Source organism: Primulina tabacum, chromosome 1, assembly GCF_025594145.1.
Source record: "Primulina tabacum isolate GXHZ01 chromosome 1, ASM2559414v2, whole genome shotgun sequence".
Classification (NCBI taxonomy): domain Eukaryota; kingdom Viridiplantae; phylum Streptophyta; class Magnoliopsida; order Lamiales; family Gesneriaceae; genus Primulina; species Primulina tabacum.
Window position 1 is genome coordinate 10624868 of NC_134550.1, and position 72089 is coordinate 10696956.

The window sequence follows — 72089 nt, forward strand, 5'->3', positions numbered from 1 at the left end:
TATATATATATATATAATGTTACATAGAATAGTGTAGAATAATTAAAAAAATTTGTAAATTCACAATGATAAAACTTTCCATGTTTATTTAGATCAATCAAAACATGACATTGAGTTTTATACAATTTAAAATATTTGAATTCACCGTTATCATCAACTATAAAATATATATAATGTCTACATTAGAATAGTGTAGAATAATTAAAAAAATTGTAACTTCACAATGATAAAACTTTCCATGTTTATTTAGATCAATCAAAACATGACATTGAGTTTTATACAATTTAAAATATTTGAATTCACCGTTATCATCAACTATAAGAAATAATTAAATTCTAAAATAATTTAAAAAAATGTGAATCAGTCCGATTTTAACAAGTTCATGACCGGTCGTCCGACCGATTCTTGATTGATTTGACAAGTAAAACATTTTTTGAATGTGGTCCGGATAAAACTCATGACCAAGTCCAATTCTAAAAACAATGATACAAACTACATTTCGTCTCTAGAAACACACCAAATTATTATTATTAATTTTTCAGAATAATTCCTTTTTATTCTAATATCTTTGTATTTCTCATAAAAAGTTATGAATTTTTTTTATTTTTGTGATGAATATGTGTTTTTTTTGTGTGAATTTATATATTATCAAAATTTTATTTTAGTTGTGTATTTTTTGATTTATAACAATTTTAGTTATCTCAACGAGTGCGCTGCATCGAAAGAAACGTGTTTGGCTAAATAATAGGTAAAACTCCTTGGGCGATATCTACAATTCTGTTGCAATATGCAAAATCCCATATAAAGTCGCTCTCCCCTGTTGAGCTGTGTATCTTTCATCCCTCTATTGATTCGAGTCGCAATTGTGCGTTTAGGGTTAAGGACAATGATGAGAAAGAGACCCAGAACGAGTCTAGACTACGCGATTGTTGATGTTTGGGATCGGGAAATTGGCCGTCTTTCCGCGCGGAAGTTTGCACATCGCCTTGCTGCGTCAGAGGTTCATGATTCGAGTCCTCTTTTTTTTTTTTTTTGCCGGAGTGTGTCTTTTAGTTTAGATTCTTGTTTGTTGTGAAACCCAGTTGATCAAATTGGAATTTTAAATGATTCTTTGATACTTCAACTTTCTGGCCTCGTAATAGCGATAGCGAGTGCAATATCTAGCTTTCGTGGCTTGACTTGCATATTGCTCTCTTAAAATCTATGCAAAAGCCTCTTGCATGCGAATCTTGTTTTGTTGTTTGTGAAAATCTTTAGCTATTGCCTATGGTGCTGGGCTGCTAAGCGCTGCATATTGCACGAATTATCTAGCTTCAGGACGATTGAGAATCAATGCTTTAGTTCGCATCCTTTCAGCTGCAACTCAAAGCACAAATGTGCAAATACCTTGACTCAAGATGCCAGTTGAGGTGCACTGAAGTGAAGCGCGATAGGAAACACTATTTTAAGTTTTATGTGTTTTAAAAAAGATGCTATCAATGGCATATTAGATGTAATTTGCAAGCCATGGAATGACAATTAAACAATTTTTTCACGGTACAAGAAAATATGAATGTCTATTACATTCTTAAAACTCGCCTTGGGCCTTGAAGATGCAAAAAGATTGACAATTTACACCTTAGGTCTCGATAAATGGTTGTTCCTTGCCATGCCTACACACGTAATAGTTGAACCTTGATTTGCCTGTCTGGCTTACACGACGTGGATATTTGGTTATCATGGCAGATGTTTCGGACCGAAGCATGAAAAGTGCATTTGAAATTCGAGTGTTGTGTTTCTTCATCAAGAAACACCATTTTTCTGAAAATATTTCTTTAAAAATTTCATTTGCATGTTTAAATGGCTAATAGTATTGTGAAGTTGCTCATGCGATCTGATTACCATATATTTGATCCGACTGATTTGCCTTTTTAGTAGCATATCAAATCCCCTTCATTGCTTCCATGAGAAGTTCATTTGTCAAAAGACTATGCCTCCTGTTGTTTATTTGCAATTCACAGCCAAGGTCCAAAATCGGATAATTCTTTAATAAATGTGCTGTTAAGCCGCAACTAATCCATGTCTAGTAAGATGATCATCTTCAATTTGGTAACTTCAAAAGTACTTTCATTTTTAACTTTGCGGTGAGGTTGTGCTTTGGCAAATTTGAATCTAAGTATAATATGTTTCCCTTTTCTCATGTTACTAGGATCTTGTGCTTCGTCTTTGTTTTGTGCGAACTCTAGCTAAACATCGAGGCTGTGTCAATACTATTAGCTTCAGTGCGGCTGGTGATATTCTTGTGTCAGGCTCTGATGATAGGAGGATCATTCTCTGGGACTGGGAAACTGGTAGGGCTAAACTTTCTTTCCATTCAGGTCATCGCAACAATGTTTTCCAAGCAAAGTTCATGCCATACACTGGAGATCTGAGCATTGTTACCTGCGCTGCTGATGGAGAGGTATCTTTTATTTCTGAATTCTCGGGGAGAAAAAAGTATGATTGAAATTTGAAACTCCTTTAGGGATATTTAATTTTCCATCATATGATTTTTTCATAGCTCTTTTATGCAATCAGGGAATTGGTCTGTGTTTAATATTCATATGGATAAATTTGACCTGAAAGTTTGATGGTTAAACAGGGGGATCGTGGGCAGGTCCTCAAAATTAATTAGGAAAAGCCTAAAGTTGATTACATAATGACTCTAATTTCATGTTGTAATCTGCATATATTATGGGAAGAGTGTTCTCTTACAAGGTCTGATGCTTGAATTTAGGTGAGACATGCTCAAATTCATGACTCGGGAAAAGTGGAGACCCATTTACTGGCAAAACATCAAGGACGAGCACACAAACTGGCGATTGAACCTGGAAGCCCACATATCTTTTATACCTGTGGTGAAGACGGCTTGGTTCAACATGTGAGCCATTTTTTAAATCAAATTTGAAGTAGTTGGTGTTGACTGTTTCTGTTGAGAATTTATTGAACCAAACAAAGACATATCCCGGTTATACGTCATTTGTCTTTTGTGTTGTAGTTTTAGTTAGAAAATTTGGAATAAAATTGAATAAAATAGTTATCAAAAGGAATTGTATCGATAGCTAGCACGTAGCACACACTGAATTAGATATTATATTTTATGGATAAGTTTTTTATTTGGTGGCCTTTTATTCTCGTTTTGTTTCTATCCGAAGCTTGCAAGCCTAATTTTGACACCATCTTCTATTTCGCAGATTGATCTGAGAACTGGAACGGCTACCAGCCTTTTTACTTGTAAACCCATGCAAAACCAAAGTTATATGTCCGTCGTCCATCTAAATGCAATCACAATAGATCCAAGAAATCCTAATTTATTTGCTGTAGGTGGATCTGATCAGCTGGCTAGACTATTTGATATTCGTAAATATAAGTGGGATGCGTCATCTGAATTTGATAGGCCTGTTGATTACTTTTGTCCCCCTCATTTGACAGACGATGAGCATGTGGGCATAACTGGGTTGGCATTTTCTGATCAGAGCGAGCTTCTGGTGTCTTACACCGATGAATTTATCTATCTTTTTGCCAGAGATATTGGTTTGGGGCCTGATCCAACTCTTACTTCTCAGCTATCTGATGGCAGTGATGTAGGTGATTCATCTGATTTTCCATCAGGGTCACCCCTCTCAAATGTCAATGCCAATGTAACTGCAGCTCCTCAGGCATACAGAGGGCATAGGAACTGCGAGACTGTGAAGGGCGTGAACTTTTTTGGGCCCAAATGTGAGTATGTCATGAGTGGATCAGACTGTGGTCGAATTTTCATTTGGAAAAAGAAGGGTGGGGAGCTCATTCGTGTGATTGAAGCTGATAAACACGTGGTGAATTGCATTGAATCTCATCCTCATGCTACTGTGTTGGCTAGCAGCGGAATTGAGCATGACATAAAAATATGGACTCCAAATAACATTGATAGAGCTACCTTACCCACAAATATTCAAAAGGTATGAAGATTTTTTAAGCATAACTGTGTGAAGATTTTGAAGATGACTGGATCATTCTCATATTGCCTTATGTTGAAATTTATTATTCTGTTCCATAGTTTTGCGCTAACTTAGGATGCTGTATTAGGGAAATTGTAGAAAAATGAACCAGGGTCATTTCATTTGCTCTTGGTCTTTAGGATAGATCTATCAATTTGGTGAGTTTGAGAAAGTGAAAAGCCATCACTTATTCGAGTCCCTAGGATAAGTGATTTTTGGTATCATGTAGTTGTGGTGCTGCTATAAAATTCAAATAAAAAACAATTGAGGTTTAATTTAACCACTGTTTATTGTAGCTATTGCCTCTTCTTGATGGATTGTTTACATCATCATATAGCACCACACAACCGGGCTCTAACATGCAGTTATCCTCTGCAATTTTTTTTCTTTTTGTCCCGTGGAACTAAATTAGCATCAAAGCAGAGGGAGTTCTAATTTCTCTGCATTACTTATTAGGATATGGTCTCAAACTCGATTCATCGTCGAATTGGTTTCTTAACCTTTGGCGGTTTTTATGATGGCGATGATGGCCTCGACTTCTATGACCTCAACGACGAAGACGACGACTCTGAAGATGATGACAGTCATGACGATGACGACGATGGTGATGATTGTAACCATGATTACTCCACTGACAGTGATGAGGTTTTGAGTGAAGAGGAGGTGGAGGTGGTGGAAGTGGAAGAGGAGGCCGAGGAAAACGATGGTACTAATTTAACTTTACTCGGAGAATCAGAATACAGTGGTGATAGTGATAGTGATGGTGATGATTCTGAGGATGGATTTGAGGAGGATGGTGACTTTGAAAATGCCTCTGCTGATGATTCACTTGTTGATCTCTGTGATATTGATGATTACTCATTTTGATGGTCGTCACTTTGATTTTAATCGATGGAATGTTTTCATGATGAAAGTGATTTAAATAGTTTTGATGATGATAATGACATGGCACTTTCTGTTTCCAGGGAAGACCTAAACCAAAAGGCGGCTGGATGCACCGAATGGTTTCTCCGGATGATCTGATGTTGCATTTATTTTCGCTACAACGGGGAAGACCCGACTCCCCCGACAGTACCGGAGAAAATGTAGATGTTGGGAGGGAGCTGCTACAGCTTCTTCTTACATTTGATGATGGCGGAGACACCACAAGTGCCGAAGACTGCTCCATCTGAGTTATATATTTACAAATGAACAATGTTTGTTCGTACATAAGCTGTTTGAATAAGTTTTTAACATTCTCTTTTGTTCACGGTCTCTTTCAATGTCCCTATTTCACAAAGACGCGTTTGCATGTGTCGAGTCATTTCAAAATACAAAATTTAAAAGATAATTTGACTTCCCAAAACATTCGACATCTATCTGGGAAAAAAATCTTCGGTAACATTTCTTGAATTGATTGTCACGTGTTAGGTTTTTATCGACGTGGTAGTTTTTTAAATATACAATTTAATACTCGCGGTATAATGATAATTATGATATTCTAAGGTATAATTTGTTATACTGAATAAGAGAGAGATTGATAAATAATTTTCTTTATTCTAGTTTGGTATTTTTTCAAAAAGTCCATGATAATATCATGAGCACATGATAAATAATTTTATACAATGATAAATATATTTTTTTATGAGATGTAATAATTTTAATTTAATGATAAAAAAACATCACAAATGACATAATTGTCCTCAATATATAAAAATCATAAACCCTATCAGTAGATGATAATTATATAAATGATTTTTATAAATCTCTGTTAGTAGGTAGAAATTAAAATCAAATAAATATTTTTATATATTATATAATATGATAATTATATATATGAACTCGAGATAATTATATAAATGAGTTTTATAAATCTCAATAAAATTATTAGTATCACTCGATTAACATTAAAAATTGATATTTGACTTGACTCACAAAATCAAGACCTCAATTATCATATTATATAATATATAAAATTAGGTAAAATCAAGCACAGTCGACGCATGAACAGATAAGAAATATGAACTCAAGCAACAACTTTGAAATTATAAAATTTATTATGATAAAGTTAATTTTGTCATTACAATCAACTATATAAATTTAATCACTCTTATTAAAATTATATCAAACATTAAATATAATATTCTACATCTTATTTATCTTTAACTTATCTTTATATTATATATCACATGTTTATCATATCATGTGTACTTACGAAACTGTGCCTAATTGTATTCCATTCTAGTTGTTTTTTTAAAAAAAAGAGATAAGAATAAGAAATAGCTTACCTCCTTGAAATAAATTAAAGAGAGTTGATGAATTTCTAGTTGTAAATAAATGGAACGAACTATGGGAAAGAACCACTTAACTCCGTATCAAATTTAAGACATTTAACAAAAGAATTAGTATAAAATATATTATAATTAATTGCACATATATCAACTACCTGTACATAAAATAGCTACAACCTTTCAATCAAAATCAATTGATGACACCAAAATATATGTATGCACCCGTCGACGATGGTGAATTTAGAAAATACGTTTTCTTTTCTTTTTTACCAAAACATTTTAGATGGTATATATATCTGGAAAAATACATATTTTTATAAAATTTACATGTCATTTTCCATTTAAACAAGGGAAATTAATTGCCTTATTGGTTCTTTAAATTGGTTTCAATGAATGTTTTCATAATCATATTAGTAACATTAGTGATCGAGCCAGTTTACTTTGTAAAAATGGTTCAATCAGAATCAGAAAATTATTATATTATGTAAAATAATAATATAATATAGTAAAGATGCATATAAAATTAAAAAAATATTTATAAATGACTTCACCGGTTTCCAGCAAGCTGTTGTAAGTATATATACGTACCACGTGTATGCTAAAAAACAGTATATTTGAATTAATATATCGATCTTTTGACTGTATTTATTGTAGATTTTGGGGGTTGGGTGCTGTGGTGATGATGCCACTTATGGGTAATCTTTCCGATTCCTACGGCAGGAAAAATTTATTCACAATCCCAATTACTCTTTTCAGGTGATTCCACTAGGTACGTACGTTGCGCTGTTTTGATGGCTTAATTTCATGCATGTGTGGCTTGAATTTACTCAAATTTATGGCCACAAAGCAGTAATCTTGGCGTGGAAGAGAACGAAGAACTGGGTCTATGCATACTACGCCTTCAGGTCTTTGACTGCTATGCTTACAGCTGGTGGAGTTCTCTGCCTCGCTCTTTGTAATTTGGTAAACAATAAATTCGAAGGTGCTTCCTTAGTTTAATTAATACGTACATCGCCACATTCAACATCGCTGCGTGTGTTGCCTTCTTCACCACCCTTGCTGATTGTGCAGTACGGTACCAACTCTCAGATTTCCATTTTTGGTGCTCCAAAATGCAATTTCACATCTTACATCATGAAGATGTATTTGTGTTCTATATGTTGCAGCGTCGTAGAATTAGAAATTTAGCTTCGGCTTCAAGAAAAGAACAATTTGCAATTGTGATTTGATAGGAAATAGGACCTTAGCTTCCGAGCCGTCATGATCAAGGCCAAAGCAATTTTCTCCACTCCACTGTATCGGAGCTCGGGTGCCCTTAGAGCATGGCTGACATAATAGACATGCTTTTGATCAGAGCCTTCTTCTTTTATCAGAACTGAGCTGACAGCATACTCTGTAATTGACATATAAACAAATAATTTCTACTCGGGCTCCGGCTTCACCAATACAGGGAGCTCTGCAAGATGAATCTTCAAGTCCTGGAATGCCTGTTCACATTTATCATCCCATCCAAATTGCTGGGCCTTCCTCAATACTTGAAAGAAAGGATAACTCATGTGCGCTGATCGGGAAATAAATCGAGAGAGGGAAGCAATCCTCCCGGTCAGCTTCTGTACTTCTTTGACAGATCGGGGAGATGGCATGCACAGCACAGATTTGACTTTCTCCTGATTCACCTCTATCCCTTGATCTGTCACTATGAATCCCAAGAATTTGCCACTCTTTACGCCAAAAATACACTTGGCAGGGTTAAGCTTGATTCCGTAATGCATGAGAGTGGCAAAGGTCTCTTCTAGATCAACAATAAAGCTTGCAACTTCCCGGGTCCGGCCCAGAATATCATCCACATATACTTCCACATTTCACCCCAGCTGCTTCTCGAAGACTTTGTTCATCAGACGCTGGTAAGTAGCCCCTGCATTCTTCAACCCGAAAGACATTACAATGTAGCAAAATGTACCTCCCGAGGTGATGAAGATGGCTTTATCTTGATCACTCTTGGTCAGGGGGATTTGATGATACCCCTGGTATGCGTCCATGAAGCTCAGCAATTCGAAGCCTGATGTGGAATCCACCAATTGATAAATACGGGGCTGATGATAATGATCCTTGGGACAGGCCTTATTAAGATCGCGGAAGTCTACACACATGCGCCACTTCTCGGTGGATTTGGGCACCAATACCACATTCGAGAGCCATGTCGAGAGCCATGCAGGGAATTAAATTTCTCGAATGAGGCCGGCCTTTAGGAGTTCTTTCACTTGCTCATCAATAACTTTGTCCTTTTCAGGACCAAAGTGTCTCTTCTTTTGCTTTACCGGGTGAGATCCCGAGAGAATGTTCAGTTGGTGCTCCGATATTAAGGGAGAAATCCCTATCAGCTCCTGTTGGGACCAGGCAAACACATGGATATTAGCTTTTAAACAGTTAATTAAACTAATCGGGTGGATGTACTGAGATCCCGAGCCACCCGGATTTGTTGGCCTGGTCCGACTTCTACCATCTCCTGCTCTCTTCTGCTACAAAATGCACTTCCTCTTTCTCCACCATTCTTCCTCCTGCTTCATCCACTCTGGCTTTCTTCCCTTCCCTCTTGGATTTGCTCTGATCCGCCCGGACTGCTTCCACATAGCATTTCCGAGAAGATGGTTGATCTCCCCGGACTTCTCCTACCCTGGCTCCCACAGGAAACTTTATCTTTTGGTGGTAGGTAGATGCCACAGCCCTCAGCTCATTCATGGCCGGCCTCCCTAGAATGATGTTATAAGATGATGGGGAGTCCACCACAGTGAAAGAAGTCATCACCGTTTTCTTGAGATCCTGGGAGCCCAGGGTTAATGGTAAGACAATCTCCCCCTCCGGGTAGACCACATGGCCAGCAAAACCAACGAGGGCGGTTTCCACAGTTTCCAAGTGATAGCCCTGCAAATCCATCTGCACAAAGGCATCTTTAAAAATTACATTTACAGAGCTGCCTGAGTCAATAAAGACTCTCAGAATGTCATAATTTGCCACCCGGGCTTGGATAACCAGGGCATCATTGTGGGGTAGATTCACCCCTTTTAAATCCTCTGGGCCAAAACTGATGATCGCCTCGCTCCTCCTCATTCCCTCTACCTCCATACACTCCCTCTTACTCCTCGACTTCCTCGCCCGTTGGAGCTCCTTACCCGGCTCATCCATTTCAGCGTGATCACATCATTGGCGCCGTCTGTGGGAAACTTGAGTTCAAGACGTTGATATGGCTCGTACAAGAAGAACCAACCAAGATAATTCTCGCGCCCAGGATGATGGAGGGCAAACTTCAAGACAAGTTGGTGTTAATAACACTGGACCAAATCTCATTACTTTGACCTCGGAAGAGTTGCAAAAGATTGTATCCGAGGCCATAAAGCAAGCTATGGCCAGGAAAGAAGCTTCTCATCATGTTACACCACCCGGGGATGGACAGGAGCATGAGCAGGAGCAGGAGCAGGAGATGAGGGAGGAGGAGGTGAGAGGAGGAGATGAGGAATCCAGCGCCGGGTCCAAATCTCCTACCGTGGCAGAAGAGTTGTTGGAATTGAGGCAGAAGATGAAGGTGCTGGAAGGACAGTTGGAGAATCGGGGCACTTCCCGAGCAGTCACCAAGGGATGCCCGTTTGCTGAGATCATTGTCCGGGAACCTCTTCCTGGGAATCTTAAATCAGCCGAAATAAAGATTATGATGGCAACGCAGACCCTGAGAAACACTTGGCCAGATTTGAGAAGATGGCCACGTTGCACTGCTACACTGATAGAATCAAGTGTAAGGTGTTCCTGACAACATTGGTGGATTTGGCCCAAAGGTGGTTTGAGGGTTTGGCTCCTCAAAGTAATCAGTTCTTTCAAAGACTTCCAAAAGGTGTTCTCACACCATTTCAGTAGCAGCAAAAAGTAAAAGAAGACTGCTTTTAGTCTTTTCGAAGTCAAGCAGAGCCCGGAGGAGAGTCTGAGAGCTTATATACGAAGATTCAACAGAGTGGCTCTGGATGTTCCAACTTGTCCCACTGAAACAAAGACTACCGCATTCACCCAGGGCCTGAGAGAGGGTGAGTTTTTCAAATCATTGACTAAGAAGGTGCCCGGAGATTTTGAGGACTTATTGTCCCGGATAGAGAAGTATATTAACATGAAAGAGGCTCAGAAGCAGAAGAGGGAGACTGTTAAGAAGGAGAGAGGAGACCGCGTGTCTAAGCCCGAGGAGAGAGGGCAAAAGAGGGGTAATCCAGGGCACTTTTCTCAGCACGTGCCTCTGAAGATTGCCCGGGAAAGGGAAATACAAGAATGCAGTAGAGACCTGGCCCCGGACCATCAATTATCCTTGCCAGAGAAGAGGCAATTTTGCACTTTCCACAAAGTGTGTTACCATAACACCGAAGATTGCAAGACATTGAAGGGAAATTATGTCTCATCTTCCATCCCTGGACCCAGTCACAACAACAGAGAGCCGAGATTGCCACATTGGACATCTCGGCAGCCAGGGTCCAGCGCCCGGGGAGGAGGTATGAGGAATAGCCCGAGAGGAGAGCCCGGGAGAAGAAGAGAGCCCGAGCTTGAGAGAAAAAAGAATTCACCCCCTGCTACGGGGTTGATAAAAATGATATCAGGAGGCTCTACTGACGGAGACTCCAACCGGGCGAGGAAGTCGAGGAGTAAGAGGGAGTGTATGGAGGTAGAGGGAATGAGGAGGAGCGAGGCGATCATCAGTTTTGGCCCAGAGGATTTAAAAGGGGTGAATCTACCCCACAATGATGCCCTGACTATCCAAGCCCGGGTGGCAAATTATGACATTCTGAGAGTCTTTATTGACTCAGGCAGCTCTGTAAATGTAATTTTTAAAGATTCCTTTGTGCAGATGGATTTGCAGGGCTATCACTTGGAAACTGTGGAAACCTGCCATTTTTTGTTTTGCTGGCCATGTGGTATACCTGGAGGGGGAGATTTTCTTACCATTAACCCTGGGCTCCCAGGATCTCAAAAAAACGGTGATGACTTCTTTCACTGTGGTGAACTCCCCATCATCTTATAATATCATTAGGCAGGCCGGCCATGAATGAGCTGAGGGCTGTGGCATCTACCTACCACCAAAAGATAAAGTTTCCTGTAAGAGTCAGGGTAAGAGAAGTCCGGGGAGATCAGCCATCTTCTCGGAAATGCTATGTGGAAGCAGTCCAGGCGGATCAGAGCAAATCCAAGAAGGAAGGGAAGAAAGCCAGAGTGGATGAAGCAGGAGGAAGAATGGTGGAGAAAGGGGATGTGCATTTTGTAGCAGAAGAAGAGTAGGAGATGGTAGAAGTCGGACCAGGCCAACAAATCCGGGTGGCTCGGGATCTCAGTACATCCACCCGGGTTAGTTTAATTAACTGTTTAAAAGCTAATATCCATGTGTTTGCCTGGTCCCAACAGGAGCTGACAGAGATTTCTCCCTTAATATCGGAGCACCAACTGAACATTCTCCCGGGATCTCACCCGGTAAAGCAAAAGAAGAGACACTTTGGTCCTGAAAAGGACAAAGTTATTGATGAGCAAGTGAAAGAACTCCTAAAGGTCGGCCACATTCGGGAAATTCAATTCCCTGCATGGCTCTCGAATGTGGTATTGTTGCCTAAATCCACCGGGAAGTGGCGCATGTGTGTAGACTTCCTGCGATCTTAATAAGGCCTGTCCCAAGGATCATTATCCTCTGTCCCGTATTGATCAATTGGTGGATTCCACATCAGGCTTCGAATTGCTGAGCTTCATGGACGCATACCAGGGGTATCATCAAATCCCCCTGGCCAAGAGTGATCAAGATAAAGCCAGCTTCATCACCTCGGGAGGTACATTTTGTTACATTGTAATGCCTTTCGGGTTGAAGAATGCAGGGGCTACTTACCAGCGTCTGATGAATAAAGTCTTCGAGAAGCAGATGGGGCGAAATGTGGAAGTATATGTGGATGATATTTTGGGCAAGAAACGGGAAGTTGCAAGCTTTATTGTTGATCTAGAAGAGACCTTTGCCATTCTCATGCATTACAGAATCAAGCTTAACCCTGCCAAATGTATTTTTGGCGTAAAGGGTGGCAAATTATTGGGATTCATAGTGACAGATCGGGGAATAGACGTGAATCAGGAGAAAGTCAAATCTGTGCTGTGCATGCCATCTCGCCGATCTGTCAAAGAAGTACAGTAGCTGACCGGGAGGATTGCTTCCCTCTCTCGATTTATTTCCCGATCAGCGCACATGAGTTATCCTTTCTTTCAAGTATTGAGGAAGGCCCAGCAATTTGGATGGGATGATAAATGTGAACAGGCATTCCAGGACTTGAAGATTCATCTTGCAGAGCTCCCTGTATTGGTGAAGCCGGAGCCCGAGTAGAAATTATTTGTTTATATGTCCACTACAGAGTATGATGTCAGCTCAGTTCTGATAAAAGAAGAAGGCTCTGATCAAAAGCCTATCTATTATGTCAGCCATGCTCTAAGGGCACCCGAGCTCCGATACATTGGAGTGGAGAAAATTGCTTTGGCCTTGATCATGACTGTCCGGAAGCTAAGGCCCTATTTCCCATCACATCAAATCATTGTTCTTACCAATAGTCCTCTCGGCAGGATCATGACTCACTCTGAAGTGTCCGGGCGAATGATCAAGTGGACAGTAGAGTTGGGGGAGTATGACATTGAATACAAACCCCGATTTGCCATCAAGGCACAAGCTCTGTCAGATTTTTTATCCGAGATGGTCCAACCCAATGAAGAAAAATTATGGAGAGTATTCGTTGATGGGCGCCTAGCCTTGCCGGGTGTGGAGTAAGGGTTGTGATAATATCTCCCCGGGAGAAAAGATTAAGCTAGCACTGAGGATTGACTCCCTGGTAACCAATAATGAGGCCGAGTATGAAGCTGTCCTAGCTGGTATTCAAGCTGCCCGAGAAGTCGGGGCTTCCCGGATTATTCTATATTCTGATTCGCAACTCATTATTCAGCAGATAAAGGACGTGTATGAAGCTAAGGATAACAGGATGCTAAAGTATTTACAGCTCATCAAAGCCCGAGCAGAAGTTTTTGCGGATTGATGTATTGAACAAATTCCCCGAGAGGAGAATAGCGAGGCAGATACTCTAGCAAAAATGGCTGCTTCTTTGTCAGAAGTAAGCACCCGGGAGGTCTTGCATGTTTCCCGATTGATCCTTTCTACTAAGGAAGAAATGTTACCAGAACCAGAGGACTCCTGGATGACACCTCTGATCAAGTTCATTGTAAGTAATGAACTGCCTGAGGACAAAGCCCGAGCTCAGAAAACCAAGAGACAAGCTCTCAGGTTTGTTCTCTTAAACAACATTTTGTACAGGAGATCGTTCTAGGGACCTCTTTTGAAATGCTTATATGAGAAAGAGGTAGATTATGTCCTCCGAGAGATTCATGAAGGATGTTGTGCTGAGCACCTCGGAGGAATGTCTTTTGCCCGGAAAGCAATGCTTGCTGGTTTCTGGTGGCCAACTATAAGTTCAAGATGCTGCTCGGGTGGTCCAAGCTTGTGGGGGCTGTCAACATTATTCGAATTTTAAGCACAGCCCGGCCACTCTCATGAAGCCCATTTGGGCATCTTGCCTTTTTGATCAATGGGGCATGGATATTGTGGGTCCTTTCCCGATTGTCCGGGCTCAGAAAAAATTCTTGTTAGTAGCTGTTGATTACTTTTCCAAGTGGGTAGAAGCTGAGCCCTTGGAAAAAATCACTGAGCAGGAGGTATTGAAATTTCTATGGAAAAATATTGTATGCCGGTTTGGAGTGCCTAGAAGACTGATCTCGGACAATGGGAGACAGTTTTAGGGCCAAGGAATTACGTCATGGTGCAAGAAAATGAAGATCACTCAATCTTTTACTTCTGTTGCATATCCTCAAGCTAATGGCCAGACAGAAGTTGTCAATAGAATTATTGTACAAGCACTGAAGACAAGGCTACAAGGCAAATGAAAGGATTGGGTGGAAGAATTACCCAGTGTTCTTTGGGCTTACAAAACTACTCCCCGGGCACCTACTCAAGAAACTCCTTTCAATTTGATATATGGTTCTGAAGCAGTCCTTCCAGTTGAGATCGGACAAACTTCTTCCCGGGTAGAATCTTACCCGGGCAACAATGATCCGGCCCGGGCTATGGAGTTGGATTTGGTGGAAGAAAAAAGAGACCGGGCATTCATTCGCATGGAGGCATACAGGAGCCGGTTTATGAGATCATATAACAAAAAGGTCCGAATCCGAGACTTCCAAGTAGGGGATCTAGTCATGAAGAAAGTCAACCTTGCTGGAGATGTTGAGAAGCTGGAAGCTCGGTGGGAAAGACCTTATAAAATTACCCGGAGGGTCAGTTCGGGATCCTTTTATCTAGAAGACGCGCAAGGACGCTCTCTCAAAAGACCGTGAAATGTATTTAATTTAAAGCAATATTATGCCTAAAAGATATAATTGACTCGTTGAAGATATAATGAAAGATCTATTTTTCTCAGAGAGAGGTGTTATATAGTGTTTCTTGTATCTTAAACTCAGGATATATCAAACGCCGATTAATTTAAAAGCCCAGGGCACTACACCCTGGCTCGGGGCACCACCTCGACCATTCACAAGTCCCGGGACATACTCCCCGGCCCAAGGCTCCGCACCTTGGTTCTTAAAAGCCTAGGGCACTACACCCTGGCTCGGGGCACCACACCTCGACCATTCACAAGTCCCGGGACATGTTCCCCGGCCCAAGGCTCCGCATTTTGGTTCTTAAAAGCCCAGGGCACTCACTACACCCTGACTCGAGACACCACACCTCGACCATTCACAAGTCCCGGGACATGCTCCCCGGCCCAAGGCTCCGCACCTTGGTTCTTAAAAGCCCAGGGCACTACACCCTGGCTCGGGCCCCCACACCTCGACCATTCACAAGTCCCGGGACATGTTCCCCGGCCCAAGGCCCCACACCTTGGTTCTTAAAAACCCAGGGCACTACACCCTGGCCCGGGGAACCCGAGATATACCCACTTGAAGCTCATGTTTGAATCTCTACATTTCAAGTGTTGATTAAAGTATGTGGTTATTTATTTATCGTATGGACCGGGACCCCGGGTATTGGTTTGGAGTTATCGGTTTCTCACACTTAGAAAGTTTCATGAGTTATTATATTACCCGGGTTGTGGAAAATTTGTCAGAACAATATTAAAAAGGCACAGCAATGGAAAGAAATAACATTTCATTATAAAGCTCGGAGGCAAGAACTACAAAGGTACAAGAACATTAAAAGTAAATAATCATAATCCTATTCTAAGTCTACTGCATTAGATGGTTTCCCTGGCCTCCTCGGGAGTCTTCTCAGCTTCCTTCTCAGCAGCATCGTCCTTAGGAAGGGAGTCAATGGACCTTGTCAATATCAGGGAAGACCTCCTTACCTATCGGGATAAGACCCTCTTCCTCAGACTGCTCTTGGCACTTCTCAAAGCCGACTTTGAAGTAGGTTGTACGATCTATCTTCAACAGCCGCTTGGAACTCAACAGATTGAAGGAAGATAGTCCTCCATTCATCTTGGGTAAGCTGGTAAAGCCTGAGCTTCTCCTCAGCAGCCGTAGCCCGATGCTGCTGAAGGCTGGTTTCATCCTCGAGATAATTAACTCGGTACTCGAGGAAGGAGACCCGCCTCTGAAGGGTTTCCTCCCGAGCTAAGCTTTCATCCCTAGCAATTTTAGCAGAGGCCAGCTGCCGGTTAGCCTTCTCCAAGGAAGCCTGGAGACCGGCACTTTTTTCTTGATAGGCTTGGGTAGCCTGGGCCATCTCCTCTTGCATCTTACCGAAGAGGTCTTGGCTGGTTTTAGCCTGTTGGCCCTTCTTAGTGGCCACGGCAGCCACCTCCTCGAAGTCCGAGACCATCATTTGAGCAGCCTGTACAACAAACAACAATAATGAAAGTTATGTCTATGAACAGATACAAAAGAGGAGGAAGAAAAAATACTTACAGATAGTAGCCGGTTCGAACCCTCCAGAAACCGGGCACTCACAGGGGTGCTCTTCAAAAAAGCTGCCTCAGCAGGGACTAGTATCTGCTTAAAGCGCCTCACGCCGGTAACAGTGGCCCCCTCAAAAAAGATATTAGCCGGGTTAGGCTGATCGGTTTGAGGAGGCTCTCGGCCAGGTTCATCCGAGGATGGTTGACGGAGGGGATGGTGATTGGGCAGATCGGGAAGTACCTTGAACACCCTCGGGAGGATCCTCAAGGACGATCAGCTCGGGTTCTGCCACGGCTTTGCGCTTCCTCTGCCTGAGAGGAATGTGGTCTTCAGAATATTCTGTCGTCTCGGGTGGAGTATTCTCCCTAGTGGACTCAGTGCCCGGGACGGCCGACTCCTCGGACTGTTTTCTTGCCGTTTCGACAGCTGCCCGGCGAGCCGCCATCTCTTTCTCCTGAGCTGCTTTCTCAGCGGCCCGCCTTCTAGCAAAGGCTGCTTGCATCTCGGGATGACCTGCATAAGAAAATTATAGGGTGATGAAAAATTAATTGTATGTACTAAGAGTGTAAAGAAGAAAGGAAGAAGGATTACCGGGTTGAGAGCCCGAGTCAGCCATCTCGTCAATAAGCCGGTCCAGAGGGTCCTCCGCCCGGGGCTCAACCCGTAGGCAATTAAATTTTCCTGGGAGATCAGAATGGAAGAGGAGAATTTCTTACCCTCCACCAAATCCTGGCTTCGAGTATAAAAATCCTCGAATTTATAAGCTCTGGGGAGAGCAGGTTGAGCAGGAAGGGAAGTGAGAAATCCCGGTCAGACAGGGGAGAGGACTGGGAGCTGGATGTAGAAAAATCGTCCTTTCCACCCCTTCTGGGAAGAAGGAATGTCATCAAGGAACCGGGAATTGAGGCGAGCAGTTAAAGAAAAGGTGTTATCTCCAAGTCTACAGGAGAAGTAATAGTGAAGGATAAGGGGGCTAATGATGAGGTTGTTCATTTTGAAGAGGATATAGGCCGAGGCCATGATCCTGAAAGAGTTAGGGTGAAATTGATTGATTGGCACGCCAAAAAACTTGGCAACATCAATATAAAAGGAGGGTATGGGAAATCGGAGACCGTTTCTAAGTTGATCCCTGAAGAAGATAGTATAACCGAGAGGAGGGTTGTTTGCCCTATCTGAGGGACCGGGAATCAAAATGGAAAGCTGAGAGGGGATAGAACCCAAGACCCGGAGTTCCTTGTCCGCCCCCGAGCGCAGGCTGCTGCTCATTGAGGAGAACTAGGGAACCCCCGGGCCTCGGTAGAGGGATGATCAAAAGCTCGGGCTTTGCCCTTGCCCTTGTCCTTCTTCAGGACTCGGGAAGTACCCGCAGAAGAAAGCTTGGAAGAAAAAGGTTTGGTTTGATGGGCTACCGATTTTTTAGAGGGTTGGGTAATAGAGCGGCGAGGGGGAGACGGAGGGGTGTCAGAGCGCAGCGCGGCGGACTCGTCACTAGGAGAGCCTCGCGCATTTGCTCTTGATGTAGAAGAAGTTGAATTAGACATAGTGAAAGAAAAACTTACGAGTTTTGGGGGGAATCCGGTGGAGGATTGTCGGAAGTTGAATGTTTTGTGCGGAGGAGCTTCGAGGAGAAATTTCGCAAGGGCTTCGCCGAGATTTTAAATTTGTAAGTGTTTTTTCGGAAAGAGGGGGCCTAATATATATAGGTGGTGGGAACAGATCTCGGCCTTGATCTAAGAACACGTGGACGATCGTGATGGACCTTGGAAATTGTACCGGGCATATGAAAGGACGTGCACGATTATCAATGTTTCAGACTTATCGGATTCTTGGAATGCGAAACGATTTTCGGCGAGATTTTAATGGTAAAGCATGCGCCATTATGACACCACATTAATAGCCCGGGAGATATGAGGTCCCGACACTTTATTTTAAGCCCGAGAGGTATGAGGCCCCGGCATTTTATTCTAAGCCCGGGAGATATGAGGCCCCGACATTTTATTCTAAGCCCGGGAGGTATGAGGCCCCAACACTTTATTCTAAGCCCGGGAGATATGAGGCCCCGGCATTTTATTCTAAGCCCAGCCCGGGAGATATGAGGCCCCGTCATTTTATTCTAATCCCGGGAGATATGAGGCCCCGGCACTTTATTTCAAACTCGGGGGATATTAAGTCCTGGCATTTCAGTTTGTCATTTATCAGTTATTGTCAGCTAGTCTTATGTCAGTTATTTTATTCAGTTCATGATATATATATCAACTGATGAAATTAAATTCTTGCAGCAAAGTAAAAGATAAACTAGAGAAACGTTTTATTCACTAAAAGAAATGAGCAGAGAGTACATTCAAATATTCTTCCTCAACAGCATCCCTCCATTTGTTTAACCAACTGGTTAAAACTCCGGTGGAAGCCTTGACAAAGCTATCTGAATCGGCTATATTCTTTAGGATCTTCCTCTCCTTTTTAAGCATCAGCATGTAGACACTTCGTGTGTGAAGATGTCCACACTATCTGCAACGTGGAGCCGCCGGCGATATTTCTTCATGAGAGCCACCTGCTCAGGAGTGGGAGTTCCCTCTACATACTGAGAAGATTCAAGCTCGTACAGCTCTTCCCAGAATCGAAGCACTTTGTGGAAAACTTCATCCTCCAGTTCAGTATTTCGTTTCTCCAGAGCTGTTTGCATGAACCCCTCCGCCATATCGGGAATCTTCAAACTACTTGAACCTGCCATTATATTTCGCGGATAATAATTTGTTAATATGATTGAAAAATAGGTGGGTTACTATATATAAAAGAAGGAATCAATCTCCGCTGTTTATCTTAATCAAATCGGATGAACAAGATGAATCTGGGAAATTGCGCAGACAGGTGAAAGGACGTGTACGGATATCGAGGAAGCAGGCTCATTATTGACTCGAAATATGAAATGATTTTCGGCGGTGTAAATGCTAAAGCACGCGTCATTATGACACCTCTTGGACTGACCGAAAATACTAAACGACAAGAATTGCAGAGCCCGGGAGAGAGGAGGCCCCGACATCTTACTCAAAATCGGGTTGTATCAGATCCCGATATCCCATTTCATATGTGAAATATTTGAAGACCCGATGCTCTTATTCACTCTGAGTTATGTTTCAACAAAATTACAAGTATGACTGATCGGGACAACGAGTCAAGCTCTAGCCCGACTATTTTAGGGATGGGTGGTGATACCCCCATAAGGATCCGAGTCATTTCAGCGATGACCCGGGCACCATCAAGAACCCGAGCACTACATCTTTTTCCGAGTATTCACCAAACAGACCGTTGTCTCTCGCGCAATCACCCGGGCACTTTCTCCTCTTCCCGGGCAGTCATCACAGCCCGGGCTCTCATCCAAATACCCGGGTAATCGACTACCTGGGCTACCTCGAGAATTGAACCACACTCGAGTATGATTGATGCATGTCATCTAATCTGTCAGAACAACTTGGGCTTGGAGTGTCCTAGAAGCCATCAGAAGCTAGAGTATGGGCAACCGACTTGCCATACTTAGTAGGTGGCACTGGAATCGAGGTACCTACCCCATTTTATACTATAAATAGCAGGTACACTTTTTATTTAATGATTCTGAAATCTTTGAACTCTAAGCGTTACACATATTTTCTCTCAAATATTGCTTGTGTTCATCTTCAACCTGCTGACTTTAGCATCAGAGTGGCTACGTCGGACACCCCTCCGGCGCCCATTCACGAGTTCTTTTCATTATTTGCAGGTGCTATCACAGCCATTATCCTCACTCAAAATTCCCAAACACTATAAATTGTTGATTTGATCCGTTGGAGCTCCTTACCCGGCTCATCCATTTCAGCGTGATCACATCAGTATTCTTCTTATCGATTATTATGATACCTCGGGAAATATCTCATATTACTCCGGGTCATCATCGGTGCAAACCCCGGGTAAGCAATAGATCAGAGTCGCCTTGCTCCGTGTCAAGCAGGGGCCGAGTTCATTTGTGATCCTTGGAGATTAGAGCTCGGGCAGCCACAAGACTGGAGTAGCGAGGGTGGAGTTCATCTAGGAGCCAGGGAGATCAGAGCCTGGGCATTCCGACACAGGTGTCATGTTTTAGATTGTAGGTATAAGGCACCATGACTTGGTCATCATTAGGAGATCTTTTGGTGCATAAAAGAGTGATAGGACTCAGTCGAAGTAAGCATGGGCTGTCAAACTTGACAGTGTTAGCAAGCAGAAGCATGGGCAGCCATCTCATTGATCATGAGTAGTAGCTGGACACTGAAAACAAAGTCATCATTAGTTTTCCTCCTATAAATACCGCCACACCAGGAAAATCATCCAGCACCCCACTAACGATCTCTGTTGTTTCAAGCGTGCAGATATTTCCAGAGCCAAGGAAAACTTTATCTTGAAAGAATACAACCCGACCCGGTGCAATTGGCCACCTATCTCACACCCAATTCACTCGGTCGCGTCATATTACATTATTGTTAAATAAAGACTAAGTATGTCCTGATTAAGGAAAAAAATTGAAAAATTCAGGTATTTTGCATGCCAATATTGTGACCTCTTGTCGTCGGAGAATCCACTTTGCTTTCTTTAGCACTCTTTAACGCATTCTTGAATGTATGTATGCTTAAAGTTGATATTTTCATTGTCTAATTCGGAAACCCTTTACTTAACAGGCATGTGATGAATTTTAAATTTTGCAGATGCTGTTTAATAACATAGCATGGTCACCTTGGGAGAGAATCTCTTTAAAATATTATCGATGATCGTCAAATATCTATATACCTATAAAAATTTGGATCATGGGCTTTGTCTTTTAATTGTGAAATGATAAAAATAGTCTCTTTATCTATACAAATCTAAAAACTCAATAAAGATATGTGTGTGTATATATATTATTCTAATAAATGTTAATGAATTATCACTACAATATACATTGGTTGTAGTAATTTATATCACTGCAAGAATAAAAATGTAGCTCTTATATTAATTTTCTCAATTAATTCATCTTTATACTATCTTTAAATATTTTGTCATTTTAATTATCTCTTTACATTTTTTTTCTAATTTTAATGAAATTTTGTAATTATAATTTTAGTGCAATTTTTAATTAAGTAATAAATTATAGTATCACAAGAAGATATATGAAAAAAATTTAACTATATATGCAATAGTAGAATAACATAATAAATATAGAAAATTTTGATAATATGAAGTTTAATATTATCATATTTAATGTCTTTTTTTTTACCAATGAATTGAAAGTAAAGAGTTTTTAATAAATTATTTAGGAGAATTTATATCAACCATTATGAATGTTAATATATTAATAATTTCATAAAATATGAATCACTTAGAAAAATTATGAGAGTTTAGCTATAATAAGAAATTTAAAGATTTTAGTAGAACTTTAAAAAAAATTATATATATGACAAATTTATAAATTCAATACATAAAATTTGGTAGTATTTGAAACATTTACTAAGATTGTTTAAGATTTAGGCATTAAGAGTGTAAAGATAAACCAAAATTAGAACTAAAATATTTTCTTGGTTTAAGTTCTAAAACCAGCTCTCATAATATATAAATTTTACGGCATAATTGTTATACAATTAGTTTCACTATCTTAAGTATTTTATAACTATTTTATTTGGATCATAGTAGCACTTTTTTTAAAAAAATTATATATCAGACAAATTTATAAATTCAATATATATAAATATGAAATTTTAAGAAAATAATAAAAAAATCAATAATAAAAAATTTCATAGTCAAATGACAGAAATATTGCATATAATTTGAGTATGCTACAACTGTAAAACTTAAAAAGAAAATTATTTCAAAAGTTTAATACTACGACATATTTGATATTAAAAAATGGATCATAGAAAACAAATAAATTTAAATGTTTAATGTACATATGATATAAGAACTAAGCACATACAAATTCATAAAAAAAAAACATAATAATGATTCATATCTTAAAAAATTTCATTAACTGATGTATATGAAAAATACTTGATTGTAAAAAAAATTATATATTCGTATCTATTTTTTCTGTCGTTGTGTCACCAAACTTAAATTCTTACTCTTTAAATAAAATTAGTGTAATAGTGAGTAGGGTCGAATACACAGAGAACATGAGATGATTTTTTTCGAGCAAAATACAAGTAAAAGAGGGATTTTTATATATGAGGGATTTTTATATATGAATTAAATAAAATACTAAAATAAATTTATTCGAGAAAGAAAAATAATAAATTAAAATGATAATTAATCAACTAGAATAAAATGAAGAATTTAATATGAGAAAGTTTGATTCAAGGAAATTCTACTATTTAATTATATAACTATTTATCGGCTAACAAATAATTTATTCAAGTTGTTCCAAGCAATTAACCTTAGAATTATAGGGATAGCCGCTAAAATTCTCGTGTTTTCCTAAATTAATTGCATTTTCGTTTTGTGAAAACAGTTAATCCTAAAACCTAACAACCGAGATAGCTGCAATTGATAGATCGAGTTTTGTTGATTTATTTAGATTAAATATGCTATGATAGCACAACACAACTAATCTATGCTACTCGTGTACCAATCATTCATGACAATTATAGATCACTGAATTCACGGTTAACAGTAGAAAATCCTATATCGAATTAAATTGTCAGATTAATCGATATACAATATTCATATAATTAAATCATAAATCGACAAATACTTGAAATAACAAGAATATTAAATCTAAGAACGAATACCTCACAGTGATAAATTAAACAGTAAAAACAACCCTTAAACCAGAATAATAAATTAGCCAAGCATGTCTCGGTTTACAATCTCTATAAAAATAAATAAAGATAGGGAAAGTACTAGAATCGTGGAGAAAAATTGAGAAGAAATGCTGCGCCTTTTTCTCCTTCTCTTCACGTGAGTTGTGGTGATTGGGAAAAAAAATCTTTTCTTGTGTAATCAGCCGCCGCTTTACTCACATGAATTTTGTCTAGGAAAAAAGAAAATATTTTTGGGTCCAAAAAATAAAAAGCCCAACAATCTAAAAAAATAAATCCTAATCACTAAAAATTAAAAGATATTAGGAAGTATCTACTAAGAATATAAATTTTTTTTAATAGAAAAAACTCTTATCTTCTATTTAGTGGCAAATGTGGGAAAATGTTTGTTCGAAACAGGGTGTATGAATTCAGTCCAGCTATAATCAACAACTTTTATCATACTCCTGCCGATTTAGAAGAAGGCCTACTACTGGATATCCATGTTGCAACCTCAACAATTACCGAGGGCCTAATCAATCAATTTCTAGCACATTCCAATCGTTTGTCAGTCGCCAATCCGTCATCTTTTTATTCTGTTCTTCACAAGATTGCGATCAGCAATTAGACTCATTCCATAAACTCCACAATCGTTACAAGACAACAAACTATGACTCTATTCTCCATTGGTACACATGGCACTTTCAATTCCGGTAAGTTGGTCTTCAAAACAGTGCTCCAATTTGCAGAGGGAGGACTCAAATCATCCAAACTGCCATTTCTCTCGCTGATTTATGGGATCCTTGAATCTCAGGGATTCATTAGAGATATTGAAGAGCAAATGTCTGATGTAAGTGAGCTACTGAAAATTGCCCATGCTCTGCTTAAAGGAAACATGAAGGTATACCTACCTTGGTATGAGTCAAGCGCTGCATCTGATATCTCCAACACACCCCAAGGTTCTCACAACACAGTTATCTCCACTGGATATGTCATGCTCTCCACCACTGCCATATAGGTTCAGCTTGATCATGCCCTGGCTAAGATCATTCAAACCAGGGCTGATTTGATCTACTACGAAAATCTTGTTGCTAACTATAAGCTGGCCTTGGAAATTGTTGTCCATTATGTACAAGAAAAAGGAGAAATGCAAAATGCTGGTGCATAAACTGATGAAGCAGGACCATCGGGGAACAAAAGAAGAAAAAGAAGAAGAAACATCAGTTAACACTGATAGTGATTAGTGATTTTATATCATATGCTCTGTGTTTGTGTTATTTTTAGTTTTGGTATTAAGTCTATGCTCTACTTTGATGATATGCAATGAATTTTTATCTCTTGTGTTGTCTTCTATGTTGTCAACAATGCTAGCTAACTGCACTCATGTTAACATGATCAAATTTAAGGGGATATATGTTATCAAAATCAGGGGAGGTAGATTTTCACATTCAGGGGAGATCAAATGGAGTCAACATAGAAAATCGAGTTTGTGCTCATTTTGTCCAAAAAAGCAAAAATAAGATATTAAAAGGAAAAATAATTCTTGGTTTTCAATATATAATTTATTCCTTAAAATTATCTTTTCTTTCATAATAAGATTGTGCGAAATAATTGATTAAAGATTTTGCCTTTCTATGTCTTCAATAATTATGATAAGATTACCATGATATGATATTATTGTTTAAAAGAGTTTACTTATAATAAAACTCTTGTTTTCATATTTTATAAGACTCTTTTTTGGGATAAACTCTAGGAGAAAAATAGTCTATATAAAGAGGAGAAGTTAGTGGCTGAAAAAGAATTTTGCACGACGAGGAATAGAGAGAAATATTATCAGAGATAATGATTAAGTCTCAGAGCATCACCGTCTGAAGATCGCCGTTGCTACAACGTGTTGCCGTGATTGTTGGAGACATCTGTAGACAACACTTTTGAAAATGTTGATTGAATATCGTGTTTTGTTGCCCCGTTTTCGCCATGTTGTTTGGATTTCTTGAATACGTTTTTAATATGATTATTTGTTTTATGATGCAATTTGATTCCTTAACGTGTTAAAGAATATAGTTTTTCATAGAATCACGAGTATTGATTTTTGTAAACTCAATTCTAACGATTATTTTACCCTGAGGTATCGCACAAGTATTTATATTTGTGCATAATTATCTCTTAGTTATTTTTGTTTAAGTTATTTATTTATGTGATATATTATTTCGTTGCATGTTATCACTAGGTGTCACAACATCTGAGACAACATTGATATCTGATACACGCAACATTTTATAGTTTAAGTTAAACAGAAATCCCGACAATAATATTCATTATTTACACTGTCATGTCAACTCTCACATGTAAGAAAAATCACATACATGAACTCCATATGTGCTAGTTACTGTCGATCCAAATTTATCTTACGCGAGTCTAACATTACTTTTAAATAATCAGCAATATTATGTACATAGAATGGACGTATAGGAGCCGAGAACCGGTATTCTAAATAATTGTAGTGAATAATTGGAGTTCTGTTTGGATTCAAATTGAAAGGTATGTGTGTGGATGGATGGTTTGATTGATAGATAATAATATATAAAATTTAGAGAGATTTCGAACAGTACATGAAAAAATGTAGTACAATTATGAGTGAATAGCGTGTTGGGAAATTACCCAGAAGTGATGCCGATCACGATGATAATATAGTACCGAAAAAAATGCGGAATAAAATAATCAACAAGAACACAATGATTTACGTGGTTCACCCAAAATAGGCTACGTCCACGGAGCACTGCAACTTTTATAACTGGAAGAAATATTACAACAAGTGTATACACCAATACACTCAATATTCCTCACACTCCCAAACCCGTGTATACCGAAAAAATAATTTCTCTAACTCACACAAGAGAATTCCCGCACTCAAGAAAAAATACACTCTTTTTCTATGCACTCTCTTTTTATCAAAGCTGAAAAGTTTTTGATTTTAGGATACTAAAAGCAAACAAGGAAGGCTCAATTTATAACAAATTTCTTGAACCAACTTTGAGGATTTTCCGATGTGGGATATGTGAGAAAATATTTTTAAATTCCGCGTGGGCCCCACCTCCATTAAAAACTCACCTAACAATTCTCCCACTTGAAGACTTGATTTCAATCATGTCTTCACACCATCATTGCAGCAGCTCATATATCTCCATTTATACTTGCAGTCCGACTGAAGTTGAACACAACTTCAGTTTGTCAATGGTTACTGTCTTTGTGAGCATATCGGCTGGATTCTTACTTCCAGGAATCTTCTCCAGCATCAAGATTCCATCTTCCAGCACCGATCTGATGAAATGGTACCTAACCTGTATATGTTTTGTCCTAGCATGATAAACAGGATTTTTTGCTAAATGAATAGCACTCTGACTGTCACAGTGTAACGTGCTATCTTCAAGCTTCTGACCCAATTCTTCCAGAAAGGATCTCAACCATATCATCTCCTTGCTAGCTTCTGTAACTGCAACATACTCAGCCTCTGTAGTCGAAAGCGCAACAATCTTTTGCAGCTTAGACACCCAGCTTACAACTGTACCACCTAATGTGAACACATATCCAGTAGTACTTTTCCTGCCATCCAGGTCACCACCCATATCGGCATCGACAAAACCCTGTAAGCCCAATTTTGACCTCCTGAAGCATAAAGAACAACTAGCAGTACCTTTCAAATACCTGATAATCCACTTAACTGCTTCACAGTGTTGCTTTCCTGGATTACTCATAAACCTGCTCACGACTCCCACTGCATGTGCTATGTCTGGTCTTGTACACACCATTGCATACATGAGGCTTCCGACAGCAGAAGCATAAGGAACCTTATTCATATAAGCCTTCTCCTGCTCCGTCGATGGTGATTGTGCTTTGGTTAGTTTGAAATGGCTAGCCAAAGGAGTACTCACAGATTTAGCTTCATCCATATTAAATCTGCTAACCACCTTTTTACGTACTCTTCTTGAGATAACTTCAAGAATCCATTCACCCGGTCTCTAAAGATCCTCATTCCAAGAATTTGCTTTGCAGCACCCAAATCCTTCATGGCAAATTCCTTTGATAAATCTTTCTTGAGTTTATCAATTTCTTCCAAACAAGCTCCAGCTATCAGCATATCATCTACAGATAGCAGTAGTATGATATAAGAACCGTCAAACCTTTTCACATAACAGCAGTGATCAGCTTGACACCTTAGGAAACCATTTTCACTCATGAATCCATCAAACTTCTTGTACCACTGTCTTGGAGCTTGTTTGAGGCCGTACAAGCTCTTCTGAAGTTTGCACACCATTCTCTCTTTTCCCCGTACTTCAAAGCCCTGTGGCTGCTTCATATAAATTTCTTCATCTAGGTCACCGTGAAGAAACGCAGTCTTTACATCCAACTGCTCCAAATGTAAGTCTTCCTTCGCCACTAGTCCAAGTACTGTCCTGATAGTGGTTAGTTTAACCACCGGAGAGAAAATTTCGGTGTAATCAATTCCTTCCCGTTGTTGGAAGCCTTTTACAACAAGTCTTGCCTTGTACCGCTTGCTACCATCATGCTCTTCTTTTAACCGGTACACCCACTTGTTATGTAACGCCTTTTTGCCTTGTGGAAATTATGTCAACTCCCACGTCTGATTGGATGACAGTGAATCCATCTCATCCTCCATGGCCAACTCCCACTTGGTTGAATCATCATTTTGCATTGCCTCTTCATAGGTCTCCGGTTCACCTTTGTCTGTCAGCAAAATATAGTGAAGTGCAGGGGAGTACCTCTCAGGTGGTCTAATGGTTCTCAAAGATCTCCTGAGTTCAATCACCGGAGTTTGTGGGTCATCATCTTGTGCAGTTTCTTCTTCATCTTCCTGGTTACTGGTTTTCGATTCATTCACAGGAATATATGTCAATGGCACTTCATCAGTCTTCTTGACTTCAGGACATTCATCTCCAGCTCCAATGTCTGACTTGTCCTTGTACAGAAGTTTCTCATTAAATATTACATCCCTGCTCCGAATGATCTTCCGATTTTGGTCATCTCAGAAACGATAACCAAACTCATTATCTCCATAACCAATAAAGAAGCACTTCGGATCAAGTTTTGTTCTGCTTGCTGAATCAATATGAACATAGGATAGACATCCAAACACTTTCAAGAAAGAAAGGTTTATTTCTTTGCCGCTCCATACCTCTTCGGGTATTCTGCAGTCAAGCGGTATCGAAGGTCCTCTGTTGATCAGATATGCTGCAGTGTTAACAGCATCAGCCCAGAATGATTTTGGCAATCCAGAATGCAATCTCATGCTCCTTGCGCGTTCATTCAAGGTCCTGTTCATCCTTTCAGCTACACCATTCTGTTGAGGTGTACCAGGAATGGTTTTCTCCATCTTGATCCCGTTCTGTTCACAATATTTCTTGAACTCATCATCTTCATATTCTCCACCATTATCAGATCGTAAGCACTTCACCTTCAAGTTGGTCTCATTTTCCACCATGGCTTTCCACCTTTTAAAGGTCTCGTAAACATCAGATTTATTTTTCAGAAAATAAACCCAAACTTTTCTACTCGAATCGTTAATGAATGTGACATAGTATCTCGAGCCTCCAAGGGATGTCACAGGAGATGGTCCCCATACATCAGTATGAACCAGCTCCAACTTTGCTGCTTTCGGTTCTCTACCACCTTTTAAAAAGCTCACCTTCTTCTGCTTTCCAAAGATACAACTTTCACATAGTTGGTGTTCAACAGTCTTTAATTCTGGTAGCTTTCCTTTTGACACCAACATCTTCATTCCCTTTTCACTCATTTGTACCAAGTCTATAATGCCATAGACTTGAATTGGCTCTAGCATCCACAGCTGCTAGTGTGTCTCTGCAACTGGAAGTCATATACAGTGTTCCAGTTTTCTTTCCTCGAGCAACGATCATGGCTCCTTTGTTCACTTTCCAGGAACCATCACCGAAGGTCACATTATGGCCTTCATCATCGAGCTGTTCCACCGAGATCAGATTGCGTGTCAATTTTGGTACATGTCTGACTTTGTTGATTTTCCAGACAGATCCATTTGACATCTTCATTCGTACATCACCCATACCAACAATTTTCAAAGGTTTTCCATCAGCCAGGAAAACTTTTCCGTAATCGCCAGCGATGTAATTATCAAATACATCGCGATCACCAGTGGTATGAAACGAAGCTCCCGAGTCCATAACCCAAGAATCAACAGGGCTTTCCATGGATAATAGCAGAGCATCATGTACTTCCTCAGTGACAGCATTGGCATTATTTTTCGTTGATCTGCAGTTCTTTTTCAGGTGACCAGTCTCACCACAGCTCCAGAACTTCATATTCTTTTCAAGGATGTTTTTGTCTTTTCCATTTCTTGATTTGAATCTACCGCTCCATCGGTTTGAACTCCTTTCACCATTCCTGCCTCTTCCTCTGTTATCAAGATTTAGAGCAGATCTCGATGATGTTGCTTCACCCGAGTCTTTCCTGCGAACTTCTTCAGCAAGGATTTGATCTCTAACATCATTGAGTTGTAGTTTTCCTTTTCCAACAGAGTTGCTAACCGCTGCCCGCATCGGTTCCCAAATGTCTGGTAAAGACGCCAGAAGAATAAGTGCCCGAATTTCATCATCAAATTTGATGTCCACCGATGTCAGCTGAGAGACAATCGTGTTGAATTCATTTATGTGCTTTGCCACCGAAGCACCTTCTCCCATCTTCAAGTTGAATAACTTCTTCATGAAATGTACTTTATTGTTTGCTGATGGCTTCTCGTACATGTCTGACAGAATGGTCATCATTTCCTCCGTGGTTTTGGCCTCCGTCATGTTATGCGCCACGTTCTTCGTTAGGGTCAGTCGTATCACACCTAACACCTGTCGGTCAAGGAGCTCCCAATCATCATCCTCCATCTTTTCTGGTTTCTTTCCTGATAGAGGTTGATGCAGCTTCTTACTGTACAGATAATCTCTTATCTGTAACCGCCAGAACGAAAAATCTGTTCCGTCGAACTTGTTGATTCCCGGTCCCGATCCATCATCTCCGGCCATCACTTCTCTAGCCTTAGCAAAAAATCTAAAAAATCTTTTCTGATGTGGAAGATCAGACAAGGCTGCAACCACAGAGCATACTCAGAATTTTTAAGAATTTTCACAACAAGGCTCTGATCCCAGTTGTTGGGAAATTACCCCGAAGTGATGCCGATCACGATGATAATATAGTACCGAAAAAAATGCGGAATAAAATAATCAACAAGAACACAAAGATTTACGTGGTTCACCCAAAATAGGCTACGTCCACGGAGCACTGCAACTTTTATAACTGGAAGAAATATTACAACAAGTGTATACACCAATACACTCAATATTCCTCACACTCCCAAACCCTTGTATACCGAGAAAATAATTTCTCTAACTCACACAAGAGAATTCCCGCACTCAAGAAAAAATACACTCTTTTTCTATGCACTCTCTTTTTATCAAAGCTGAAAAGCTTTTGATTTTGGGATACTAAAAGCAAACAAGGAAGGCTCAATTTATAACAAATTTCTTGAACCAACTTTGAGGATTTTCCGATGTGGGATATGTGAGAAAACATTTTTAAATTCCGCATGGGCCCCACCTCCATTAAAAACTCACCTAACATAGCGATGGATGCCGTTGGATTTTATTCATTGACGAGTGGACTTCCAAGTAGCTATCGCAGTTGATCAAAGAAATCAGCATCTCAATGGCTACCATCCGTTCTTGTTCTTGAGTGAGCGAAAATTGGAAATCTCTAGTATAACTGCAGGAAAATTAGGTTTAATATTTGAAAAGCTCAAGCACAAGAGGAATTTTAAGCGACAAAGTGACATAGGAAAAATGCCAACCAATTAGTTTCAAATTAATTTGATCGGCGGGCAATCAGTTCTGCTGATGAGATTGTGGAGAATGGAAGTGAAGAGTGAGAGTAGGAAAAAACTTATCCAACATCTAACAATAGGAAGCATCGACATATTGAAATAAAGGACATCTCAACATTCAATAAACTTGCAAACTCTTTGCAAGATCAATAGCTATAGTTTCAAACAATTTCAGTTTATTAGTTAAATGGATCTACGACCCGACTCGACCTTATTCGACTCATGAAAAATATAACTTTTAAGTAACAAGTATTAATTCTCACAGCAGATATTTATCGAATCGACATCTCATATATATAAATTATTGAGGTCCTCCCACAACAAACCCATTCAATTACCCAAATACTTATAAGAGAGAATTTCACGAGTTATTTTGTGAAATAGATACCCGACCCGACCCCTAAAAATATTAATTTTCATTACATATTTATATGGAACGAGTCAACCCGTCCGTCTCACAAGAGACATACTCTATAAATTATACATTTGCGTGCATGTACAATAAACTTTTTTATGTGTGTGTACAGTCGTTTTTTGTATACCTACTTTTGTTTAAAAAAATAGAAATTAAATTTAAAATAAAAATTTTAATTTCTATGAATTTTAAAAGTTTCTTTAAACAATTAATTTATAAACTTTTAAATACACTAAATGTGTAAAATAAATAAAATTTGAATTAAAAAATTAATTAAAGTAAATAGGGGTATTTGATCAGGTAAAAAAAATTTAAACAATATAAAATTCATCAAGAAAAATCACTTAAAAGTCCGTATGTGATACTTAAGCTTATAATGATGGAAGCTGTTTGGATTTTATTGATTGACGAGTGGACTTCCAAGTCTTTCTTGACTTGATGAATCAATCTGTCGCATCCGTTCTTCTTCTTGAGTACTATAAAATAAAAGAGAGCAAATCTTGGAGTATAACTGCAGGAAAATAGCCATGAGAACATCCCAAATATCTTCCATCTTATTGCTTCTTCTTCTCTCTTTGCTTTAGATGAACACTGGCTTTTCCGCAGAAACGGAAGCTGAAGCTCTCGTTCAGTGGAAGAGAACCCTGTCACCATCTCCTTTTACCATTCCATGGTCCCTTGATAATATCAGTAACCTTTGTAATTGGACGGGGATTGCCTGCAATGAAGGGGGCTCCGTTTCCGATATAAACTTATCATATGCCAATCTTTCCGGCAGAATTGACGGGCTCGATTTCGGTTCGTTCCCAAATCTCACCAGTTTTAATATCAGCCGAAACCGCTTCAGTGGATTGATACCGTCTAGTATTGGAAATCTATCTACAATCATTTTCTTGGACCTCAGCCACAATATCTTAGAAGGCATCATTCCACCTGAGATTGGGAATTTAACAGAGATTCGGTACATTAGTTTCCGTTACAACAGGCTCAGTGGTGAAGTTCCACATCAAATTGGCAACCTTCAAAAGGTGACACACTTGGGTTTTGGATTAAATCACTTGGAGACGACTGATTGGTCTAGAATCCCGAGCCTCCCTTTTCTGACATTCCTCAGCCTTGGTGAAAATAATCTCACTTTGCAGTTTCCAAGTTTTATAACCAGGTGCCAGAGTATTACTCTTCTTGATTTGTCATTTAACAATCTCACAGGCCCAATTCCCCAATCAGTATTCAAAAACTTGTTACAGCTCGAAAATCTTGATCTGAGCGGTAACTCATTTGAAGGAAATATTCCGTCTTCTTTAAGCCAACTCGTGAATCTCACCTTTTTGAACTTAGGCTGGAATTCACTTACAGGACCTTTGCCTCTATCCTTGTCAAACCTAACCCAACTAACAGACTTGACGCTAAATGATAATAATCTTTCTGGTGATATCTCCCATTTTTTAAGCAATTGGACCCAACTAAAATACTTGGATCTTGAAAGCAATCGCTTCACGGGGGTGGTTTCATCTGAAACAGGCTTACTGACCAATTTATTTGAACTCGCCCTGCAAAATAACAAATTTTCAGGCTGCATCCCGCTGGAGATTGGAAACCTCCTTAATTTGCAGTATGTAGACCTTTCAAATAATCTATTCTCGAGTTCGATACCACCAACAATCACAAATCTCACAAACCTCATTATGCTAAGCCTTTATGCGAACAATCTCAATGGAACTTTTCCACCTACAATTGGGAATTTAACTTCACTCGAAGATTTTGATGTGAGTAATAACCAATTGACTGGCAAGTTGCCTGAGAATTTTGGAAAAAATATTCCTAGATTGGCCTCAGCTGATTTTTCTATAAACCACTTCTCGGGGAATCTCCCACAAGGATTATGCTGTGGATTACATGTCTACGATTTTGCAGCGAAAGAAAACGATTTACATGGGCCATTGCTTGAGTGTTTCAAAAATTGTTCGAGTTTACGTACGACGCGCAATTTGAGAAGGCCGAGTTATCTAGTCTTGGACTCAAATAAATTAACAGGTGAAGTTCCTTTTATCACGAGGATATGAGAAAAGTTACATCCGGACGCCCGTTCAAAAGTTGTTTTCATTTAAATTTTTCGATTTTCTACCCATTAGTTTCTAAGTAATTTGGAGTTTAACAGGAGAGATTCCATCATCCATTTGCGATACGAGTGCCCTTAAGATTCTCCATCTATCGAATAACAGATTGGAAGGAAAAGTTCCACAGTGCATAGGAAACGGAAGTGCTCTGTTATCTCTTGACTTGAATAACAACGATTTGGAAGGAACGTTCCCTCAGTCCTTAGCCAAGTGCCGACAGCTTCAGGTTCTTAACGTCGGGAACAATAAAATCCAAGATTATTTTCCCTCTTGGATGGAAAATCTGGTGGAGCTTCGAGTTCTTGTGCTGAGATCTAATAGGTTCCATGGTACAATGCCTGCTTTAAAGAGTAATATTTCCTGTCCTATGTTGCAAATCTTCGACGTCTCCGACAATCAACTCACTGGAGCTTTGCCAGACCAATATTTCAAGAATTTCAAAGCCATGATTGATGTCAAGGAAAACAAAAATAAACAAAGAACTCAACGTTCACTTACAGCGAGTCTGTAACATTAACTGTAAAAGGACTGGAGCTTCAATATCAGATAATTCTGGAAACACTTACGACCATTGATTTGTCAAACAACCTGTTTCATGGAAATATTTCAGATACAATAGGAATGCTCAAATCATTAAGGTATTTGAATTTGTCCCATAACATCCTCACGGGTCATATTCCTGAATGTGTAGCATATATGAGCGTACTAGAGTCCTTGGACTTATCTTCAAATCAATTGGTAGGGGAAATTCCCCAGCAGTTGACGAGGTTAACATTTCTAGCACGGTTGAATCTGTCATATAATCATCTTGTTGGGCAGATACCCCAATCTAGCGGTCAGTTTTCTACATTTGACAGCAGCTCATACACAGGAAACTCGGGATTATGTGGATTTCCTTTGACTAAGAAATGCACACATGACGAAGAGATGTTGCCACAATAAGGTGATGATGATGGTAGCATTTTGGATGGATTTACGTGGCAAGTTATTCTTATGTGATACGGATTTGGAGTAGTTTTTGGGATCATTGCAAGTCGTTTCGTTTTTTGATCTGCATTAATAGATCTGAGTTCTAAATTCAGCACTAAATAAATTGAGGTTGTTGTACTATCTATATCTATATATATATAAAAGCAGAGTTTTTGCCAAAAATAGTAATTTCCCACCAAAATGTCATTTCTAAAAAAAAAAGATATAAATTTAATGAATCTCGAAATAAGTGTACTGCAATAAATGATAACTTCAATTATTGTTTGTATTGATTATATCAATTATTTTATTAATTTAAATTTGAATTTAATTCATTTTTATATTAATTCAAATATAATTTATGTATTATATGTTTTTTATTTTTTTTATTCAAATTGAAACTAAATTATATTGAAAACATAAACTACATTAAAATTTTTGCATTGATTATATCAATCAATTTAATTTGTGATATGAATTGTGTTACTATGATATATGTAATTTTTACTACAAACTGTATAAATAAATTATAAATACAAATGATTGCAATGTTCAGAATCAATCATCTATATATATATATATATATATTTGCCAAAAAATTGATTTCCCGTGAAAATATCATTTCTAAAAAAAGAAAGATATATCATGGATATTGACATATGTGTACTGCAATAAGTGATCACTTCAATTATTGTTGCATTGATTATATCAATTCATTTAATTCAATTTTGAATTTAATTAATATTTATATTAATTCAAATGTAATTTATGTATTATATGTTTTTTTATTTTTTTTACTCAAATTAAAACTAAACTCTATTGAAAACGTAAACTATATTAAAATTTTTGCATTGATTATATCAATCAATTTAATTAAAAACTGTATAAATATATTTAAAATACAAATGATTGCAATGTTCAGTATCACTCATGAGATAAATCATTCAAAAATACATTTTGCTATTTTAAGTAATTTCCTGCTTAAATTACTTACTAAAAAAGAAATACAATATTTAATTAGTTTATTTAATTTTCTAAAAATAAAATTGGTTGAGTGTTAAAAGTTATCACTACAATAAGGTTTTCCAATGAACATTAAATTACCATTTAATAATCATAAATTTTTTATCCCAAATGTATATTATTTCGAAATTACCTTAATTTGAAAGAATTAATGCATGGTAATTTTCTTCCAAAAGCATATGTATATTGTATATCTTGAATTGTTTTCTTAAAAATTCAAATAAGATAGCACAAAAAAATTAAAAGATATAGATTCAAAAGAGTTTCAAATGGACATTAAATAACTCTCAATAAACATATATATTACCCTCAATAATCAGAAATGTTTGACACTCAAAGCATGCAATTCGATATTTACATAATTTAAAAGAGTTAATGTATGATATAATTATGTCAAAAGCATCCAATGTATAATTTTTGTCACTTGGAATGTCTTATTTGAATTTTAAATTATAAATAATGCAATATTGCATATTATATTAGAAACCAATTTTATTCTATTTATCTTACTAAATTTATCAACTCTAAAATTGAATTCTGAAATGACTCCTTTTTTCAGCACCATATATGAGTTGAATCCTTCCAAGATGTAATGTTCGTTTAAATTTAGATTTGTTTGTTGTTATGAACTACTTACATATGGAAACAACAAGAACAACGAGACATTAATTTTGAAATCTGTCTTTCATGATCGGGAAGTAAAAAATATTATTCTTCTATTTGTACAAAATTTTAATTATTACGTATTATTAATGTGATAATTTTCTTCTATATTACAAGGTTCACGGATACATGATAGTATAAAATGTCCCAATGGAAATGATTAAACCAATTCTAAAGAAAGTACGCATCTTATTAGAAGACACCTTAAAAAATTTATTGACATTGCTTTGGAATACACATAGTAAATGTTAATAAAATAACTTTTCTGATTTATACATAATTTGCTTATGATCATATGTTTCATTTTTCTTTCGAAATAATAGGTTATTGTGTATATTATGAAGAGATTTTGTAGATAAAATCACAACTCATTTGGATAAAAATATTGATGAAACAATTATTGTTATTATTCAAATGTGTCAAACACGTGCCATGTCACAAAATTGTTTGTGAATGTGGATTTAGACGAAATTACTGAATTTTTAAAAAAGTATTTATCATTAATTTTATTGAATGTGATTTAAAAATAGTTTTTTATCGCATGTTAAAAAATAATAATATATAGCTTTTCGAAAATTAAATAATTAAATATGTATTAAGGTTGGTGGTCGACATCAATACACTAAACACGATAAGCATAATGTCATTGCCTTAGGCTAACACAATCTAAAATTTTGATATATGATAGTGATTATTAGCCAAAAAAATTAATCGACATGTGTAATGCCCGAGATTTAATTACTGTAATCAGACGTTGATTAATGGACATAATTGAGGTTATAGGAACTCAAAAGAAGAAGCAGGGCATCGTTACAGTATAAGCCAAGATGTTGGACCGAACATCTGGCGCCAAGATGTTGGACCGAACATCTGGCGCCCGAGCGGTAGCAAAGAACTGCCCGAGCGCCAATGCACCATGAGTTTACTTCTTGGACAGAATGTTTGGCGCCCGAGCGGTAGAATATTACCGCCCGAGCGCCAGGAGATGATCAGCTGAGTATCTCGACAGAAACTTCCGCGCCCGAGCGGTAAAGATTAACCGCCCGAGTGCCGCTTGCAAAATATGGAAAATCAGCCACGTATCTTGGCATACAAGTGGTATATATATATAGATATATATCCTTCAGATTTCTTCATAAGAAAAGAAAGGAAACGAGAAAGGTTCTTAGGAAATCCTTACGCCTTATATTTCGATCCGTCCGTCAGATTTTGAATCCGGACACAGTACCGTGTTCCTATCGACGCAGGCTACAATTGGACGTAAGTTTTATTACGTTTTGATATGACTTGAAATTATGCTATTGTCAGAATCGGATATGATTCATATATGGTGTTTCTGATATGTTAAACATCGTATAATCAAAATCGGATTGAAGAACGGATACCGTATAGAATTGTTATGATTTTCGGAGTTGATTTGACTGGGATTGATATCATATTTGTGATGTATTGATGATGAGTTGGGGGAATTGATATCTATTGACTTGTATTGCTGGGTATATTGAGATTGTACAGTTATGCTGTTGAAACAGAAATTGATTCAGTTCTGATTATATCCAGTATTGATTGAGTTGTATATTGATACGATACACTCGATATTGTCATTGCCAGATTGATATTGACAGGCTTTGAATCCGAGACTTCGACAGAGTCAGATTGATATAAAGAAAGGTATAAATCAATGTTGATTCGGGATTGCACAACTCGAGTTTGATTCAACTTGAGTTTCCCAAAATCACATACTGAATTATATTGCATTGATATTTGCAATTCTTGGGATTGATATCCTTAGTCTATTGATTTATAGCAGAGCAGGTGTCAAGTCATAGGCTGATGTGCCTAGTCTTTGGCTGATGTGCCAAGTCTTCGGCTGATTCGCCAAGACACTGGATGCTTGGTTTATATTGATGTCGCTTAGGAGTTGATTCATTCATATCGCTGAAATTCGATATAGGTGCCCATATCCAGGAACCGGGATCCCTAGATTAGATATGAGTAGAGTCTGAGATGACGAGTCTAGAGTTTTATTTACAGCTTTATATCGATATATGTCTTCTGATTTGATACATGATATTGATATATGTTTCATGCTTTGATATATGCTTTTATCTGATTGCATGTATACATTGTTTATACTGGGATGTATTTCTCACCGGAGTTATCCGGCTGTTGTCTTGTTTGCATGTGTGCATGACGACAGGTGGGGCAGGATCAGGATCAGGAAGAGGATGAGAGATTACAAATAGCGTGGAGATCCGGACTTAGAATAGATGGCTTTTCAGTACTTGAGATGGTCACTGGACTTTAGTTTGAAATGAATATATATCGTACGAGATTTGTATCATTATACTGACATGTATATTAGATTGAATATATTACGTTTCCGCGCCTACATTTTAAAGAAAAAATTTTTATGTCCCACATTTCTTAATTGTTATATTGATTATTAATAATGATTAAGAAAACGAATTAGGTTCGGGTCCCCACAGCAGGCGTTGTATTTAAGAAAGTTTTTTAAAATTAGCGAGAAAATATTTTTTATTTTTATTTTATATAATTATATTATTTTTTTCAATTTAAATATATATTCATTTTTTACTAATTTTTAATAATATCATCCCGTGCATCGAACGGGTTAAATACTAGTACAATGTTATTCCATAGTTCTGACTACATCTAAGAAAAACACCAAAACAACTCATGTGAGACAGTTTCACAGGTTAATTTGTGATACTGATATTCTATTTAAGTTACCTATGAAAAATATTAATTTTTATGTCAAAAGTATTAATTTTTATTGTAAATATAGGTAAAATAAATCCGTTTCACGAATAAAGATATGTGAGACCGTCTCACAATATATATATTCGAAAGAAAAAATATTGATGCTTATGTCTATAAATGCCAACTTCTTTTTATTACTTTTAGTCACTTGAAACCAGGAAGTTGGGAATTATATATAAACAGAACAATGTTTTACTACTATAATGACATTGTTTTCTCTCTTTTAAAAACAATATATTTTTTGACAAAAACAAGCAATTATAAGATCACATTATGCTCGTAATTATTCAATGCATTTAACCTCAAATCACTTAAAGTTTTATCGTAATACACATTGTCTATTAAATGCGTAAGTAAAAGGTTGAAGGACTAGCATAAAAAGAGCAACTCTAGCAAGGGTATGGAACTACTACATTTAGATTTTTAAATAATTACGTGATCAGGAATATTATATCGATAAAATGGAACAAATAAGCCGGCAATGGGATTGTACAAATAAATTGTAGTGTTTCTGAAGTGACTGCAGTACTTTTGAAATGCAAGACCTTGTACTTAATTATTAGGTAATTTAGTATGATTAGAATAATATTGACTTGATTAATTAAAATAACTAATTATGCCAAAAAAAATTAGAAAGTAGGTTAAAAATATATATTTTAGAATATCCGAGTTAATGCGATATAAAATACATCCAGAGTTCAAATAACACGCGAGAACAAAATAAATGCAAAATGAGATAAATTGACACACATTACTATTATTAGTAAATAAACATAATACACATATAAGAAGAAAGAAAAAACTCATCCCCAACACCTTTTCTCGTCACTATTCTTGCAACAATAGAAGAATCTTCATAACTTTTTCATCTGATATCGAAACTCAAAATTTCTTGAAGGGTTTTATTCCCCACATCCGTAGCATCGATTTGAGCCATGAAACACTGTTTTTGTTATCTTTAACATCCTATTTCTATTTACCCAAGTAAAGTGGAAGCAATTTTGAACTAAGCAAGACTGACCAGTGTGCCAGAGATTCGAAGTTTCATGGGTTTAATTGGTTATTACTGAATTTTTTTAAAAAAAAATTTGCTAAACCTATCACTCAGTTGACTCATAAAAATCAGATATTCACTTGGTCTGATGAATCTGAGTCAAGTTTTGTTGAATTGAATGAGAGATTGACTTCTGCACCATTCTGATCATTCCAAGTAGTTCATGAGGATTTGTTGTCTACATTGATGCATCAAGTCGAGGTCTAGGTTGTGTTCTAATGCAACATGGCCGAGTTGTATCATATGGTTCTCTTCGGTTGAAATCGCATGAATCTAGATATCATGTCCATGACTTGTAATTGGCTGATACTGTCTTTGCACTCAAGATTTGGAGACATTATCTCTTTTGCGAATAATTTGTAATTTATTCAGATCATATGTGTTGGATGGATATTTTGAAAGATTATGATTTTGATGTAGCGCCCAAAAACTAGTATACGTAAACCTCATGCATGATTGAATTAATTTATTTATTTAGTCAATAATTTAAACAATGCATGATATGTGCTAAATTATTTATTTTATTATGCAATTTTATTATATTTAAGATGTTTTCATGAGTTTTAGTTTTCAGACGAATGCTCGATACTGAACCGAGAAAGGAGACCGAATACGATTAAAATGTTAAAAATTTAAAGTTATATTTTTATTTTAAGTCAAGAAAATAGTATTTTAAAGGATTTATAAATTTTAACATTTTTAGGACTAAATTTAATTTATCGAATGAGATAAAAGTATGTTAAGCATTTTAATTAGCAAAATTAGAAAATAAGGATTTAAATATGTCCACTCGAAATAAGATGTTTTAATAATTATTTGTATGACTTAATTAATTAAATTATATAGTATTTAATTATGGATGAAATTTTAAAATTGTAGGATTCTTAGTTTAAAATTTTGAAAGGCTAAATTAATAATTTAAATTTAGTTAGTGTCTTAATTAAACTAAAACACCTAATAATTATCCCATTTAAATACAACAAGAGTCCTACCATATTTTATTCATAAAACCCACGGACACACATTACACGACACACACACACCAAAAACACACACCAACTCTCGGCCATATTTTGCAAGGAAAAACTTGGATTTTTTTCAATTTTCTCCATCAGCAAGCTTAAGCCAACATCACACCACTATACTTGATTAATTTAGCCACTTTCGAACAAGAAAAACGCAGCACAACACCCTCCGTTCTTCCCCGCGTCGATATTCGATAATTCGTGTGTTTAAAAGCAAAGGCATGTCTAAACCTTTTGTTTTATGGATCGATCATGTTATATTACGTACTTTGATACAAATTATGCATGAAAATTCGTTTGGTAGGTGCCAAGATTGAAAGCAAAACAATTTGGATCAATATATGAAATTTTATGTATGAATTGGTTCGTTTTTTGGTTTTCTTGATCAATCCTTCGGTTGGATCCCTCTGGACGTTGCTGCTGCTGTATGGCTATGATTTGGAGTGTGTTTAGACACTGGTAGATGGTCTGGAAAGGGTTAGGAGCCGCTGGTACAGCAAGAAGCCGTGGGCTGGATAGATTGTGCGTTCTTCTTCATGCGGGGAGTGTGGTTGTTGTTCGGTTTTGTGGTTCCAGTCAAGGGCTGGGCTAGGGCTCGGGGCCAGAGCTTGGTACATGTCTTAGGGTCCTAATACAGGGGTGGAGGCACCCCAAAGGCTGGGGTGGGCTCTGGGCCAGGGTAGAAAAATTAAAAAAAAATAAGATTATTATATATTTTAATTATGGCCTATGTTAAATTTTTGTAAAGCCCATTAGTAAGCTAAATATTTATTGTTCGTTCAAGCTTCAGCCTAAGCTCCGTTGATATTTTGATTGTCGCTTTCAATTTCTTCCGATCAAGTTGCTCGGGTACTTGTAATTTTATTCGATTGAGATTTTGTTAATTTTTTCCTGATGATGCTTTGAAGTTGGTGGTGGCTAGTCAATTTTGATGGGCTAGATCTCTCTACAAATAAAATTGAATCACAATATTTGTATTTGTCTTGTTGGAGCATCATAAATTTGATATAATTCATCATGAAAGGTTTTATTTGTCTTTGCAGAGAAATTTTATCCCAGTGATTTCAATAGACAAGAACTACATTATTTGAGAAGTCAGTTGGAGCATTATAAGTTTGATATAATTCATCGTATGAAAGGTTTCAGAATATCTCTATCATTTCTGAATTATGTCGATGGTTAGTAGATAATGAAAAGACTCAACATTATAATTTAATTGACAGATTGATTCGTTTTGTTTTAACTCTTCATGTTTCTCAACAAAAGAACGATCATTCTTAGTTATGAAACTTCTTAAAACTTCTCTTCGAAATAAGATGGAAAAAAAGTTCTTGACAGATTCTGTGATTATCCACATTGAAAGAGAGTTTACTGCAAAGATTGACTGATTCAATAATTGATTAATTATATTCTATGAAAACTCGCAGAGCACAACTTCAGTAGTTTATATCTTGTTCGTGTCACTATGTAATATTTGTAGTTACAATTAAATATTTGATAAGTGTTTTTGATTATAAATTAGTAGTTTACCATATTTTAATTTTTTAATATTTAATTTATACTATTTTATTTATTTTTGTCAATCAGAACCCAGGATGAAAAATTTTTTTGGCTACGCCCCTATCCTAATATGAGTCTTTTATGATGGTTCATGGTCTGGAGCGGCAGCTAGGTGGCTGGAACCAGAAAACTATAGCTGCACATAATTGGTTCTCATTTGAGGGGCTGTCATGGTCTTGCTGGTTTTGGGGCAGGTCTGCGGGTCTGGACAAAAAGGGGCTTAACCAGGGTCATATAGGATGTCTAAGGCAGTGGTCTAGGTCGTGGTTAGGGGCTGGCGCGAACCGTGGCTAGGATAGAGTCGAAGGGAGATCACGTGGGTATTGTGGTTCGAAGTGCTACCTGCGTGCTTGATTCCAGCCGAGGAGTTGGCTTAGTGATTAAGGGTGTTAAGAAGTGACTCAGGGGCTGGTTAGGGGTCTGAGTCATGGGTTAGTAAGTTGGTTAATCATGGTTCTAGTCCCGAGTTGTTCGGTAAGTCGTAAGCTATTTTAATTAATTCGAGAATCGTATGTTAGCGACGGTATAACTTAAACCGTCGCTAATTAGCGACGGATTTTGACTAAACCGTCCTAATTAGCAATGGTTTTGAAAAAACCGTCGCTATAATTAGCGACGGTTTAATTTATACCGTCGCTACAATCAGAGACGGTTTATTTCAAATCGCCGCTAATTAGCGACGGCTTTTTCAGAAACGTCGCCAATTGGCGTCGGTTTTAAACTAAACCGTCGCTAATTTAGGATAATAACGTCACTAATTAGCGACGGTTTAGTAATAATCCGTCGTTAATATTTTAAGTAAAATAAAAAATAAATTACGCATATTCATGAACATCCACAGCCGTCAACAATTGAGAATTCTCTTTAACATGCTCAATAGCAATTTCTAGCAAATCGTCGTCGTTGTACCAAGAATTCATAATCTTAAATGTAAATTAAAAATTTACCAAGAATTGAAACGAAAAACTTACCTTAAATCGTACCAGAGAGGAAAATGTATTGTAGATGTGGGAGGAAATGGACCGAAAATGCGAGTATTTATAGACAATTTGCGACGGCTTTTGGTATAACTGTCGCAATTGGCGACGGCTTTTGGTGAAACCGTCGCTATTAACGGTGGTTTTTATTTATTCGTTGCGAATGGCGACAGTTGTTTAGTTGTCGCCGATTTACAATAGCGACAGTTTTTCTCAAACCGTCGCTAATTTAAAATCGACGACGGTTTAAGAAAACTGTCGCAATTTTAATGTAGCTACTGTTTAAAAACCGTCGTTATTAGCGACAGTTTTTGTTTTTAACCGTAGCTATTTTAACAACGCTTAACTAAAACCGTTGTGGTTTCTCCAAACAAACATGCTAATCCACAACGGTTCACTAAAACCGTTGTCGTTTCTCCAAAAAACACGTTAATCCACAACGGTTTTAACGGTTTAAGAAAACCGTTGTCGTTTGTCCAAAAAAACGCCAATCCACAACGGTTTTATAAAACCGTTGTGGTATCCCAAAATAAACACGCTCATAGGCAACCGTTTTTAAAAATCGTTGTTGTAGCCCAAAAAAACACGCTCATAGACAATGGTTTTTAAAAACCGTTGTTATATCCCAAAAAAACACGCTCATCGACAACGTTTTTATACACCGTCGTTGTATCCCAAAAAAACACGCTCATAGAAAATGATTTTTAAAAACCGTTGTGGTAGCCCAAAAAAACACGCTCATAGACAACGATTTTTAAAAACCGTTGTCGTAGACATATCAAAGACAACGTTTTTTAAGAAACTGTTGTCTATGAGCGGGTTTTTTGAGCCTACGACAACGGTTTTTAAGAAACTGTTGTCTATGAGCGGGTTTTTTGAGCCTACGCAAAATGATTTACGATTACGATGATTATGACGAGTGCGAAAATATGAGTTTTATGAAATTTTTTATGCAGGAAAGTCACGTTATACATATTTATGCTCATATTATGCTATGTACGAGCTATGTTAAAATTGCATGGATTTTTATTACGTATTATTTGTTATTCACAGTTTATGCATGCTGAGTCATTAGGCTAACTAGACTTGATCGATAAAGATGATGTAGTTGAGGAGGCTGAAGGTGGTGACTAGTGAGCAGGCTGAAGGTGGTGACCATTGAGCAGGCTTGGACTAGCGGCAGTACAAACATGATGACCTTGTAGTTCACTAGCATTTTAATTATGCATATTTAAACTATTTACTCTGATTTTATTGCATTACTTTTTTTTTACTAGTATGCTAAACTTTTTTATATTGTGTTGGATTTTTCAAATTATGGTGGATGTTTAACTCGGATTTTATGGTTGGGGTATTTAAGAAGGATTGAGTTTTAATTTTAACTTTATTTTAGTACGAATGGAGATCATTATTTATTTCACGAGTTATATATATAAAATTATTTTATAAGAAATTTTTTAAAATTTTTCACAAATATTAAAGTATTAGTATTTTAAGACACAGTTCATCACATTTGGTATCAGAGCACAAGGTTTCTTGATATAGAGTTTTGCCACTGCTAGTTTGGAGAAGCTCAAGAAATCACCTTCAAGTTTGTAAGTTTTTAATGTTTTAAACGCATTAAGTGTTAAGTACGAGTTTCTTTAACTACATGTTTAAGTTTGAAACCATTTTTAGCATGATATATGAGTAGTTCAGTTATGCATGTTGATTACGTGTTGGGTTAAATTGTGAAACAGTATGCCTCCTAGATGCGTTATTGACCGTGAGGGCCGTGAGGCTCGTGAGGATGAGATAGTTTCCCCTCCACGTCCACCACTAGGCCTTCAAGCTCAGATGCTGGAGGGCATGACTCAGTTTTTTGCACAGTTTTCCAAGAACAATGTTGAGGTGGATAGAAGGACGAGGCCTGAGGCAGTATATGAGCGATTCTGTAAGATGGACCCTAAGGATTTTTGGGTACAACTGATCATATGGTGGCCGAGGGATGAATTAAGTCCATACAGATGATCTTTGCATTTATGAAGCTAATGATGCTGACAGATTTAGGTGTGCCACTTATTTGTTGAAGGATAATGCCCGATTATGGTGGAAAGGAGCATCAGTGTTGGTTAATCTGCAGACCCTTACTTGGGAAGTCTTCAAGGAGGTTTTCTACTCAAAGTACTTCACTGATGAGGTACGCTCTCGAATGACTAGGGATTTTATGACGTTGAGGCAGGGAGACCACAGTGTGGCGGAGTTCGTGAGGAAGTTCGAGAAGGGGTGTCACTTTGTGCCTCTGATAGCTAACAACGCCACCGAGAAACTGAGGCACTTTATTAATGGTTTATGGCCAATCTTGCGCCGTGATGTTCGTATAGCTGGTTTTCCTATTTATGCTGTTGTGGTGACCAAAGATTTAGCGGCTGAACGGGATCGGAAGGACATCGAGATTTACAGACAGTGCAAGAAGCCTTTACAAGCGTCGCAGCGACAATTTCAGCAGCCAGCCAAGAAGCCGTTTCAAGGGCTTAACAAGGGCAAAGGACAACAACCACCACAGAAGAAGGTTGCTAAGAAGCTTGCTGATTATCCGGTGTGCCCAAAGTGCAGCCTCAAGCAAGAAGGAGAGTGTCTATAGGGTTCAGGTGTGGATCCGCTGCTCACATGCTTAAGAATTGTCCACAGTGGAAGCAGCCGACTCAGGGTTGAGTCTTAGCGCTGCATGCCGAGGAGGCAGACCCATACATTATACTCTTGACAGGTAATATAATTTATTTAGCACCATATTATTTTTTTGAATTTATTATGAATGATTCGAATTTTTGGGAATACTAGTAAGCTATTTTCAAAATTTACATGAGAACTTTAGGATAGTGTATTCAACTTGTGCATGAGATTAGGTTTAGTACTTTTTGAGAATTGTTTGGTTGAGTGTATGCTAATATTATCTCAGGGAGGATCTATATAGCGAGAGTAGCCACAAATGCTCTGTAAGATTCCGGGGCTACTCATTCTTTTATATTAGACGGCTTTGTGACTTATTTGGGCTTCAAACCCACTAGGCTGGATGTGAGTTATTATGTGACTGTTCCATCTGGAGAGAAACTGTTTACTTCTAGTGTGGTCAGAGACTTGAGTCTCGAGCTACAAGACCACATAGTCTACGCTGACCTTATTGTATTGCCAATGCCCGAGTTTGACATCATTATAGGAATGGATTGGTTGTCAAAGAATGGAGTGTCAATCGATTTCCAACGAAAGCCATTGAGGGTCAGACCATTGGGCAAGGAGGAGCTCGTATTCGAGCCAAATGGTCGCAACAGCACGCCACAGATGATATCATGTCTTCAGACGAGGAAGCTTATGCTTAATGGGTGTCGGGCATTCTTAGCAAGCATTATTTCAGCACCTGATGCTACTAGTCAGATTGTAGCAGACGTCCCAGTTGTTAGAGACTTTCCGGATGTGTTCCCTGACGACATTGCTGGTATTCCACCTTAGCGTGAGGTGGAGTTTTCCATTGATATCAATGTCGGGTACTGTGCCGATCTCCAAGGCACCGTATCGCTTAGCGCTTATAGAGATGAAAGAGCTCAAACAACAGATATAGGAGCTACTGGATAAAGGATTCATACGTCCTAGTTGTTCAACTTGGGGCGCACCAGTACTCTTCGTGAAGAAGAAAGATGAAAGCATGAGGCTTTGCATCGACTACTCGGAGCTGAATAGAGTTAAAATGAAGAATAAGTACCCATTGCCAAGGATCGAGGATTTATTCGATCAATTGCAAGGAGCAGCAATGTTTTCCAAGATAAATCTTTGCTCTGGGAATCATCAGCTGAGGGTGAAAGATGCAGATGTGCACAAGCATCATGTTCCATTGATTTGCAAACAAATAAATATCAAGAGTTTGAACTTGTTGATAAAAAAATAAACATAATAAATCTGTATATTGAAAATAATATAATAACAATTTATATATTGAATTTAATGTATTATAATGTCCCATGCAAACCATTTAGGCTTCATATAATTGATTTTGCAAAACTTATCTTGTTGTTTCATAAATTGGGGTGTGTCTATGATTAATGAATTGCGGTCCTAATTAGTTTAATATGTGATTCTAAAGTTTTTTAGTTCATCTTGAACACACAAAATTGAAATATGACATATGACCTATTATGAAAAAATTTAATATTTGTTGATGATTTACATATTTTAATAAGCTCAATAATACTAGAAGTTATCAAAAGAAATTGAAAAAACTTAAGAAATTAAAACATATTCTTCTAAAATAACAACTATAAGTTAATAAATATTTTGAGTCATATGTGGTTCGTTAAAGCATCTATATACAAGCAATCATTTTGAATGTTCCAAGAACTATCAATCAAATAACATCTAATTCTCATAGAGGAACACTTTTGTAATCAATCCAAATATCCGAACATAAAGAAACTTTATTATTTAAACGAGAAAATTTTTAATTAATTCTTTTTTGTCCAAGAAATAATTTTTTAAGTGTGTGTTTTAATGTATTTCGTGATATACGTTTAATAGAAATATTTTTACTTGTTGAAAACCAATTCTCAAAAGATAATTTATCACAAAAACTAAATTTCTTCTCTAAATTTAGAATCATAATATTTAAATAGCTGAGAATCATTACCCGTTTGAGACGAAATTATTGGCATTTGATTTTGAGAATGGTCAATACCAAATTCCACTGTATATTTTTTCCCGGCGTACCGCGTTAAAGGTTCATAATCATCTCCTTGTTGAAATTTGTAAGTTATTGAACAATATTTATATTTTGTTTGCAAACCGGAGGGAAGCGTCACCTTTTCAAAATATTTGGTGAAGATATTAGATATGTGGCGAGACACCGCTCGAGTTCTAGGCATTGTCTAATTGGTCATACTTTCTTGATTTGGATGATGATATGTTTGTTGAGCCGCCTCTTATTCTTGTTGCTGCTCATCGGAAAAATCAAGATCATATTCGTCAACATTGAATAAAGAAAAATCGTGATCTTCAAACTCTGACATGATTCTCTTTCCCTTGCCCTTACCAGTACCAATCCACTTGAACCATCCATTTGTATAAAAATAAAATTGAAGCGACTGGAAAAATAAATGAAAAATCGATAATAATCGACAATTGAATTTTGAAAATAGAGAAATAAAGTTTGAATTGAGAATTGTGTGGAAAAAAATGAAAAGGGCAGGGGTGTTTATAACTTAAATCCGAATTTAAAAAAAAAAATCAGTTGTCGAGATTGTTGTGTTGTTATTGCGGAAATGAAAGATCAAGGTTTATTTTTTTAGGCATAAATATTAATTTCAGGAATAGGTTTTCTATTTAATTTGTTTATATATGTTGCACTGCAGTATTTCTGGAAAAGGGAAATTCAGCTTCAACAAGGATCAAATTGCAATTGTATTCCTCGTCAAGAACGTTGCGGCAGTGATATTCAATGTGTCTTCCTAATTTTTATTTTTATTTTTTAAAAATAATATTTATTGAAGGGAAATATAATATTTTAATATATTCACTTAATTTAAATGATTTTCCTAATATTATATTTTCCTTGTTGATTTGATTGAGTATAATATCTTATGAGATTTTGTATAATTATGCAAATATTATCATGATATGATATTAATCTTCAATAGGAGTTTTGTTCCTAATAAAACACTTAATTTCCTTGTTCAATAGGTTTCCTTGTGGAGATAAAGCTATAGGAGAGAGAAGGTCTATAAATAAAGAAACAAGGACATTGTTACTCTCTCTCCCTCTCAATCAATAATACACGCACTTGTGCACGTTGTGGATTTCAAAAAAATATTTCTTCAAGGGACGTGCTGTTTTGAAGAGTGCCGGTGCATGTGCTGTCGTGATTGTTAGAGATATTTCAGACAAAACGCGTGCAAGTGTTGGCTGAAGATTGTTTCGTTGCTCCAAGCTTTTGGGATCACGTTTTTGCTTTCTTATTTATTTTTTAGTATTCGTAGTCGTTTTTAGAAAGCTATTAATTTTCTCAATGTGTTGAGAAAATTGATTTTAGTCATAATCACTAGTGATTGGTTTGTGTAAACATTTTGGTTTTCTAGTGATTAATTTTTGAACTGAGGTACCGCGCAAGTATTTATAATTGTGCAAATTTAATCATGTCCATCTATTTGTTTAAAGTCAATTTGTGTTACAAACTTTAATATTCCGCTGCATGTTGTCTTATATGTTGTAACATTTGACACAACACTTAATTCTGATAAAACACAAATTCATAACCTTACACGGCTGTTATCAAATAAACTCATATCTGTCAAGCATTATTTCTTTCAAGTGGTATCAGAGTCATCTCTTGATATACTAAGTTCTGATTCTGGGTTTTGACAGAAATATTTAAATGGACGCATCACTTGCAAATGTAGCACTTCGACCACCAGTCCTAGACAGAATTAATTACAGTCTATGAAAAGTCAAAATCAGATATTACATTAAATCCATAGGTTAACGGGCATGAAAGCGTGTTATTAATGGATGGATTCTACCGATAAAGATAGATCAGGATGGTGATAATTTGCCAAAAACGGAAACTGATAGGACCATCGATGAAGTGCAGAGTTCAAATTACAACTCGAAGGCCTTAAATGCAATATTCACTTCAGTCGACATAAACATGTTTAGTTTGATTACAAACTGTATTTCTTCTAAGGATGCATGGGATACTCTCCAAAAGCATTGTGAAGGCTATGAGAGTGTGCGACGAACTAGATTGAGGATTCTTACTACCAAGTTCGAGTATATGAGGATGAAAGAATCTGAGAATATACTAGATTATGACCGTCGCCTACGAGAAATTGCTAATGAGGCGTTCAGTCTTGGGGACCCTATCTCTAATAAACGATTAGTTAGCAATGTTCTTTGCACTTTGCTCGAAAGATTCAGCATAAAAATTTGTGCAATAGATGAGGCAAAGGACACGACTCAGATAGCTATGGAATATCTGATAAGTTCCCCACGCACGTTCGAGATGAACATGGATATGCAGAAGAAAGACAAAGGTAAAACGATTGTTTTCCAAGTATCCAATGACTCTTACAATGATCTCCTTCAAATATCCCAAGAGGTTAATGAGTCAGATATTTGTGAGGGTTCCATCGTCTATATCACAAAGAAATTTGGGGATTATTTGAAAAGAATCAGAGATAAGAAGGCTGGACAACCACCGAAATTTCCAAGTCTGCCAGCTCCTAAACCTTCTGTCCGACAACAGTTTCGACCAAGGAATGAAGCCAAGGTTCAATTTAACTCAAAGAAGTATGACTCGGTGCAGTGTAGAGAATGCAATGGATTTGGTCACTATACCAATGAATGTGCTAACATATTACGAAAGAATAGAGGCTATAATGTTTCTCTAAGTGATGAAGAATCTGACGAGGAGGAGAAATCCAATGATGAAGACAATCACACCTCCTTGTTTGCACCGTTGACAGAAAAACGTTGGCTGCAAGTGATAATAACAAAATTTTGGGTCTGTGTTAGAAGGAAAGATGGAAAAAGCTACCTAAAGTAGCCCAATGAAGGCTGCACTTTCAGTGTGGGAGCTACCCCTTCTAAAATTAACACAAAAATTGAATAAAATGGAAAAAGCTACCTAGAGAAGTCCAATAAAGACCGTTCTTCTAGTGTGGGAGCTACCACTTCTGTGATCAGAGAGATGTTAAGTCACTAAGTGTGAAGAAAAATTAAATTTTTTTTCTGGAATTGTGCGTGTTTTCAGAAGATGTGGTCAACACATTTGTGGACAACACTTCATCTGTAAACATATCTCATATTTGTTTTCAAGTTTCTATTTTTGTCACATTTTGTTGTTAGACATAAATAGGTCATGCATAAACATAACACTGTGAATATTGATGTGTCATGAGGACATGAGTATTTCAACAAAGAAAATTCAATGAAAATCCAGATTTTACGAAAGATTTAATAAGTGTGATCTTTGATGTTTTAGTGGTGCTAAAATCGAATTGGAGTTTAATTCTGGAAATTACCTTGAAAAATTATTGGATGAAATTATCTCAGTAATTTTTGAAAAACTGTTATGATTAAAACACTACCGTTACTTTCTTATCGTTGGATCAAATCGATTGTGATTTTTTTTACCGTTACACTGTGTTTTCGTAATTATCACTTCAATTCACACCGTTTCACCCCACATCATCCGAAAAATTCATTCTACAAGATTTCGTGATTTTCCTTTTGTGAAATTTCTCTCATCTTTCTGCAATTTTTGTGATTCTCTTCTTTACGTGCAATTTAATTTGTATCAATGGCAGGGCGTGTTTATGATCCTCACGACATAAGGAGTGAAATGGGCTATCAAGCCGATTCTACTTCCACCCCCACAACACTTGCCACAACATCTGCAGACACACCTACTGTAGAACCATCTTGGGAAATAGTTCCTGTTGCTGAACAGCCCATACCGTTGGAGATGAAATGAAATTTTGACATTGACAATCCGCCAGCTTACTCATTTTTCGATCCACCTCGCCCACCGATCAAACGATCCAAATGACAGGATGGATATAATTCTGATTGGACAACTTCCAAGCGATTTCGTCACAAAGGAGAAGTACCCAGCCGACCATCTCTTGCTGACCGAGAAAACTCTTCGGGGGATGACTCTGAAGATGCGGACTACGAGTTGGTAGCCCGGAAAAAACCTGCACAAACAGCTGCTGAGAAGTCCTCTACTTCGTCTAGTGAGAAAGCTTCGAGCTCTTCTAATGAAGCTACAGAATCTGATGAACATGCCGCCACTGTTCCCTCGTCGGAGACTAACCAGCCTGATGAAGATGAGATTTCGTTGGCCCAATTTATGGCCTCCTTGAATAAGGAAAAGCATCATGACCCATCTATTTCCGAGCCTCCACAGAGCACTCCTCTTGATGACTCCAGTGATGAGCAGATGCAAGAATATGCAGAAAGCCTCCTCGATAGTGAAGACTCTGCTGCATCCTCTTACAGTATTGAGGGAGCTTCTAATGAGGCTATTGCCTCTGTCCCTGAAAGCAATGAAGATTATCCTACTCCTCCAGATGTTGAGGACACTGAGGACAACACCGATCTCTCTGCATATGATCTCACTACTACCTTCAATGTCAAGTTCTACACTGAGCAAGCAGTTGCTCAGTGGCATTTATATGCACATCGCGACTTCGTGGAGGAAAAGAATGTCGATACCGATGCCTTTGCAAGACACAATTTGCTCGCATTTCTCCAACACTGTCATATGTTCTCCACTGTCTATGATGTCACACCATTTAGTCGAAGACATGTGCTGGAATTATACTCCAATCTATCACCTGGTGTAGGTGATGAAAGGTCTGCGAAATATGGGAAGGTCTTTGTTCACGAGAAAATATACGAGTTCAGCCCTGCCGCAATAAACTCCCACTATTAGACACCAATAAAGGATGAGGATGGACTTGCCCCAGACATTCACATGGTCACTTCCACGCTCTAAGGGGCCTCTTTACACAATTTTCAGCCCATCCCCAGCGCCTATCAGCTGCCAATCTTACATCGTTCTACTCCTTACTCCACAAATTAGCCATACGCAATTGGACACCGTCCACAAACACCACCATTGTGACAAGACACCAAGCAATGGTTCTGTACTCCATCGGAACGAATGGAGTCTTCAACTTTGGGAAGCTGGTGTTCAAAACGGTGCTTCAATATGCTGATGGAGGGCTCAAGGCGTCGAAGCTCCCGTTTCCAAGTTTGATCTATGGGATGCTGGTCTCTCAAGGCTTTGTTCGGAATGTTGATGAGCAACTGTCTGACATCAGTGAACTATTCAAGATTGCTCCTGCATTCTTTAAGGGCAACCGGATGGTTGATCTTCCCTGGTGCGCCTCTCCCACTAAACCTGCTGCAAGTGCCATTGCCCCGAGCAAGTCTGACACCCCCAAGTCCACAGATTTTATATTGCTCACCACAGATGAAGTTCAAGCACAAATCAATCATGTGATGTCCAAAATTGTTCAAGCAAAGGCTGATATAGCCTATTATGAAAAATTGGTTGCTGATTACAGGCTACTTCTGGAAGTGAGTGTCCATTTTGGACAAAAAACGGGGAGATAAAGATTAAACGCCTGCTGCTGTTGTTGGAGAAGCTGGTCCATCGGGGACCAAGGACAGTGATGAAGGGGATGGGAACTGATTTTCTTTTATGGCTGTGTTTCTTTTCTTTAGCGCTATCAGTTTGCTATATTTTACTTGCTAGGAGTTATGTTCTGCCCTGTGCTCGATGCAATTGCTTAATGATCTGTTAATGAAATTATGCAGGTGTTGTCCTAAGTGTTTCCAACAAAGTTAACAACACCCGAGCTAACTTTATTTTATTCAGGGGAAAAAAATTCTCTAATTCAGGGAGCGATGACTTGAGCTAACAAGGATAAATGAGTTTGATCTCATTTTGTCCAGAAAGACAAAAAGAAGAGATTGAAGGGAAATATAATATCTTAATATATTTACTTACTTTAAATGATTTCTCTAATATTATCTTTTCCTTGTTGATTTGATTGTGTCTAATATCTTATGAGATTTTTTCTTCCAGATAATGAGATAATTATGCAAATATTATCATGATATGATATTAATCTTCAATAGGAGTTTTGTTCCTAATAAAACTTTTACTTTCCTTGTTCAATAGATTTCCTTGTGGAGATAAAGCTCTTGGAGAGAGAAGGTCTATAAATAAGAGAAACAAGGACATTGTTACTCTCTCCCTCTCAATCAATAATACACGCACTTGTGCACTTTGTGGATTTCAAAAAAATATTTCTTCAAGGGACGTGCTATTTTGAAGAGTGCCGGTGCATGTGCTGCCGTGATTGTTGGAGACATTTCAGGCAACACGTGTGGAAGTGTTGGCTGAAGATTGTTTCGTTGCTCCAAGCTTTAGGGATCACATTTTTGCTTTCTCATTTATGTTTTAGTATTCGTAGTCGTTTTTAGAAAGCTATTTATTTTCTCAATGTTTTGAGAAAATTGATTTTAGTCATAATCACTAGTGATTGGTTTGTCTAAACGTTTTGGTTTTCTAGTGATTAATTTTTGAACTGAGGTACCGCGCAAGTATTTATACTTGTGTAAATTTAATCATGTCCATCTATTTGTTTAAAGTCAATTTGTGTTACAAACTTTAATATTCTGCTGCATGTTGTCTCATATGTTGTAACATTTGACACAACACTTAATTCTGATAAAACACAAATTCATAACCTTACACTGCTGTTATCATATAAACTCATATCTGTCAAGCAATAGTCATTTCATTAATTATATATAAAAACTAAGAAATCGTATAAAAATATTTCAGGTATTTTGCATGCCTATAGTTGGACCTCTTGGGAAAATCCACATTGCTGTGTTTCACTCTGTTTAATGCATTCTTAAAAAAAATATTTATAAACTTTAATTACTATTATAAAAACTTATTATATAAAAATATATGTCATTTGAGATAATACTCAAATAAAAATAATAATCTTACGTCATTAGATTGAGACTTTTTTTTTTTTATCTAAACTGAATAGAACTGTTAATAATAAAAAGATATAAAAAAATATTAAAATATCATATACTTTTTTGTTTATCAAAATTTTAAACAATAAATAAATATTTTTCAAAAAGTAAAAAATTTGTTGTTTATCATATGAATGAATTTTGACTAAAAATTTTAATTATTTTTATGGCATGTTAAAAAATATAGCTTCTAATCAAGATAAATAATAATAATAATATCAATTTACAAATAATAAATATTAAAAAAAATTCACGACACTGTTTTAAAAAATTGAAAAAAGTTATATTATATAAAATTATTTATATTTTATTTAATAAGATAAAGAGTAGTGAGAATTAAATTATAAAAGTAATACAAAATTATAACAAAAATTTAATAAATTATATAATTGATGCATACAATTAAATGTGTTTTATATTTTTCGATGAAATCAAATTCAAATTTGAGTATTAAAAAAGATATTGAAAAAACTTATTATTTTTATTTGTTTTCGAATATTAATGTGGTAGATGAATGCATTAATAATAATAAATATTTGCAAACACTCTTTGAAAAACAATCCCGAATTTTAATTTTTTTTAGATATATAAAACAATGGAAGATTGATTAATTTGCAGCTAATAAGTTTCATCCTGTGTGTGATGATAAAGCTGGTTCCCCTTTTTTCAAATAAGCACATACAACCGACAATTAATATAATGTTGTAAGTTCATGAGAAAGATTTATTCAACATTTTACACCTTTGTTATTATCGTTATTAGGGGTGGGCACAGGTCGGGTTTTTCGGGTTTCGGGTAGTACGGGTCGGGTACCCGATTTTTTCGGGTAGCATTTTAATTACCCGAGCCCGATCCGATTTAGGTCACTACCCGAATTTTCGGGTACCCGATAATTTCGGGTTCGGGTAAGGGTCGGGTTCGGGTTTTTTTTTTTTGACAAAGTAACATTTTATCATTTTGTGTCTACCAAATAATATATGACGAGAAAATAGGCTTATCAAAATAATATTGTCTCGTAAATGTGTACAAAAGTTACACAACAAATATTTATCTCAAAACTTAGAATGAGTATTATAATTAACAATCTTTAAATCGAGCATAAACTATTGAAATCCAACTTTGATCTTCACCAAAAAAATCAGAATCAACTTCTTGTTTGACTTTCAAAATATCATCTGGAATGTTTCATCACCTACATAAAGATGTAAATTTATTAACAAAAAAATAAACATGATAAAAAAAAAAGTGTACCAACCATTCATTTCATCAATGCAGGAAACAAAATCCATAATATAAATAATCATAAGTTTCACATGCATAAACTTCCAACCTTGAATTGATTACATTTTTTTTCACATTTACTGTTGAATTAGTTATGACTAATCAAACATAAAAAATAGATGTATCAACACCCAATTTTGTCAACTCTGCAAAATAAACAAAGAAAATAAAATGTTAGTACTTCGAAATGTTGAGATATATATAAAGTAAATAAAATTAAATTAAATACCTTTGGCCTTTCCAATTTATTAAAGTGGACCGGTCATTAGAAGCCCATATGTTTTTTTTAAAAAAATCGGGTACCCGATCGGGTAATTCGGGTACCGATCGGGTAATTCGGGTACCAACTCTATACCCGAACCCGATCCGACTAAAAAATATTCGGGTTCGGGTACTACCCGAACCCGACTATTTACCCTATTTTACCCGAAAATTGCACCCGATCGGGTTCCGGTCGGGTGGAACCCGAAAAACCCGACCCGATTGCCCACCCCTAATCCTTATCATCGTACATTATTTTATACTTTTATCTTTTTTTGATATGAACACATATCATAGATGGTAAATAAAGAGAATACAAAATACACTGGGCATACCCAGGGATCACATAATCAGTGTTCAAAAACCATAATCGAAGAAAATGGTCATATCAAAAAATTGATACATCCCAAGAATGAAATCCAAATACTGGGAGACAAAATATGAACATCATCCAGCAGCCAGCGTTCGATGAACATGAATCAAAATCTTCCGAAAGATAGCTTCCACATCCGGCCTCTCACCGTCAAAAAGTGCCCTGTTACGAGCACTCCAAATGTGATAAACCAATGCAACTATCCTCGAGTGGCACCTCCGTGCACGCGTGGTAGTACCTCTGAATCTCCTGCGGAGAAGACGAAGTAAACCTGTCATAGAACGCGCCATACACTGAACTTCCAACCACTCCCACAATCTAACCCAAAGCTGTGTAGAAGCTGTACACTCAAAGAAAACATGTTGTGCAGTTTCATTTACAGTACCACAAAGACCACAAGACTTGTTTAGGATATAGGGTTGTCTGTCCTTTGTCAAGCACTTCCCATGAGCAAAAATCCAAAGGGCGAAACGGTGTTTAGGTAAGATGTGTGGTCTCCATAAAATTGGTTTCCACGGCCATCTACGTGCCCCTGGTAAGAAACTCCTGTAGGCTTCCGACAAACCCCTCGTCGTACCAAACCAAATAGACAATCTAGCCACCACCGCATCCCAACTCCCCTCACGAGCCAAAAGCGCGCGCATCACGGATCTCCACGAGCTTCTTAATGAGAACAATATCATCCTTACTCCACCTCCAATCCATGACATCATTCCAATAATAATGATGCACCCATTAAACCCACAATGTATCCTTCTTAATGTGAATATTCCACAAGGTCTTAGTGAGAAGCGCCTTGTTCTAAGCTCTAAGATCCCGAATACCCAAACCCCCATCCTCAATTGGCGAGCAAATCTTACTCCATGCAATAGGAGGATGCTTGCTCGTCCACATAAAGCTCCTACAAACCGAATTAATCTTGCCAATCACCCCACATGTGATAGGCAAGACCGAAAGCCAATAGTACTCCACACCTTGGACCACCGAACGAATCAACTCCAACTTCCCCGCATAGGAAAGAGTGTGTCTCGGCCATGCTGTGATCTTTCTGGAGATAGCATTGACCAAGACACTATAATATGACTCCCTCAACCTCGCTGCAGCCAAAGGAATACCCAAGTAAGGAAAAGGGAAAGAACCCTGACGAAAGCCACACATCCTCAATATCTCACTCCTATCAGGTTCTTTAACTCCTGCCATATAATATTAGATTTCAACACATTGGCTCTCAAGCCAGCCATCCTCCCAAAACTATCCACACACTCCAACAAAATCCTCACACTCATCACATCACCCCGAGACAGAATCAATAAGTCATCAGCATATACCAGATGAGTAATATGCAAGAGAGCGCACCTGGGGTGGAAATTGAAATCCGGCGACCGAGAAGCCCAAAGAAGAGACCTGGAAAGAATCTCCATACCAATGACAAATAAAAAAGGGGATAATGGGTCCCATTGCCTCAATCCTCTAGCACCTTTAAAGAACCCATGAAGTTGGCCGTTAAAGGAGATAGAGAATGATGTAGTACAAACACACTCCATGATCCATGAAAAAAACATAGGAGGAGGGAAGTTCAAGAGCCGAAGGGCATCACGAAGGAACTCTCAGTGGACTGTGTCATAGGCTTTCTGCAAATCAATCTTCATAATGCATCTAGCAAAAGTGCGCTTCCTAGCATAATGTCTCAGCATCTCCTGAGCCAAGTGGATGTTCTCAACAGTAGATCTACTTGGGACAAATGCACCCTGAGCCTGACTGATAAACGGAGAAATCACTGTCCCCAATCTGTTTGCCAAGATCTTGGCAATAATCTTGTAAAATAATGTGCAACAAGATATCGGCCTGAAGTCAGTGACTATAGTAGCATGGTCAGATTTAGGAACAAGAGCAATGGAAGCATGATTCCACTGCTTCAACAGTCTACCTGACCAAAAGAACTCTCCCACAGCTGAAACCACATCATCACCCACAATATCCCACGATTTTTTGAAGAAAGCAGAACCAAAACCATCCGGACCCGGAGCTTCGTCATCATCAATACCAAACAAAGCAGTACGGATCTCCTCCCTATGAACATGCGCAATCAACCCATCCACACAATCGTCACCCACCAACGGTACAAGAGAGACCACATTCACATCAATGTCAGTCCTCTCCATGCCAACACCTAAGAGGTTGCGGTAGAAGTCTAGAAACTCCCTTGCAATCACATCATGATCCAACGAGACAGTACCATCACCAAGAGTCAAAGCCACAACTAAGTTCCCGATTTTGATCCTTATTCCTATTGATGTTACGCTTGATCATACCATGAAAGAATTTGGAACATCTATCACCGTATTTCAAGTACTCACACTTCGTTTTTTGGGATAGAAATGATCTCTCCGCCTCAAGAAAAAACTATGCTCTTTTCCTCAACTCCACAATACCATCATCCACAAAACCACCACTAAGTGCCCGATTTTGAGCATCAATAAGCTCATCATTTGCCCGCTTTGCACGGCTCGAAATATGACTAAAATGCTCACCATTAAGTTGTTTGAGAACTCGCTTTATGCGCATCAATTTCTTTTTCAGTACAAACTGTGCCGTGCCACCACCCCATAGAACCAATTATCACCCACAAGACTGTGGTAGTCCGGATGTATAGTCCACATATTAAAGAATTTGAAAGGAGTGGCACGACAAACACTATCACGAAAAATGCTTACAACACTACAAGCATGGTCAGAGACACACCCCGGAGCCAAGAAGTCCACAAACACATCAAGATTCGATTGTGTCCAGTGGTGGTTAACCATTACCCGATCAAGTTTAGAAGAAATCGCCAAAGTAGACCAAGTAAAGAAACAACCCACATGGTTCACATCCGATAACTCAAGATGTGAGATACAACGTCCCAAGTCAACAATATCACGGGGCCTAATCGGAAGACCACCCATTTTCTTATGCGGGAATCGAACACGGTTGAAACCCAAAACCATCCACGGTAAGACCACACTATCACCACGACCCATCAAAAAATCCCACAATTGCCTCCTCTCCACCACCGAATTCAAACCATAAACAAATGAGATAACAAAAACTTTATGAAAATGCAAGCAAACAACATTCACATGAATCACTTGATCCGTCATTTCCAAAAGATCAACATTGACAACACTATTGTTCCACATAAGCAAGATACGACTCTTATCACTTAACAAGAAATTGTGAATAAAAGACATACCCGGGAAATTCGTAGCCATCATGCGATCCACCAAATGTGCCTTTACTTTGACTTCAAGTAAACAAAGAATACTCAAGTTATGCTTTTTAATCAACCCTTGAGCATTCCTTTGTTTGAGGGGCTTGTTAAAACCCCTCACATTCCAACAAGCAATCTTCATAAGGGGCGAGAGGCAGCCCTAAGCCGCCGAGCCTCCGCTTGAGCTCTAGTCATCAATATCGATTTCGCATTCAACTTAGGTAACCAACTTCGGGGGTCCAATTCAATAAACTCCGTAGAATTAGAGCTCGAACTCCCCGAATTGCACTGCTTCTCCAAACTCTTTAGGTAACGGATAGCTTTTTTAGTAGGTTTGTTAGTAACATCATCAAAGCCATCATCATCACACTCATCCACAAACACCTCCACAACAAATTTGTCACCACCATCACTAGGTGTGACCATAAATCTATCTTCCTCCACAATGGGATCAATGGTCTCAACACCCAAAGTGTCGCCGCCACCACCCCCATCAACCCCAAGATCGGGAGGCACCACACCATCAACAAAATCCACACCAGTCTCCCCACCATCTCCACGACCCCCAATAAACCCACGGCCACCCCCATCAACCCTAAGATCGGGTGGCACCACATCATTATCAAAATCCATACCAATCTCCGCACCATCTCCACGACCCCCATTAAACCCACGGCCACCCCTAGTGCCACGCCCACTAGCACCCAAACCCCCACGGTTTTGGCGTCTATTCCAACGACGTCAAGCATTACGGGACCGGCTTCAAGCACCATCCCTAACACCCCCTTCATGGCCCTCCACTCCACGGCCCTCCACTAAATTATCATCCACAACAATCCGATCTTTGTTACGCAAGCAATAATCCCAAGAGTGACCAAGTACATTGCAATCCACACAAGACTTAGGATCCGTCTCATAAAAGAAATTAAGTGTTACCTTGACACCCGTGGGGAGGGTGATAGTGAAGTCATGGATCTTGGGTTCGGAAGCATCCACCTCCACAAAGACATGAGCAAATTCCTTCTTATCTCTCGATTGGGTAAGTTGAGCGGTGTGTATAGGCTTACCAACAATCGAAGCAATACGACTAAGGGCAAGATTAGTCCAACAATCGGCCGGAAGGCCACGGACTTGCACCCAAGTCGGAAGAGATAGCATATCCTCAACCCGATACAAAAAAACATCGTGGCATCTCTTTTAGATAAAGGTATCGGCCAAAGATGAGATACAGCCCCCCCTTCAACACTACTTGACGATCATCATCACACACAAAGAAGAAGGTAATCCAACCACTCACATGAATAGAGAACTTAAGGGGGGTGTATTGGTTATAGATTTTTAATGACTTTTATGGAGTTTAAAAGTCTAGAGGTATTCAAACTAGACTTTTATATACTCCATAAAAGTTTAGTGGTATTCAATGTAAACTTTTGTAGAATTTTAAAAAGTCATGTGGTATTCAAACTTAACTTTTAAAAACTCTACAAAAATCTATAGGTATTCAAAATGTCAATAGACTTTTAATGACTCTATGAAATTCTATTAAGTACAAGAATTATAGCCTAAGGTACAACAATAAAATGTCAACAAAAGTATTTGATTCAACCTAAAGATTTGGATGTACATTTAATTGAGAAATCTCCCAAATTCAACAAACTTTCATTCTTTTCTCATCTATTTATTTTTTCTTTTATTTGTACTTTTTTAAAACATAATTAAAATTTAAATTTTTTATTAATTATTATATAACATTTTATTTTTAATTATTTTCTTTAATTTTAGTTAATCTATATATTAAATTATTGTATAAGCAAATTCATACCGATACTATACCAAAATTTTTGGTATACCGAACCAAAAAAACCTTACATTTTAAAAAAAATTATAATTTATTGTTTTAAAATATTATATATTTTAAAATTTTGTATATTTTTCCGGTATTTCGGTATATACCAAAATTTTCAAATTGGATATCGTTATCGAACCGAAAAATTCGGTATTGTTACCGTACCGTATCGAAATCTTCGGTATACTTAAAATTCGGTAAATTCAATATTTTTTTGTTATGGTAATCTCGCTATACCGAAAATTCGGTATTTTTTCCCACCCTAACAGGGCTTGTATTGGCATGTGCTATATTACACAATTTTCTTTGAAAGAAGTGTCAATTTGATGAATTTCCAATTGGACTAGATAATGAAGCTCAATTGTCTTCATCAGCACAAGTTTATGAAGGTGACGACTTTGTTCAGTTATTTAATACTCAAAAACAACAACGAGCAAATGCTAATGCATGGAGGGATATCATAGCCAATGGAATGTAGAACGATATTGATCAAATTGTCAGTAATGATTAGATTTTTTTTATCAAAGAGTACTCATTATTTTGAGTGTTCTTTTAATAGAATTTTATTATGAACTTATAAAAATATTATTCATTAATATGTTGAATTGACATAAAGAATTGAAATTTTGATTTCAATAAATTGGATAGTTCATTTGTCGTTTTTCACAAATTAAATTGATTTAACTTTTAAGTAAGTAAAATTCATTTAAATTCATAAATAAATAATAATAATTTAAAATTGAAGAGGTTATCTATGTCCAATAATTATTTTAAAAAAATTAATAAAAAATAAATCACAATTATAAACTACAAAATTCACATAATTCTATTAAAAAATTTACAAAAGCCTACAAAAATCTTGAAAAAAAGTCTATAAGAGTCTATGAAATTTGTTTTACAATTCTATGAGATTCCATAAAAGTCAATAAAAATCTATCAACTCCACAAAAGTCCATCATTTAAAAAAAGTTATTAAAAATCTTTGAAAGTATAGAATGAATACACCCCCTAATATTCTTGCCCCATTGTCGGATCACCTCCTTAACCGCATATCCATTCAATTTTCTTCCAACCACAAAACCAACCAAGCAAAAACCCAAAGAATCCTCCACCGTATCAATCTCATCAAAAGTAAGAGTCAACTCATTGCCTACCAAAGGAATGTATTTGAGCAAGCAAATCTCATTCGGCACCCTATTGTTGCGAAAAAGACTAGCATAGGATGGCTTGTTCAAAGTCGAACCCTTAGGACCCATTGATTCCTGGGCTGTAGTGTCAGTGGCAGCTTGGTTAGGAGCCACATTGCTCTTAGAACCATCGCCCAATGCAGCAAAAATGGTGTTAGTGGAGATGTAACTCATTTAGGCAATTCCACAAACACTTGGCATGTACAGATTAATAGCAACTCTAGAGTTGTTAATGCCCGATTACAGAAGAAGGAGGATGGTAAAAGCAAGATTAAACACACCTAAGACCACCAAAACAATACACAAAGCCAAATCACCATGCGCCCACTTTAGTGAGTGGGGAGAATCTTCTAGCCATTCGTCTGTTAAGGTGGTCTTTCTATTGATAACATTAATCGAATTAATTAGTATCTTGAACTCGATCGGTATAAGTTGCAATGTCATGAAAATTGCAAAAGATATCCCGTAAATTGGTCTGTTTTGATTTTTGATAGTTTGAAACTAATTAGGATTATGAACTCGGTCGGTATAAGTTGCAATGCGAAAATAGCAAAATATATCCCGTAAATTGGTCTGTTTTGATTTTTGATTCACGTTTAGTTAAGGTGCATAAACTTACTCCCTTAAAAATTGTTAACAGGCTAATATATCCTTTGTTAACAGGCTAAGATGATATGAGCGCATATGATATAAAGATTTTAAAAAATATTGGTGGTAAAATTTAGGTCCGAAGAATTAAAAGAAAATTCAACCAAATAATTCTCAACTTTTTCGATAGCTTTAGAGATAAAATAAATTAGAATTAAAAACTTCTATAATATATTTCACAATTAATTAAAAATATTAATTTTAAAATTTTTAATTAATTAATAATATTTTTCGTTACTTTCAAAATTTGTGTTAATATATAATATATTTGATTTTTTTATATATATGTATAATATGATTGATATGGTCATTTTGTGAAAACCGAATGACATAAAAAGCTCTTAGGGGGCCTTAGGCAAAAGCTTTCAGCGTTTAGGCGTCTAGGGCTTTCAGGTTTTTTTATTTTGGGCTTTTAAATTAAAGCCCAAATTTTAAAAAATCTGAAGAAAAGTGTTTCAGGATTTTTACTTTTGGGCTTTTAATTTTATATATATGTAGGGTGGAAAGTTTTCTTCAGTTTATCCACCCAAATCCTCTGAACACCGTTTCCGCCGAAAAGAAAGGAGAAAATAATGGAAGGTAAGCGATTAAAGAAGGGAAAGAGAAGAAAATTGCTCCACAGCTCCTCCCAAACCCGATTACAGAGGAGGATAACAATTATGATTTATTAAATTCGGAGTTAATAGTATGTGATTTATTAAATTCGGGTTTTAAATTTAAATTCCTGGACAAATTTGATTCCGATAAAGGGTTTTGTAGGATTCTATATACCCGAAACCCACATTTAGATTAAATTATATCATTTAACAAATCACGAAAACTCTTGTAAGTCTGTCTCGCATATCAATTTTGTAAGAGTGATCTCGATCAAATCCGACCATTGAAAAAAAAAAATTTATTTTTCACTTAATGTATAAATCGGAGTCGATCCTTCCTATATCGTATGGTTCAAATTAAACATTAGCATATATAATAAAAACGAGAAAAATGAAATTTATATATATATTAACGAGAGTATCGAAGAATTAAAGATTAATAATTTTATTCCATTATATTTGATATCTCCAATACTGTACATTTTGATAAAATTGGAGACAAAAATAGCCATATTTACCTTTTAAATCCTTTTGATAAATTCAAAACAAACATTTTTTTAGTAAATAGAGACGACATATAATATAATATATAAAAAGAAGAAAACAAAGGTCAGTAACATTGCAAGTTGCAACCCACCACCCGGGAAGTCACGAGGGTCTTGCGAAGGGCCGTGTTAGAACTTTTTCGTAGCAAAACCCACAAATAGGAAAACGAGTAGTCCACAGTTAAAGAACAAAGAGGTAATAAGAGCATACATCAAAATTCATGGGGTCCACTGCCACATACTCATTATAACAACATATTTCTTTTACACACATTCCTTTTAACATTAAAACTCATTATTTTTGGGTCTCACAGTCCACTCAATAATCTTAAACTTTTTTCATATTAAATAAATATGTTGTAAACATATTTTACATTATTTTAATTTTTAAAATAATCTTAATTTTTAATAAAATAATTTTATTAATTTTAAAAAAATAATATTAATGTTTTTTTAAATATATTTATTAAATAAAGTAGATGTTCGAAAGAAATACTATGACGAAAGAAGAATTTAAACAAGGCTTGAGAAAATATATAGGTCTTGCCCCACATTTCAAAATAAACATTTGACCTAAACTCAATAAATAAAATCTAATTTACCACAATATTTATAAACAACGTTCAAATTTAGTATATATTACTTAAATTTATCAAATTATAAAAATTATTTTTTGATTGTTCATAAAATTTATTTTTAAAAAATTGTTACAAATAATATACATTAGGTATATTAATAATTATTGATAATAGTTAAATTAAATATTGTAAAAATTAATATATTTGAATAAATATTAAGTTCATGAATAATATATTTAAAATAATACACATAATTATATATATAGCTACATATATAATAAATATAAATTTATATAATTATTATCAAATTAACGTACAGAAATAAATACACTATAACATATGCATTTGTCTATATTAACTAGTAAGATCTAACATACAATTAAATAGAACGATACAATTAAATAATCTAATATAAAACAAGTTTGAAGAGTGGACTTTGAAAGTTGAATCCGAGAACCAGATTTGCAAAATCAAACAAAAACTCTAATTATAGTAATTAAAAAGCATGCAATTTGGGGGAAAAAAGGCAAGAACTCGTCTATACTAGAGAGAAAGGACGAAAATCAGTGAAAAAATGAATGGGAAAGGGGATATATATAGGTGATTAGTGACGGTTTTTTATTTAAAAATTTGAATACGATTTTCAAAATTTAAAATTGTGAAGAAATTTAATTTAAAAAATTTCATCGCAATTAGCAACATAATTATTTAAAAAACCTTTGCTATGTATTAGTGAGATAGTTTTAATACTGGCAAAAACTTGTGTGAGACGTTTTTATGGGTCGTATTTTGTGAGACAGATCTCTTATTGGGGTCATCCATGAAAAATTATTACTTTTTTATGTTAAGAGTATTACTTTTTATTGTGAATATCGGTAAAGTTGATCCGTCTCACAAATAAAGATTCGTGAGATCGTCTCACAAGATACCTATTTTTTAATACTATGTGACTAATATTGCTACGGAATATTAAAATATTCGCTTCTTTTAGCGATAGATTTATTGAAACGCCTCTAATATTACCATGGTTTTAAGAAAACCGTGGTTATATTGTCTACGATTGTCTTAAAATTGTAGGCAAATTCAATATAGCGATAAAATTCACAATATCATCCCTAAATTTAACAACAGTGTTTTGAAAACCGTCATTAAATTAGCTTCTTCTTTTTTCTGTAGTGAAGGCTATCGTCTTCAAAATAATCCAAATACAAAGCACCATACCACAACACCCCCGTGTTCTTTGTTTTTCGAAAAATAACCTAAATTTAAAATAGACCAACTTACAAAATCAGAATCTATTTTTCATGTTAAATATTTAAAAAAGTTAAATTCGAAATTTATAACTTAATCTCAAATTTATTTTATTAAATTAAATAGTTATTATTTATCAATTATTATTTTAAATCCAACTTAAATATTTTAATAATTAAATACAAATTTATTTTTTTTCATATTCAATCTTTCAATCCAAGTAAAAGACGGCCGTACCGTACCGAGAACTAAATGGCTGATTCACTTCATTTTCGGACTACTCGTGTCGTAGTCATCTAGCTGGTCTGTTTGGGCTCTCCAACTACCACCATTAATAGGCGCAGGAGACTTGGCCAGTGACTTAACTTAACTTGGAATAATATAAATCGAATTTCTAATTTCTATGTTAAAATTAGAAACTGGATTCAATGGAATTAAATTATTGTTTGAAAATAATGATTTAGCCAACCTCCCAGCATTTATTAGTTTTAATGGCCAATTTTTCCTTACAGAAATTTATTTGTATTATTTAGCCAACTTCCCAACCATGTTATGATTCATTGAGAGTATCTGGATTTTCATTGTTATTGAATGCGAAGTCAGTATGATGAATGCCGGAAAATTTTAATAGGTTTCTTGTGAGACGATCTTATGGATTTTTCTTTCACGAGACAGTTCAACACTGTTCATATTTACATTAAAAAGTAATATTTTTTTCACGGGTGATCCAAAACACCATTTGTTGGGTGCAATAATTGTCCCTGCTTGGTAGAGCGATCGAACCGTGATGCTTGAGCTGATGTGCGGTTTAAAAGATTTGAGTTACACAATTACTACTAGCTATAGCTTTTGGTAAAGTGGCAAGCGCTCGGTCCTACAATTGGTATCAGAGCCAATGTCACAGGGTTCGATTCTCATTGATTGCAAGGAGTGCAATTATTGGGAGGGAGATTGTTGGGTGTAATAATTGTCCCTGTTTGGTAGAACGATCGAACCGTGGTGCTTGAGCTGCTGTGCGGTTTAAAGATTTTAGTTGCACCATTACTACTAGTTATAGCTTTTGGTAAAGCGGCAAGCGCTCGGTCCTACACCATTTCTTCCTCCATCGATTACGGTAAGATATTTCAAGGGTAATTTAGGTAAAACATTGAATAATCTTTAATTTATGGAATCTAAAAAATCATATCAAACATTATATTATTTTATCATCATATATATTATATATATTACATTTTCTTATCTATCATTTTTATCACTTATTTACTAATAATTAATAGTTTCATCTTTCGAACCAAGTGCGTGTGGCCTAAAGATGCATCTAAGGGTGTCAATTCGGGTGAATAGGGTGAGTTAGGTCGGGTTGTGCAATAATACTATTCAAAAATTGTTCAACATGAACCCGAGACAACACGAAAACTCTCGATTCGAACCTGAACCCGTATCAACCCGATCAACCCGATTTTAATTTTTTAAATTTTTTTTAATAAAATTCAAAAAAAATATTTGAATTTAAACACACAATAACAAAATCTCCCTCATATATATCATTTAAATTTGAAAGTATAATTATAGAAAAATAAAATAAATTTACTAAAGGAAATAAACAATTGTTTAAAAAATAAAAAATGTTCAAAATAAATATTAAATTATGAAAATTTATGATATAAATATAAAATAAATATTTTTTCAAAAATACAATATATAAAATGTAGGCAATATTTATTAATTTAAAAAAAAATTTAAAAATTTCGGGTCAACCGAACCCAACCCGATCATTTTTTCGGATCACTATCGGGTCCAACTCGATCTGACCCGAATCCGAAACCCCAAACCCAAACCTGTTTTTTTTCGGGTTGATCCGTGTCGGGTTGGTGAGTCGTGTATGATTTTGACACCCCTAGATGCATCCCAGTGTGGACATTTATCTTATATATGGGTCATGATCTACACTTATCCTTATATATAGAACTCGCACGTATACATGTCAAAACGGGCTGACGGGGCGGGCCAGCCCGCCATTTTGACGGGCCTCTAAATGGCCAACCCAGCCCAACCCACCTTGGGCCGCGGGTTAGGCGGGCCAACCCGCTTATTATTTTTTTTTAAAAAATACTAAACAGTATTAAAATAAACATAGAAGAAAAATATATTTCAGTCAAATAGTTTCATAAAAAACTTAAAAACATTGAAATAAGACATTGAAAGCATACAACAATCAACATAATCCATAAAAATATAAAGTGCTTATTCTAATTCACACAAGATTTCATCGTACACATGTACAAAAAATTAACTCATATAATATCACCAACCGTAAATACAATGAAAACTTTAAATGTGAATTTCAAATCTTTTTTAGTATACATTTTCTCCAGTTTCTTAAGGATTTATCCTCACAAGAAAACAAAAATTAACGATCTTAAGGGTTTGTCCGCACAAGGCACCTAGCTCTTACCATCCACATTTTCTTAAAAAGTGAGAAACTATTGGAACATAACAGAAAGTCGAGGAAACAGACGGTTGTAAATTTCAAAAAATATTGTGTGTTCAACAATACACATAATTACTTTATTTAATATATTATTTCGATAATCTGGATTAGTTCGAGTTAAACATTAAAAAAGGGAGGAGACCGGAGAGTATAACATCTTCAAAAAAAAATAGAAGTATATAGATTTTACCAGAGTGATTGAAGTTAGGCACATGAGAAAAAATAAGGAAGAAATATGAATTTTTATATAAAACTTAAAAGTATAAAATTCTACCCTAATTTGGCGGGCTTAGGCACATGAGAAAAAATAAGGAAGAAATAGGAATTTTTATATAAAACTTAAAAATATAAAATTCTATCCTAATTTGACGGGCCAGCCCGCAACCCAAACGGGCTCAACCCGTTTGGCCCGTCCTCCAAACGGGCTGCTATTTTATCAATCCAACCCGCTCAATTTTTATGGCGGGGCGGGCCGACCCGACGGGCCTGACCCAATTTGACAAGCCTACTCGCATGTGAGCATAAAGATGATCGTCATTGGATGTATGATTGACGCAATCTAAGAATAACATCTCATTAATAGACGACTACCTATATAAGAAAAAAATGGTATCTATTATTTAATTACTTTTAATTAAATATGTGTGACTTTTTTAACAACTAAATAAATTCATAATGGAACATTGATTGATTAAAATATAACCCCTTTTTTTTCCAACATGAAGTACTCTAACTTTTCACCTTCCCAATATCTATCCAATTAGTCTCATTTACCCGAATTAATTTCAAGAAATTTAGTATAACAACTCATCCACGGGTGACAAAGATCACTCGTTTAGTTTGTATTTGAAACGATGAATTTTAAATGTATTTTTATTATTTAGAGAAGTTAGACTAATCATTTCAAATCTACAAGAAATTTACTTAAATTATTGATTCAATTTGGGTGAAATCCTATATATATCTGGAAAACAGAAACAAACAATCCTTTTCGGCTTTTAATGATCTTTTCTTTTTTCCCTCATGGACCATGATGAAACTTTTTAAATTTTGAGTGATAGAGAAGTTCGAGGTAGGGTTTGTAGAGTGTTAGGAGATTAAACAACCCTCACCACTCTCACGACACACACCATAAACAGATGGAGGGGGAGTACGCAAGACTGAGCCACCTATTTGTGACGGTGTTCCTGTTCAGTTTCCAATCATATATGGTCATTCCCACCATCGCAGATGTCACCGTCGGTGCAGTGTGTGGCGGTAGAGATGAGTGCTCTCTCGCCATTTACCTCACCGGTTTCCAGCAGGCTGTACGTATTCATATATATATTTATATATGATCGTATGATTCATATCTACACTTTTGGCTTTTTTTTTGTCTTTGGCAGATTTCAGGGTTAGGTTCTGTGGTGATGATGCCACTTCTGGGTAATCTTTCGGATTCTTACGGCAGGAAAAAGTTACTCGCAATTCCGATGTCTCTTGCTATTATGCCGCTAGGTATATATATCTTGTTTTGCTGGCTTTTTATTGCTTGAACTTACTGAAAAATCCCGTAATTTATGGCAATGAATGCATATAAATAAACAGTAATCTTGGCATTGAAGAGAACGAAGAATTGGGTTTATGCATACTACGCATTCAAGACTTTCACTGCCATGGTTACAGATGGGGGTGTTTTATGCCTTTCGTTTGGTTCCTTGGTAACTTAAATACCTAAATTTGATATGCAATTAGCTGTTGTTATATATATAACTGAACGTGCATGGCTGCAGGCAGAGAGTGTGTCGGAAGAGAAGCGCGTGGCAGTGTTTTCAGTTCTCTACGGAGTTGTCTCCTCTGCAAATGTTCTTGGTAACTTAGGCGCTCGCTTCCTCTCCACTTCTCAAATATTTCAGGTCCTGCATGCTTAAATACAATTATACAGCATTAGTTTAATCTGTCCAGACAATTATACAAAGAAATGAAATATTAATCCGCAGGTTGGGGCGTTTGTATCCATTCTGGCATTGGTTTACATGAGAATATTTGTCAAGGATTCGAGCAACAGATGTAGTAGTAGCAGTAGTCGTGATGATAATATCATCGATACTCCTTTGACGTTGGAGGAAAGGACAGAAAGTTGTAATACTGTAGGGTTTCTTGGAACTCCATCGCCAAAGGATATATTTCATTTGTTCAACACCAGGTTAATTACGTATATTAAATCCCACTAGTTTTATATTCTATAATAATTTACACTAACTAGCTAACAAGATTTTACAGCATTACATTTGCACTAGCTGCATCCGTTACATTGTTTGGCGGCCTGGCTGATGCCGGAGCTCAAACTTTCTTACCGGTACCGATCCCCTCTCATCTTACAAACTTCTCTTTCTCTAAAACATCAACTTCTTTGGATTTGGATTATTATAACTTCGATTACACTCTACTTCTAACTTGCCATTAATGTTTGAAACTGAAGAGATCATATAAAAACATATATATATGGTTCTTAAGCATTCGAAAAAGGAGACCGTCGTATCTTGGAATCGACTCAATTTTCTCTCTTGATTGCGCTACCAAATATCTAGAATCTAAATTTCGTTCGCTTGAGGACATCTTTTTCATATTTTCTACGTAGGATGAATTGAGGAGGTCCCCCTAGCTAACTTGGATCGGACACA

At 36.8% G+C, this 72089-nt stretch overlaps 4 protein-coding genes across 8 annotated transcripts in view; all 4 read left to right on the plus strand.

Annotated features, from left to right (window-relative positions):
• Positions 1-757: 757 nt before the first annotated feature.
• LOC142540930 (uncharacterized) lies at positions 758-5241 on the plus strand. 3 transcript variants are annotated; one of them, XM_075647406.1, is made up of 6 exons: positions 758-1000; positions 2189-2440; positions 2756-2899; positions 3213-3959; positions 4455-4867; positions 4964-5241. In XM_075647406.1, exons 1-5 carry the CDS (start codon positions 887-889, stop codon positions 4863-4865), a joined length of 1668 nt encoding a protein of 555 aa, XP_075503521.1. In that variant the 5' UTR covers positions 758-886; the 3' UTR covers positions 4866-4867; positions 4964-5241. The 3 variants fall into 3 exon arrangements, with proteins under 3 accessions (XP_075503521.1, XP_075503529.1, XP_075503536.1); XM_075647414.1 differs by having other exon boundaries at positions 4455-4704; XM_075647421.1 differs by lacking the exon at positions 4455-4867.
• Positions 5242-13398: 8157 nt separating this feature from the next.
• Positions 13399-14692, plus strand: LOC142504657 (uncharacterized). Its single transcript, XM_075617513.1, has 4 exons — positions 13399-13589; positions 13843-14017; positions 14102-14237; positions 14352-14692. Exons 1-4 carry the CDS (start codon positions 13399-13401, stop codon positions 14690-14692), a joined length of 843 nt encoding a protein of 280 aa, XP_075473628.1.
• Positions 14693-31858: 17166 nt separating this feature from the next.
• On the plus strand, positions 31859-34527 carry LOC142540946 (uncharacterized). Its single transcript, XM_075647434.1, is given in 3 exon segments — positions 31859-33392; positions 33517-33951; positions 33954-34527. Coding segments are annotated over 3 exon segments (2349 nt in total). The 5' UTR covers positions 31859-31942; the 3' UTR covers positions 34418-34527.
• Positions 34528-70426: 35899 nt separating this feature from the next.
• The window catches only part of LOC142540951 (uncharacterized), a 4209-nt gene continuing 2546 nt past the window's right edge, over positions 70427-72089 (plus strand). For 2 of the 3 annotated variants that reach the window (XR_012819188.1, XM_075647446.1), the window contains exons 1-6: positions 70428-70733; positions 70812-70923; positions 71014-71126; positions 71199-71321; positions 71406-71611; positions 71689-71764. Coding sequence is in view for 2 of the 3 variants with exons in the window: in XM_075647446.1 (XP_075503561.1) it covers positions 70566-70733; positions 70812-70923; positions 71014-71126; positions 71199-71321; positions 71406-71611; positions 71689-71764 (798 nt within the window). In the remaining variant the exon portion in view is untranslated. Of the gene's footprint in view, positions 70734-70811; positions 70924-71013; positions 71127-71198; positions 71322-71405; positions 71612-71688; positions 71765-72089 lie in introns of all 3 variants that reach the window. The other variant, XM_075647455.1, reaches the window with a different exon arrangement.

Bases quoted from the DNA above. Each gene is read 5' to 3' on its own strand.
- LOC142540930 (XM_075647406.1), top strand. From the start codon at position 887: ATGATGAGAAAGAGACCCAGAACGAGTCTAGACTACGCGATTGTTGAT. The intron at 1,001-2,188 runs GTTCATGATTCG...TCATGTTACTAG, and splicing joins ATCGCCTTGCTGCGTCAGAG to GATCTTGTGCTTCGTCTTTG. The intron at 3,960-4,454 runs GTATGAAGATTT...ATTACTTATTAG, and splicing joins TACCCACAAATATTCAAAAG to GATATGGTCTCAAACTCGAT.
- LOC142504657 (XM_075617513.1), top strand. From the start codon at position 13,399: ATGGCTGCTTCTTTGTCAGAAGTAAGCACCCGGGAGGTCTTGCATGTT. The intron at 13,590-13,842 runs GTTTGTTCTCTT...TTTTAAGCACAG, and splicing joins ACCAAGAGACAAGCTCTCAG to CCCGGCCACTCTCATGAAGC. The intron at 14,238-14,351 runs GCAAATGAAAGG...GTTCTGAAGCAG, and splicing joins ACTGAAGACAAGGCTACAAG to TCCTTCCAGTTGAGATCGGA.